The following is a 60,948-nucleotide window of genomic DNA, read 5'->3' as shown; positions in this document are numbered from 1 at the left end:
CCAACTTTCGCATTGCCTACATCTTTTTCTTCAGCTTGTTTTCTTGACTGTCGCTCCAAGACGGGAAGGGTGTAGGTATACAGTGCTCAGGAAGAGACTCTCTCTCTCTCTCTCTCTCTCTCTCTCTCTCTCTCGCTCGACCGTGTTCGTAGAGGAGCAAAAGGAGAGGAAGCAGGGATGACTTTCGCTTGCTGCTTCTTGGGCGCCGGCTCTTTTTCTTGTTGTTAACGTCTTTTTCCTAAGGTCTGGGAGAGCGCGTTAGAGCGAAGGGTCGGCGCAGTCTCGGGAGCCGGGTGCCGAAGCGCTAGGTTCGTGTGGTGGTGTGCTCGCCTGCGTGGCTGCTGCTCTCAGCTCGACGCCACTCGACCAACGGGACACCTCGACCACCGTTCCTCTTCCAGCCAGGTGAGCGGCTCCAGCCGGATTCCCCGCACCTCACCAACTCTTCTCGCAGGAAGGCAGCGTGCGGGATTTCTCCGCTTTTTCTCGGCCCGTGGTTCGCTTTCTCCGATTTTCTGTGCGCTCAGCATTTGTGAAGATGTTCGTGACTTAAGTTTAAGGGACAACGTATTAGCCTTGATTGATACGTGCAGATGCAAGTGTGCCTTGCGATTGCTAGCTTGCTCGGGCCGCCATTGTTGTGCTGACGTCGAGTTTAATTCGAGCACGTCACTAACTTGCAGCTCTGGTGGTAAAAGCACACCAAGACACAGTGGAAGTAGTCCAACGCCTCAGTACTAGTCACACCCACCCCCCAAAAGTGCCTGTTAATGGGAATGAAGCTTTCGCTAGCAACGGTGAATATTACGGTGTCTGCGGTATGTTTTCGCGTGCGATGTGAGAATGCAGGTGTTTACTTGAATAGACTATGGCAAGTTGTCGTGAACTTGTCAGTGTCATTTTAAGGTCTAAACTTCAAAGCAAAATAGCATGTTTGTTTAACAAGTGGAACTTACAGTCTTTAGTTAACGTGAAGACAAGTTCTACGTGCAACCGAAGTTCCGAGATAAAAGAAATAATGCGATCTGGAGCTTCCTGTGTAGCTCGCAGAAAAGTTTACCCATACGCGAGGTCCTGTTACGAACTCGTTCATCAACTTATTCAAAAACAAAATTTCCAAGAGAGAGCAGACCAATATGAAACCGCACAACTTCCATTTTCTGACCATTCACTACTCCTCAACCAAAAACAGTAGCCGCCCCAATCAGCCTATTTCTGTGTACGGTGAAATATAGAATTCAGAAATGAATAGGCTCTGAAAGGCTGATAAGATCATGCTTAGTTATACACTCTATCATAGTCGCATCTTAGTTATGTGCGCTAATTTGACATGCATAAGCAGATAAGGTCACCCTACTGGGCCAAGCAGGCACTAAAATCTCATCTTATTTTCGGGAATGTTATGTTCGAAAACTGTTTCTTAGCTGTGTAACTGCTAAGTACAAAAGAATGTCTGGAATCTCATAGTGCCCTTCAGAACAGATCCGCCCCAGCTCCACGCGCATAAATATATAACTGATACAGAAATGCTGTAAACATTTTGTAGCGCATTCAACTTCGTGCATTATTTTCATTCATTCTGTCTCACATTTGACACAGACTATTAATACGTCAGACTATTCACTACATGTTCAAACTTATTGACGGATCATTGACAATCACACCGAAGATTTCTCAACTTTGTAACCTGATGCTTAGTTTTAAAGGATCAGTGGCGCGTTCCAAATGCTAGCAACTTGAGAATTGAAATAGCAAGTGTTATGATGCATAAAATTAGTTTTCTAAGTAATCTGACATGTTTGGTACGTTGGTACTAAAATAAATCTTGAGCTGCAATATTCATAGATTTAGCTGGTTATTATAGTACGGTGGTTATAAAATATTTTCAAATGATTTCTACCATGTACAAATAACTGTTTCCTCTGTCACTTGAGACTGCTCCTCTTCTATTCCGCTTCACATACAGCGGGCACACTGATATAACACGTCATGTGAGCCATCGATAGCGCAGGCTAAATATTGCGCGCTTTCACAGCATTCACACTCAAGGACGCAAAAAAGCGCTTATGTATAATTTCGCCAGGATGTACTGGTCAATCATAATTATAACATAAAAACTATAAACTGTATATTTTAATTTTTTTATGAGCACAAAGTGTTGATACCTGACTGAACAAAAATTTTTGAATACGGGTTTAAAAAGAAAGCTTGAGCAGAGTTTCAGAAGCCAGCTTTCAGGCACAGCCTTCGTCGCGTCAAAAGATATGCACATGTAAACAGGTTTGTTATGGCTTTGTGCATATGACTGCACAAGGCAGGAAAACATCGCGTCTCATAAATATAGGCACTTGACTTTTCCTGCATTTCAGAGTCGTAATGTTTGGGTAAACATGAAAGCAGAAGAAAGTATTCATACCCGTCTGTACCAAGAGATATCAGTTGTGAGTGATGTGCGTTGTTCGATGGTGGTACGATGATTAGTGATTCCTTTATGGAATGCTTTCAAATATTGCCCTAGAGTTCATCAACACCGAGTTTATTTCTTTTCGCGATCAAAAAGTTTTCCAGTCAGAAGATCATTACTATTCCACTGCCATCTTGTGAGCAGCTGCACTAGTGTTTGCAGCTTTTGCACACTGTTGCATGGAAAGACGGCGTCTACTAACATTTCACACCCCTTGTCATACCTCATGATGCTGGAGAAATGTACTGTCGGCTTTAGTAAATACCCTGGAAAAACAATTAAAAAATAAGCTTCCAAAAAGTGTGCTAAAGAATTGACAGCATTGAAATAATTAGAAGTGACGCGGTCTTAAGTGTCAGTTTGGGACGAGCAGTCTTTTATGCTTCAGTGAAACATTTTCGCTCACAGTATTGTGCAGCGAAAAATGCTGAAAGAACATGACGTTCACCAAACGCGGTTTTTTAAACATGTAGATTTCTTGAAAAACCTGTTTCAAGTTTCGTGAAATTATGACATCCATTGAGAACTTTACTACCCGCTTGCCACCAATATAAATTTTCATACTCTCACAATGACACATTATCTCGCACAGAATTCTGTACTAGTTATGCCTCAATCAAGCGACTTCAGTTTCACCGCAGATGAAGCTTTTAAGCCACAGAAGCAAAGTTTACAATTATTTTTTTGTGCAGGTTTTAGAAACACTTCCCTAACAATTACACTACGACATAGTTAAGATATTCACTACACATTTAGTTCTAGAAGTGTCTATAAGTCTTTAAAATTGCTTAGAATATTTTTTTTTGCAAAAACGAGCAGAATGAGGTTCTATTACAAGATGGCACGTTTATGGGCGAGTCGGTTAATGACCTTTTTTTATGCAAACACTGCATGAGTTAACATGGCCGAGAGAGAATGAGACAAGCCTTAGCCCAGTGCTTGACTGAAAAAAGAATAACGGAGGCAGTACATATCGATCAAGAAAACTCTCAGGTAACCTTCAAGAGATACATAGCAAAGAGATGTAGAGGTGCTGGCATTCATTCCCTGGTGGAAACAAAATGAAACAGAAATCGCTTTATATGCTTGCATAAGCCATTTCTATTGGAAAAACAGTGCAATTTATTTATGTTTGCATTCTAATATTCGGGCAACTCTTGTACTATGTCTTTAGCAGAATGGCCCCCAGCAAAAACAACAAGATAACAGAAGCAGAGCAAAACGTCCAAAAGAAGTGCAAGAGAATAAGAATTGCGGTATCAGCCTCGGAGCATGCACAACACGCTGTGGCTAGTTTATGCCGTCCTGTACCGATGCCAAATGGATGCGTCCCCAAAAGCAGCTACCGGAGAAAGTCAATAGAGAAAACGTAAGCGGAGCGATAAAAACGAAAAAAAAAAGTGATGACACTCGTCGACCGCGTCGCCCATAAACCCTCTGACACGGGATCAGGCCAAAGGGATTCGCGCCGCGCAACCACCGTTGGCTTGGTGTCCGTCTCCATCGACCCACGCGCCGCACCCGAAAGCGCGCCAGTCCGACGGCGGTGCTGAGGCGGGTGGCGCCGGTGCCCGCCCGAGAGGGCACGAGGCCCCGAAATAGCCCGGCCACGGCCGCTACTGGGACGTCCCGGGTGGGGAACACCCTTTATGGACGCGGTGTCTCGTTGCTTCTCCTGCAGCTCGCACTGTTCTCTGGTGGGACGATGACGTTCGCGCTACTGCGCATGCGTCATATGGCGTTGTACTCGACACGCTTGCTTTCTATTGTATCGAAGTCGGCTTGTTTACGACAGATATAGAGGCCGTCGAACTGCTTTTAATGCTATCCCAACTATGTGTACTGACCACCACAGAGACATTTGTGGGTAGTCAGTTTGTCTCAAAGAAACGCCAATCCTCACAATAATACGAGAGGGTCAGAACGCACTGCACGAAATGGTGACAAAATGCTGTTGTCTCGCAGTAGGGATCTATTGGCACGTGTCTTCAAGCTGTGTGAAGGTAGAAACATGGAGCTTAGGAATTGGCTCCTGGATTTAATGTCGCTGCAAAGCACGTTATGCACTAGACCATTGTTTTTTTCTTTAGAATTCCTTTCCTCTTCAACTACAAATCATGCGAGTTGTTGAAAAAAGGAATGAAGAAGTTTGGACAGCTGAGTTTTTTTCCATGAAACCGCCAATCCAATTTTCTATGTTTAGGCTTTTGTTTAGGTTCCTGATGCGAATCAGTTAGCGTTCAGAATGAAGAAGAAACAAGGCTTAGCCCTAGAACCTTTACCAGCCAAACTCGTGCCGTTATGATTAAGTGAAATATCTCCGCCTTAGTAAGGGAGGAGGCTATCAGAATGAAATTATTACAGGACAAATTACTGTCATTGTTTTATAAAAACACCACAGTGCTAGAAAAACGCGTTTGAAACTTCAGTACTTCTTCTTTTCTTAATTAGAAAAAAAAGCTTTCTAATAAGTCGCAGCTTTTTTTTAAAAGGCGGCTGATACACCCAGAGATAGGGTAATCGCTTTATTTCCAGTTGGTGTTTTGTGACAGAACTTTTTGCGTCTTCTTAACTAAAACAATACGACGTCGTAGTTAAATGCCCACACTTGCAACGCAGATAACTGGTGCTGCTCCGCGCAAGTCTATCAGTGACGCGAGCCTTTCCTTCTCTAGCTGCCATCCTGGAGCGCGTCACATTTTAAACGTGGGCAGTCATTGCTGACAATGCTTATGCAAAGAGCCTGTTGTCAGTGTACTGTAGTAACAATTTGGAAAGATTTAATTAGTTTAGTGGGAATGTTCTCAAGCTTTGTTTGTTTGAACAAATTCTTTGGCTTCTTTTGTTTAATATTTATTACCACTCATGGGTGCTCATGGAAGATGTGGCAAAAATAAATCACGAGCGAGCATGCATGTTATCTCTTAATGATCTGTCAGGGCGAATGTTGAGGGTAATGGGAGCACAGAAAAATATTTATAAAATCATCAATGTACGAGAACAAAAAATATACTGCACGAGCGAGTACATATTGCACTGACATAAGAAGGATGAAGCTAGTCAGACGATCCATGCAATTAATAAAAGCAAGATTATAAAAAGCGTAAAGTGAGGTGCTTTTTTGCTAATTATATTGCAGTCATTGGTTACAACAGTTCATTTTCTACAAGAGAAACTCAAGCGAGACAAGTAGCAGTTTTCAATGGTTAGACTACGTTAAGACAGGTAAAATCTTGAATATCGATGTACGTACAAGAAAAAAAGTGTCTTTTAAGAATGTTGATTACCTGCTTCAGGAGAAAAGGTTTACTTATGTTTTAATTTCTTTATGACGTTGTTAGTTTCACGCAATTTATTCAGGAATCTTACAACGGTATCCGTTCTGTTCATGTATATAGTGCAGACTCCATACAGAGAGACACGAGAAAATATTTAAAGAGAATATTTAACCTGCATAAGGGGAATGAAGGGTACACTCCAATTATTTTACAGACTATAACAAAACCTGAAATAGAGCTTAGAGGAATGTGGCGGTATGAGCCAACGACAAACGACGTTAACAAAAAAAGACTAAAACGAGAAAACACAACATGAACACAGGAGTGTAGATAATCTCTTTTTGTGGAATTTTAAGGCCTCTCCAGACAACTCAGTCACACAAAATGAGTTCTTGCCATTCTGCGCAATGACTGTACCGTAGGTAGACGGAGGGGAAATTCGCGCGGGTTCAAAGCGAACCACTCCGTTGGCGCTGAGTAAAGCGCAAGAAGAATCCACACTGCGCTTCAATTCAAAATAAGAAATTTTAGAAGAGTTCATTTTGGTCTCACTCTGCTGGTATCCTGTATCTCTATTTCGAAACCTCGCTAGGATAGAATTTGAGATGCGTGCAATCTCTTCAAGATCTGCACAAACCTTAAAATTTCGTACAGTTTTACACTAGCGAAAGCACGAGATTTTTCATTAAAGCTTGCGGTACACTAGGTTCTTTTTGTGCGGCGATGCCTCTTCGGTAGGGCACATTTGATGAGTGGGCAGGAAGTATACACATAAAAAATTCGCGCGTTTGTATTTTGCGGGCAAATTTTATACTCAAAATGAATCCGATCGCTCTTTGTGTCGGCCAGAATTAATTCGTGTTTTTTGTTTTTTTTTTCATTCCCAGGGCTACCAACTAAAACAGCAAGATGACGGAAGCAGAGATGCTGATGGAGGTAAGTCTCACGTTTCAATCTGCAGATATTATAAAGGAAAGTCAACGTTGGTAGAACCTTAGCCACAGAGCACTGTAGGGGTTGTGTCGCAGCACCTTTTATTTTAAATGTAATGGTCTATTTTGGTACAGGCCGTCTTTTACGCATGACACCAGATCTTGTGACTGACGTTGAAAGTAATATGATCAAATATATCAGAGTACGTCATCGCAGTAAAATAATTAAACGTGATAACGAAGTAAAATTATTTTATTCCGCTGACTAATTTGCGAGTCGCAGTATGCAGACCAACAACGCTGAAATGGACACGGGAGAGTTTTCGAATTCTTGTACATTAAGAAACGCCCCTGAGCAAACCATGCTTCCTTCAGGCATGGACAGTTTTTTATATTGACTATTTCCGTCTCTTCTTATCGTTAAGTGATGGAATTGTTGCTCACAGCATAGGCCCCCTACTTTAATAGCAATTTAAGTCCATAAACATGATCTTACTTACCCTGAATGAAAAATGAACGTCAGGATGACTCGTTAAACCATAATTTAGGACCGATTCTTTGGTTCCTGCGACGGAAGCTTCGCAAGATCATACGCGTTGCACGACTGAAGGGCTTGCTCTATAGCGGAACCGCCTCAAACACTGCCCATTGCTCATGCGCAGGAGAAGCTCCGCAAGAAAAAAGAGGAGGAGGAGGAGATGTGGGCTGAGTACCTGGAGCAGCGCAAGAAACAACGCGCCAAGGAAGAAGAGGAACTACGCAAACTAAAAGAACGACAGGTACCAAATCTCAGCCTGATTCTTCCTTTTCGCCACAACTGCCATTCTACGGGCTTTCTGTTGCAATCAAATTAATTTTTTGGAAAGGATATTTAATAGTTGGAGTCATTTTTGCGTGGAACACTAAAATGTCAAGCACCCTTGAACGCTTGCCAACAAAGAACCTAAAACAAAATGTCCGCACTCTTTATGCATGATATGGTCGAACATGTCAAGTTAAGGGCGGTTCTTTATCGCATAAAGTTGGTGGGATAATTTGTGTGACGTAGGACTGGTGGGCAAGTTTCAAAGAGCATTGACAAGACAGCCACAAAGCGACATAGAAAGGAAGACGCTAAGCTGCGTCTGCTGTTTTCTATGCGTGGTATCGTCTGCTTGTCGTCATCTTCATGCTAACCACTTGCCAAATAACTTAACCGGGACAGAACGTCGCTGTGTGGCGAAAACGCAATTCACTTCTCTGTGCACAGTCAAGTGAAAATAAGAATAAAAATGACGTAACGTAATACTTCCACAAAACCTAAAGGAGCAGATTTGTTTTTTATGTCTGAATGTTAAGCAGTGCGCGGCAATCTTTACTGCTTAAAGTAGGTACACAAGTAATATCACAGGTGAACAATTTGGAGTGTTGCTGGAAAAGAAATTGGGGCGCCTATAAATGGTTACATCGAAAGAAGAAAAACAAATGGGTGTGAATGACAGCACAGTTAAGTTACGAAGATTTTCTTCGATGTGGTTTCTTTCTTTGTTGAAGGGATGCGGGCTCATGGCTAGTCTTGAGGGTTAGCGAGCTTCCCGTTTATCCATTAGGCAGGTTATCAACAGTGCCTTTGTTTTACTGTGGACGGAGAGAGCGTCGCATTACTATCCTATTGGTTGTCGACTACCTAATTATTTTTGTGTGTGTGATGCAACGAGAAAAAGAATTATGAAAGTGCAGGTCACAAAAAGATGTCTAAGAGACGCCTTACATTAGGGCAAAGAAGGCTTTGTTATTGGTTTACGTCTTGATTACGGCAGCAGGAAGTGTTTGGTATTTTTTTGTTCCTAGCTCAAACTCGTGAAAGTCAAGAAATTTACGGCAGTAATTAGATTAATGCAGTCAGTAGACAATGAATGCTATAAAATGGGAAGTCTTTAGCAATAAATTTAGGTAAGTTGACTCTCACACTAGTGCGATTCAAGAAACAGCAATTCCACATTCTTAGCACTGCAGGGTTGAAAGAAGTACCTCTTTATCTGGGTTACTGCACAAGACGGCAACATCATCGCAGTTTCGGGCTTTTTATTTGTTCCCATTAGGGCAACGAACTGTTTCCTTAAATTAAATTTATTCACTATCATCGTGATGTTCTATAAAGATTAACGGGGCCATCAAACGTGCAACATGGCTCTGAATAAATAAAGAAAACAAAATTGTGTAATGTGAGCGGTAAGAATGCTCAAGGAAATGAAAAAAACTGGGGCTCAATAGGAATTAAATGGTTGGTTAAACGTCAGCTTGTGCGTATGTACAGTACTCACGGATTGAAATAGGACATTCGGAGCGCTAACCGTGCAGTGCCACGCGGCATGTGGTAAACCACAGGCCGGCTCATTGGCTACTGGAAGGAACAATTCTGCTTTGTAGATGTTCTCCCTCTCGCGCCATACCACAATGCACCACCTTGGTTTCATGAGCGTCTACGGGCGGCACTCCATGAAGCGACGGCCACGTGCTCCGAATGTCCTATTTCAATCCGTGAGTACTGTACATGAAGGCATAGGTAGAAAAGGACCGCTGATAGCGAACAATATATTTTACAAATTCTTTTTTTGTCTGTAGAACACGCTGCTCATAACGAGACTGATTGAGATAGTGCGACGAATCTAGGCCGTCAACTTGTGTTCAGTTTCGACTTACCTAATGGCTCAGTTCCCCAGGAAAGGATGTCAAGCAAATAATAATAATAACGGGAAGAGAAACAACAGCAAATGCTCAACTTCCACGTTTTTAGTCATTTGATCGCTATTAAAGAAGACGTCATCGTCTTATCGCTCCGGAATCGGCCATTTTGCAAAATCGTGTTGACTACCGCAAGCATCGAGCCCACGCAAGGGCCCTACGCTTGAACGGAATGAGCGAGAGGGGCGTTTAGGGCTCAGCGGGAGAGGAATCTATTACCGCACGAGTCGATGCCAATCACTCTTATCGACTCTTCTGCTGCTTTTTTCTAATCGCAGGCGAGAAGGAAAGCCCAGCGAGCCGAGCAAGAGGCCAAGTTGATGGAGTACAAGAAGAAGCAAGAAGAGCAGAGAATCAAGGAAATGGTACGTTCCGCGGGACGAAGATCTTCCCTTTTTTCCCTATTTCCCTAGCGCACTCGCATACATTCCGGATGGCGTGAAATCGAGGACGCCGAGACATTGATTTGCAACGCCGTTAAATGCGTCCCGAATACCTCCTCTGCGATCTGCTTGGTGCTTATATCGATTTTCATAGCGGGTCGCAGAGGCGAAAAGCGAAGTGAGAACGCAGGAGCAGTTGCAATCACGCAAGACGCCCAGGAACGCTGGTTGTATAGATTATGACATATAGGAGAAGGGATATTTATTTCATATGAAAAATTAATTTCATAACATGAGTCACTTGACAGCTGCTGCGCAACTGCCAGGGAACACGACAAGCCTTGAATATAATATGTGGAAGAAATATAATCAGTAAAAGTGCCCTTTAGTTATCAAATAGATACCGATACGATAGTTTGTATTAAAATTTCCGCTAGATAATAAGGCTTGGATTTCAAGAATTTTAGTGGGAGAACTGACGATCACAAACAGAACCAAAAAATATTGTACTGGCTGGATTTTTTTAAAACTGTTTCGTAGAAAAGCACACATCGGTTTGCGCTCTGCACTGCAGTCTGGCAGATCAGCGTGCCTCACCATGCGCTGATTTTTCAAGAAGGGCAAGCGTTCACACTCAGTGTATTCAGCTGTAGATATTTGAACCTCGTACGAGTCAGCCCTTTTTTCTGTCACTCAAGAAGAAAAAAAACAACAAAGCTCACATTAATTACAGCCGCCGGCTCTACCCAGGAGATATCTTTTTCTTCGCGGGGTGCTATTTACCATTTCCATCTTTTTATCTTACGTCCTTCTATTTACTTCCGGCAGCAGCCATGCTCTTCCAAGAATAGGGAACCCAGGTGTCGTGAAGCCGGATATGCCCTCGACGCGTAATCCTTCAAAGTAATCAATGGAGTTGTAAGAGGAAAAGGACTCGCGGTACGTCTGCGAGGTAAAAAAAAACCAGCGAAACAGAGCAAAAAAGAGCGAGATAGAAAAGAGGCATAGCAATATAGAGTAAGGGCGGATCAGCTTCTCAGTCTCGGCATCTTAGGCTGCGCTGAACTAATTCCCTTTCTCGCGCACGTAATGTTACTTTTTTTTCTCTCTGACGACATTTTCCCTTCCTGTTCCCGCAAGCATCGGCGGGTGCGAATGGTGGCGCATAATGACACAACGAGTTCTCTCTCTCTCTCGAAGCCCAGCAAGCACGTGGCTGCTGCACTGACGATTTGCATCCTCCTTGATCATTTTCTCTTCCTACATGTTTGTGTGTGTCGTCCTTCCAGGAGGAGAAGAAAGCTCGCGAGGCCGAGGCGAAGCGCAAGCGACTGGAGGAAGCCGAGCGGAAGCGCCAGGCCATGCAGGCTGCCAAGGAGAAGCGCGAACAGGAGCCCGTCAAGCCAAACTTCGTGATCACCAAGCGCGAAGGGGAAGAGATGCCTGGCTCGGCGCTCGGCGGCTCCGGCTTTGACAAGGTCAGCCACGCGTGCATGGCACTGTTGCCGCCGCCAGGGGCCGCCTCTCTCTTCTTGCACGCGCGTGCTGCCGAGCTCGTGCAGTGACACCGTCACCCGCGACCAGTGAACTGTAGAGAGAGATTGCCTGAGGTAGAAAGAGGTACGGAGGAAGAATAGAAGAGAAAAGAAAAAGTCTATGCTCTCGTTTTACTGGTGCGGCGGGCGTCAGCCTTGAAAGTGGCAGTGCTTCGAGGTGCCGTGGGCAAAACTTGAGTGCAAGCGTGGCACTAGCAAAGTAAACAATTTCAGGACGCTAGACGAAGCGAACGAACTGCGCACGACAAAGGTAAAGGTTAAGGTGGAGAAGGGGGAAAGAATCGGAAGAATAAATAAACAGAAGTTTATTGTACGCTTTAAGGTATTTTAAGACAAGCGTTGCCCTTATCCCCTGTTCAAAAGAGCTGAATATATGGCAAATATTGCAAAAGACGAAAGATTCTGCTTTAATCAAAGTCAAGGTATACCGCCGTTATTCATGGTTCTGCTGCAGCTGCTGATGATGATTACAGATTTTTATGGCGTAAGGGCATCTATGGGCAAAAAGCGCAATAGCACAAGGTATTTTCGAATTCTCAAGGTAGGGTCGAAGACCCAGTTCCAAAGCATTTCATCCTAATTAAGCCGAACACCAGACCAGGGAAAAGCTTGTACCCATTGTATCACCGGTGGGTACCCGGCGGCACTGGGAACCGAACCCCGCACCTCCCGCATGCTAGGCGGATGCCCAACCATTTAGTCCCTGGTGCGCTATTTTATAGTACTGCGTACCGGAGCTTGTATTCTTGTGAAAACCAGTAAATGTTGCCGTATTATTGCATGGTGACAACGACAGAATTTCTGTACTTCGTAATAATGCTCAATTTAGCTCCAAGGAGCGTTTATTGCTCATTTCGGGCTCTTAACGGCTCTGTTTTATCACCTGGCCTTCAACGTGGCTGCGTAGCTATCTCGCTAACGCTTCTATGTTCCACTCCAAAGTAACAGTAAACCAATTAAGGTGAACCTATTACGCACCAGGGGCACTCATAAAACTCCTAAGTTTTGGTTCAAAGCGACACAGCTTTGCAATTCCTGGTCATGGGAGCTGTGCTACTGCCTTTTTTTTTTGAAATCAGATCGAATGTCTAAAAATACATCGAAACTTGTTACATAGGTGAAAATACAGAAAGAGGTCCCATAGCTCATGGCTACACCGGGACCTCCTGTTAGTGTGAACTTGAAAAAAATGCATTGAAAAAGCACAACACCAGCAGTTAAAATGCATGGGAAGCTAATTAGTGCTGCGAATGATGTTCACAAAAACTTGCAGGTATAGATGTAAAGATTAATTGATGTTTGAAAAACAGTACACGATATTTTATGTTGATAATGCAGATATACAAGCAAACGCATAAAAACAAATATAAAGCATTCGGTCGAGTAGTACATAAACAGACGTAGTAGCAATCACTACATCTTGTGCAAAACAGAGAAATATATAAACACAGTAAGTGTTTATATTTGAAACAGTAATATTGAAGACAATAGACAGCTTCCAAGCGTCAATTAATGTACTTGTTCGCATTTTCCCGAATATGTGCAAAGATGAAGATTGTTTAATGATAGCTGGTGAGCTGTTCCACAACGACAGAGTAGAAAAAGTGGAGTTGTGCTTACCGTAAATTGTGCGAACAACTGGTAAAAGAAAATTACGTGTGGCGAACCTTGTTAATTTCGAATTAATAATGCCATTCGGATTAAGAAGAGCATCTCTCTTAAATACGGCTGGTGGGATTAACTAAACCGTGTCTCACTGGTGCGCGCAGTTTGCCAACATCATGTACGCTCGTGGCGAGATGGGCAAGACCAAGGAGCAGATGGAAGAGGACAAGAAGGCCATCCTGTCCTTCCGCATCAAGCCCCTCGAGATCGAGGGCCTGACGGTGGAGCAGCTGCGCGAGAAGGCCAAGCAGCTGTGGGAGAAAATCGTCACCCTGGAGTCTGAGAAGTACGATCTTGAGGAGCGTCAGAAGAGGCAGGACTACGATGTGAGCACCTTGAACGTCTCTATACCGTAGAAATACACCCGCTTCATTTGTCAGAAGCGACAAAATAGGGCGAGTCTGGGACCTTAATTTTCTGCGCCCGTTCTTTCAAGCTTTCAAAGCGTCTCTATCTATAATCGCACGGCAAGGAAGGGACTGTACGGAGTTTTCAATGTCTGGAATATACAACGAATCACGGAAAGGCCCACGTGACTTTACCCGCGCGATTATAGATGTGCAGATCGAACATCATCGTTGAATTAAGTCTTAGTTTCCACGCAATAATTTCTTTTATGATGCATGACACTTAACATACTGTTGACGGTACCTAAAATAAAATCTCTTTTAAAAATATTCATGATTATGCGTGTCTAGAGTTCCATTTTTCCGAATTTATGCCTAATTGGTTTGCAAAACATAATCCTTGCATGCCACTAGCTCGCACTACTGGCATGCAATTAGGCCGTATCGCTAGAGACAGCTTTGTTTAGAAACTTCTATTTTTTAATCTTAAGCTAAGGGATTGATCAACGCCCCTCGTACAGGTGAGGTGGAGAGCAAATAAATCGTGACCTAACAGTTTTACTGCAACAGACTGTAGTGCAGCTGAAGTACGGAAGTCATATTTGGTTCCTGGCAGCGCGGTGCACTCGTATGCCTTAATTTCATGGCGGCTCACGGTGTCATCGCTATTAATCGACAGTCACCTCGGCGGTACGAGTGCATATATAGCACAGAATGCAGAGATGCGAGAAAACGTTCGTTTATAAAACAAGCTTCGCGCAGTTAATGTATAGAGAATGGGCCACTTTGTCGCCCTTGTGAGCGCTTCTGAGCCGTCGGATAAAGGGCCTATACCAGTGAAGGGGACTCAGCCTTCAGCGAAGAAGTTTCACTTCAATACTAATATTCACACGAGTGCCCTGCTTTTCCAGCTGAAGGAACTGGCTGAGCGTCAGCGGCAAATCAACAGGAGCAAGGCTCTGAAGAAGGGACTCGACCCTGAGTAAGTGTACCTTCCTTCCAAATGTTGTGCTCACAGATAACGCTTGTCAGAACTGCTCGAGCCAGCTAGCGCTTTAACGAAGCAGTTTTCGGCCAGCTAGGCAGCAGCGTCTCCGTACACTTTGATATCAAAGCCTCCAGACAGTGAATAGGAGAGTCGTACTCGCTTTCAAACAATCTTGATCGGCAGAAGAGTCATGTAAAAGCTATCGAGCCCGACTAAGCAGTCTGTACTGAGGCGGTTGCATCGAAATGCTGCTTTTGACACGGCGTTAGTAATCCAATCGCAAACCCGTGTTTGAAGCTGTTCACAAGCGAAAACGAAGTTACAAGTAGAGACTGAGCTGCGATTTAGGTCCAGTGCTTCTTGAACCTTTTTAAATCGAAACAAACTTTTCTCACGGCCACGATGCATGCAAAATAAAACTACAAATAAACTTTTAAATGAATGCACACGCATAAAAAATTAAATAACTTTTTAACAATTGCAGAGCCGCACTACAATTGCTAGCTTTTGCAAAGCCGTAGTTTGGGCGAGTTCGTGAATATTCATGGAGAGAAAACAGGCCAAACTAGACGGGTCACACAAGAGAAGCAAGACTGCACACGCGCTGATGTGGTGTCTTCTTTCTCTTGAGTGAGCCGTCTAGTTTGCGCTGTTCTTCACCATGCCAGTTGTAATGTACGCGCAAAAGGTTCTGTGATTTAAGTGACGAGATTAACAAGATTGTGGCAATAATTTAGCTTTTATGCTGTCGTGAAACCATATGCATTTTTTAAAGGGTTCTGTAGCTCGACAATCAACGCGTGGAGCCTCTCTTGCCACTTTTCTTCAGCACAAAGGAGTGATACTTAAGCACAAATTTCTTTTGCATTGCAGGGCTCTGCAGGGCAAACACCCGGTGAGTTGAAATTTTTACACCACAGTAAAGTTTTTGATTAATATTGGGGGTACTAAAATAATTAGTGCAAGAGAGGAACACAAAACTTCATATTCTCTCCGCCAGGGAGTAAGTGTTGCAAAGGGCAGAAGTGATGTAAGGACGGTTATTGATTCACTAAATGATTTAGAGATTGATTTATTAATTGATTGATTAACGCATATAATTACCCTTCAGCCACCAATCAGCAATCCTTCACCTGCGCATTTTTGTTTTGCTCTTATTGAAAGCTTGTAGCTACAGAACAAACGGTTTTGAAGGTTTTAATTTAGCTAGCTAACCGCAACATAGGATTACACATCGATTGAATTGCGTCAGCTTAAAAGCACGAACAGTCAAGCATATGAATAAGAAAAGCAGTTGACATATATATATGTGTTTTTTGTTGTGACAAAAGTCATAAGGCATGCGCCAGGAAGCTAAGGTTGATGATTGGGTGACATACTCATCGGCGTACTGCGTGAAAGGATTTTGTGTGCATTATATCATTTTGTTGTTTTTGGTTTTGACATAACAGGGATAACAAATATCAGCAAAATAAACAAAGTAAGGAAGGGTTCTTTGGTTATGTAGACGTAATTTCCCAGCAGTTCATGCCATCATTGTGCACATCTAACTTTATTTGTGCACCTGGGCACAAAGTGGACCACTAACACGGAGATAATGCGGGACAAATGAATTGAGCTTGAGGAGGCAACTTGTCCTGCTGTGCTAGTGAGTGCACAAATGCAGTTCAATACAGCCTGCTCCAAATTCTTCAGCGAAAGGTTCGGCTTACACTGGATTCAAAGGGCGAGCTCATGGGATCAACCAGCATATCGGAAAAAAAAGAAAGAGTACTCCGAACTGACCCTCAATCCAGTGGAGCAGTGCTCACTTTCTGTCGCTGACAGTAACATAGAATAAGAAAAGAAGAGAATAAGTATTTACGTAACAGATGCTGAGTGGGGGAATAAACGTTTCCTTTATCAGCGGCAAAAAACACCGCGTGATTGTCAGGTCGCGGCCTTTGAGGAGGCATGCGCCAAGCATTAATGCTCGCACTGCGCGTGACACGGGGTGCGGACAAAGGCTTTTGCGTAACCCCGTCAAATTAGCGCGGAACATAGGAGAGCACGCGAGTGGGAGAGAGCAATTACTGAGCAACCTCGCTGCTGGTTAGCCCAAGATCCAGGTGTCGAGCAAGTACGAGCGGCGGCTGGACAGGCGGTCCTTCGAGGACAAGCGGGAGCTGTACGACGGCGTGAGTAGCGCTGCGCCAACGTCGCTCACTGTGTTTGTGTTTTTCTCTCTCTCTCTTCCTCTCTGTCCTTCTCTCTCTCTGTCCTTCTCTTCCCCCTTGGTGGTGACGTCATCGTTCTTGCGTGCACTCGTGCGGGTGCGTGCCATTGCTGTGCCCGTCTCCGTGCGATCCCCGCCGCGCAGCCCAAGATTCAGGTGGCCAGCAAGTACGAACGCAGGACGGACCGCCGAACCTTCACCGACAAGCGTGACCTCTTCTCCGGCGTACGTTGGGCGAATGGGGCGAGCGTAGCGCTCTTTTGAAGACAGGGACTATAGCTGCCTCGGCCTTCCCCCGATCATAACGGCTCTAGGAAAGGAACACCTAAAAACATCCTCACGCTGCAGTGGCATTTGGCGTGGCCGCAGAGATGACCTGGATGATTTAAGAAGAAAAAATATTCCCTCGCCTGCCTCTGTTTAAAGGGAAGAAAAACACGAAACTTGTGAAAAATCATCGAAATCTTAAATCAAAAGTTGCCATCAGGTTGATCAAATAAAGTTTTCGTTCCATTATAAAAGGCAGGTCACCCGCTGGAGGTACTAAAGTTTATGCAATTTTTTGCCAATGATTTTAATAAAAGTAGTATTATTCAGAGCACGACCTTATGAGATGTGTACAAGACTTTTCTTTTGCCGTTTCGTTACACGCGAAACTTCCAGATGCCCTGGAGAAATGCCTCTGCAGCTCCCTACTATTATTAATCGCAATTCAAGGAAGAACTCCTAAACCTCCGCAGATGAACGTGTGGATCTAACTGTCTTGAAAGCTTGCGAGTCATTTACCAGCTTGCCATCATTAACTTGACGGGTGATTTTTACCTTGAAGTTTTCCAATGTCCACATAAAGTTTAACAAGTCAATCAGTTTAACACGCGTTTGTTGCAATAAACTTCCATCTAGGTCGGCGAGTCAGGTTCTAACATAGTGTCCACAGTAAATGCCGCGGAATTCTTAAAAATGGAGAAACGAACCACGTGAAGACTTTTGCTTCCTAACCAAGAATAAGCCAGAACTTCTGTCACGCAATTACGATGCGCTCGTCACAGTTTCATTGTACGATCAAACGGTGCCTGCACTTCCCGCGACATGCGATACCTCGATCGGAGTTAGGAAACTGCGTACAACGTTCAGCTCATAAAAGAAGCCAAACTTCTTCGCCACGACAGTCCGGTGTTTTTTTTTTTTTTGGTACGCGTAGGCAAGGCTGCACAGTAAGCTTGGAAATGGGTTCGGTTCATTAAAATCTGTGTGTATTCAACGCATGGGTTTTGTGCAAAGTCTCCTGAGTGTTACTGCTCCATTGCATGTACTTGTCCACCGTTATTTAAGTCTTAACACCCGTCCCTTTACTTGCACGACAAATCAATTACATCCTACTTGATTTTAACACCTCGCAACATCTGTTGCACAGTATATGCTTTTCCTGCTTTACATGTGTGTTCAATTGCATGGCCGTAGACCGTATTTCTTGTGGCGCACTGTATTTCATCGATGAAAATCGGCCTACTATCTGGTTTAGGAGAGCATGCTGCCGGACTATTTGTTATTTTATGTTGGGAAGAAGTCAGCGCGTAAACTTCCTTCCTTCCTTCCTTCCTTCCTTCCTTCCTTCCTTCCTTCCTTCCTTCCTTCCTTCCTTCCTTCCTTCCTTCCTTCCTTCCTTCCTTCCTTCCTTCCTTCCCTCCTTCCTTCCTTCCTTCCTTTTTTCTTTCGTTTTTTCTTTCTTTCTTTCCTTCTTTCCTTCTTTCCTTCTTCCTTTCTTTTTTTCCTTCCTTCCTTCCTCTTCCTTCCTTCCTTTTTTCTTTCGTTTTTCCTTTCTTTTTTCTTTTTTTCTTTCTTTCCTTCTTTCCTTTCCTTCTTTCCCTCTTCCTTTCTTTCTTTCCTTCCTTCCTTCCTCTTCCTTCCCTCCTTCCTTCCTCTTCCTTCCTTCCTTCCTTCCTTCCTTCCTTCCTTCCTTTTTTCTTTCGTTTTTTCTTTCTTTTTTCTTTTTCTTTCTTTCCTTCTTTCCTTCTTTCCTTCTTTCCTTCTTTCTTTCTTTCCTTCCTTCCTTCCTTCCTTCCTTTCTTTCTTTCGTTTTTCCTTCCTTCCTTCCTTTTTTCTTTCGTTGTTTCTTTCTTTTTTCTTTTTTTCTTTCTTTCTTTCCTTCTTTCTTTCTTCCTTTCTTTCTTTCTTTCTTTCTTTCTTTCTTTCCTTCCTTCCTTCCTTCCTTCCGTCCTCTTCCTTCCTTCCTTTCTACCTTCCTTCCTTCCTTCCTCTTCCTTCCTTCCTTCCTTCCTTTTTCTTTCATTTTTTCTTTCCTTTTCTTTTTTCTTTCTTTCCTTCTTTCCTTCTTCCTTTCTTTCTTTCTTTCCTTCCTTCCTTCCTTCCTTCCTTCCTTCCTTCCTTCTTTCTTTATTTCTTTCTTCCTTCCTTTTTTCTTTCTTTCTTGCTTCCTTTGTTTTACATTTGACACTGACTTCTCCCCAGCGCACTTTGTGGTCCAAGAAGAATCCTTGAATTGACTGAATTTTCACGAAAATCAACTCTCAAGTACTGCTTGCACCATAATCGAGTTGCTGCCAATTATTTCCGGTACTTCATCCGCTTAATGAGCCCACGCGGCGGAACAATAAATCGTTAGCAGGTTAAATGAATAACTATCATGATTTGGCCTCAAGTTAGCGGTGTCTCATATGCACCGCCCTATCCACGTGGCATCTCGAGAACAGTAGTCCATTGATCACTTTTGTTGAAATCACAGTCGAAGGAGCCCGTTGACACTAAAGTGCTTAGCTTGATTCTAAAAAGAGAGCGAATTTATTTTTGTTTTCTATATGAGGCGAAATGTGTGCAGTGGAATGTATTGAGTTCGATGGATCGGATGATCTACATGGACTGTGCCCATGCCTAAACTTGCAGCTCCGGACTAAATGCAAGTGATTTGTTCCTGTTTGCCACTGATATGATGTGACGAAAAAATGATGCCGGTAATAATTTGCAGCACCTCCGATTAATGTAATCTGTAAACCACTAAGCAGCATTGCCAAAGAGGCAAAAGTAATTTCTTTGTTCTGCGCTCAAGCTTTTTGACGATCCGTGTACCAGCACAAGGTTTATAAAAAGTAAAAGTATAAACTCATCTTCCAAGCTGAATTAAACACTGCTTTATGCACTCTAACGGAGGATGAGAGTGTGAAAAATGTATCATATAACCACCAGTACCAAATGGCAGATCAAAGCAAAACAAGACAAACAAGATAGAAGAAAGCGTGGTATTTCCGTAAGAAAAGCAAAAACTAAAAAAATAAAAAGTATGTAGTTCCCGCTCGAGCATTTCAAGGACCTGCTTGGAAACTGTTTCGGGAAACTGTTTCGGGAAAACTGTTTCGGCAAACCCACCTAGTGGAGTACGAAGTGCGCAAGTTTCTAAAGGGTCATTGCCGATAACAAACTGCAGGCCGAGTACAGAACGCCAAGTTCCTTAAACGTGACTGTGCCCGTTCCTCCAACACAGGGCTTGGAAGCCATGACGGACGCTGAGCTCGAAAAGCAGTGGGAAGAGCGGATGCTCAGCTTCAAGGAGAGCTCTCGACAGGGGCTGCCCAAGTGGGATCCCGAGAACCCGAAAAACAAGCAGGTACGGCGCAGGTTTTCTTCGCTCCATCACAACGTAGTGCTTCCTGGTTGAAAAGTTCAAAGAGCAACACGCTTTTACCTCGACTTGAGTTCATTCGTGTGAAGTCATACAAAGGAAAGGGAAACGTGGTAGCATAGAAATGATAACACGCACACCTGACTGAGTCAACAGTTGTTCCAAAAAGTAAACAAACGCAAGTCGCAGTCGCACCCAGAAAAGCATTTGGAATTTCGTTTTAGTGATAGCAAATGTTCTAAAGACTGCGTATTAAAAAGAGAAAAGAATAGGCGAGTTATTTTCCTGCGCACAGTAAAAATTTACCAATGAATGGCACACTCACAAATGTCCTCCAACTTTTGAAATCAAGTGAGAAGGCAGTCAATAAACGAACGACCTTTTATTGAATTGCTTGAGTGAATGACGTAAGCATCTTAAGACGGTCTACGATAGACACAGCGAACGGCTAAAATCTCGCGTGACGTGAGCCACAGACGAGCGAGTGGAAGGCGATGGAAAAACATGATAGACACAAATGGAATTGATGCGGCAGATATGCTTTAGCATTACTGTTCACCCTGAACGGAGCAGCCGCTGATGGGTTCAGATCGTTCGAACGGGTGGCGTGCTCCACTCCGTCAATGATCATGCGATGTGCCGTACTCGGGATCCACTCTCCCCAACCCCTCTCTCCGTCTTCCCTCTCTCCACTCCCACAACTGACGACCGAGGCTTCAGACGGACGGACGGACAGATTTTTCCGACATGGGGGTTCTAATGCTAACGCAATAAAAAAATTTGGCGGCAAAAGATGTCTGTCGCCTGCGACACTACTCCAATGGAGGGACAAGGGGTAATGATAGAAAAAGTGAGGGACAGTGAAGATGGGGGATATTGATGGCGTTACACCATATGATGATGATGATATTTGACGTGAGCTCTGCTTTCCCTCCGCGCAGGTGAGCCGCGCCCGCCACGTCGACGAAGAGGAGGAGGAGGAGATTGAGGCGCCCGTGTTCGAGCCGCCCAAGCCTGAGCCGCCCAAGCCGGCACCACCCAAGCCCGCCCCCGTGCAGCAGCAGCAGGAGGAGGAGGAAGAGGAAGAGGAGGAGGAAGAGGAGGAAGAAGACGAGGAGGAAGAGGAAGAGGAGGAGGAAGAAGAGGAGGAGGAGGAGGAAGAGGAGGAGGAATAAAGGCTCCCCTCAGAACGAAAGGTGAGCCAAAACCTTACCCACGCGCCTTTTATGTGGGGCGTCTGGAAGCGCCTTCCCAATCTCCCCCATGCAGACCACGGTGGCGTCAGGTCCCAGAAGCTACTCAAGCTCAGGACAGCGTTTTCTGTTTTGGTCCTGTGTGTTTCGTTCTGGAGGAATAAAAGACCGATTGATAGAGGAAGGAAAAACAAATGAAAACAACAAGTCGCATAGCGTCCTTCAAAAGTACAAAAGTGTGCATTAATCCTTTTCGGCCGCCGCAAAAAGGTATCGTAAGATAGAGATATGTGAGCTTGGGCAAGTAACAAACAAGGAGAAGTTTTTAATTTTTAAGTAAGTCTTAAAAGCAAAAGGTGAACAGATGGAATCTGTGTTAACGCTGGCAGGTGGGAAAAACGCTTTGAAGACGTGAGAATACCATTAAAATAATAAAAACAAATTAAACTCCGTCAATTTTAATAGCTTATTCAAATATTTTTACCTGAAAAAAAGGCAGTTTTTTGAGAAGATGAAGTAAGAAAAGAACTTTCTCTGAACATTTAAAAGAAACAGTGTCTTCAACGAAGGTACGTGTTCTGAAAATTGATAACCCAGTCCACGAGGTGCTTTGAATTTTTTAAATATACTGATGAAGCTGGGACTGGCAGCCTACTTAATGCTTAAGCTGACAAGCTAAGTGCCGGAGCATTAAGAGGAGCTGAAAGTTTGCTCGCTGTGCACCGCACAAGAGCCAAGAAAAGAGCGAGAGAGAGAAAATTGTTCAACTCTCCTAGACTTTTAAAGATAGCAAACAGCCCTTACCGACGTCCATCAGGCCGTACGCTGCTAGGAGAATAAATGCAAACGCGTCTCGCATTTCTGTACTCGTCTCTTATCTTTATTTATTGGATGGCCAGTTCATTACCAGTGAAAACGCAAACTTATTCCCTGACAAGCAAGAAAAAAGAAATCACTCCTCGGGCTCTGCAAGAGGATTTAATTATGCCGGTCGTACCAGGGCTACTTGACGCTCGCCCACCGGCTTAGGGATATTGTTGGCACACGTGGCCCGCAATAAGGCCTAATGAACGCTAAACAGGTCCTGTCAAAACTTTAAACGCATCGCCCACTTGAACATGGCTCGCAGGAGGGAAATAGTGGGCAGTTCCAGCTAATTGAACAACCTTCTCGTCTGATGCGAGAAGACGCTCGCGGCAGGGAAGGAAAATTTTAAAACGTAAAGAAAAAAAATTAAATAGAACGGCCGCAAAAAGTGCTTCGCACAGTCAATCTGTGAACAGCTTTCGTTATTGGCGTGAACAATTTTCTGCATTTTTTCTTTTCCTTTTTTATGTGTAGCGGTTCCGTCGTCTTCGCGAACACTTTCCTTCCTCAAAAACTATGTCATACTTGCTAATTAAGCGCTTGAGGGAGTTACATCGTGGCCTTTTAGAACGTCCAGTCATGTCGACATCGATGACCAGTCTGTGACGTTCTCTGAGATGAATGGCTCGGTAGAATTTTTCCTATCACCACATGAGTAATGAACTCGAAAATGTGGAGTGTCAAGGTTCGGTTACTATTATTCTTGGTAAGAAGCATAGTTAATAACAACGTAGCCTAATATCTTCTGGCAGTCTTGCATACAGTAAACGTTTGCAGCAAAAACAGCAGTCTTAATTTCTTACACATTACCTTGCATCACTGATAACACACAGTCGAACATAGAAGGAGCAAGAGCAGCTACGTTATAGAGTGCCGCCATCTATTCTGTGTAGAAGGACAAAATACTGTGTACAAGAAACAAAAGCTTCTATGATAGACTTATGAAAATAATCGTAGCCGCAAAGGAACGTTCCTCATAATCAAATCCATGGAAGCAGCAAGAAGTATGAGCTTTACTAACAGTTATTTTATGAGACGATTCCCTAAACTAACCGCAAATCATTATTTAGGTAATAGAATCGCAGTTTTTGAATATTTTTACTCCTAGCCAAAAGGAATAAGATAAGGCCAAAAGGAACAAAATAAGTGGAACTTGTCTATCTCTACGAATGTCGCATTTCGCAGTTAATTCTGCTATTCAGGTTATTCTTTCTGTCATACATTTGAATTCGGGCATACGCACAAAAATATCTCTACCGCCATGAAGAAAAATCCTTCTAGAATTGAAGCTGCCTTCTCAATAAAATTTTACCTCAATTAGTTTTTCTTTTTGTGATTTAGACCGGTTTTTAGAAAACTGTTTTTCTTATTGGCCATTTACTCTTCTCGGGGTCCACCTTCCTTAATTAAACCTTGGTCTTTCTAAAAAAAATTAATCCTTTAGTTAAACGCGACAACCTCAGAATTTTTATTATTATTTCATCATTATCCCATCCTTAGACAGTACTCTCTAGTGGGCATGAGTCATTGCCCTGCGGAGGCCAACAAAAAGCTCAAAAACTTTGCGAACAATTCACAATACTATATCTTCGATTATTATAAGCTCTTCAAAGCGAAAAGCATTACAAGTCACCTATTTGGTTTATGGTTTATGGGGGTATAACGTCCCAAAGCGACTCGGGCTATGAGGGACGCGAGCCAATATTTACATTTCGAGGAATATCTCACCGCGACATATGTTATTCTTTTCAGCTCTCACCTTTCCCAGGACATCGCTCCAATGCCATCGACGAAACCTCTCCAACAAGTGCGGCAAGAATGGAAGAAACGAACACAAAGAAGTGACTGCAGGGCACCCGAAGACAGTTTGGCGGCCACCCGAGCGCTTTGCCGCCGAACAATAAACATACCGCACATTTGATATTCTAAAGCATATCCCCCTGTCAAGAGACCCTTATCGGGCATAATATGCAGGCGAAGGGGACCGCTACATTACAGCCGGTCACCTTTTCCGCATGTTCTTAGAAGGAAAAACGAGAATCTTTAACCGTGGAGTTTCTTATTTTTTGTTTTTATTCTTTCCCGCTTTATGAATGTTCGAGCTGCCCATCTTTCTCCGGTTAAAGATTGGAGGCACGCTTGGTTGTTTCTGTTTAAGCCTATATATGTTGTTTACTTTTGTTCAACCAGCAATTACAATAAAAAAAAGAAGAAACCCGACTGGAATAAACTGAATTGCAGTATTTCTTTGCGATTGTTACAGAATTACGCCCCTCATTTCAGGCTCAAACACAGTGCCTATCAGTTATTCACTTCCCAGCAAACACCTTTTCAGGAGTTCAGATTTGACAGCGCTGAAATTGCTTAGTGGGCGTGTAAATAGACCCTAAAAAATCTTGTTTGCAACATTGTAACCCTCGCTATCTTCCTAATTTGTTGCATGCGCAAAAGGCAGTAGGAACGGAGACTGCCTACCAGAAAGTGAAACTCGTTTTAACACAATGAAAAGCAAATTCGTGCTGAGATTCGAAAAAAGTACAAATTTTGACTCTCTAAACTAATCTCCGAATCGCTTGCTGGTACTTAGTTATAGAATAGAGGCTGAAGGCAGACTGGTGATAAAAAACAAAACTGTTCCTTTGGCAGCCTCAGCAACTTGTGGCACAAAAAGCTGCTCTCTCCTAAAAACAAGGCGTTGAGAAACAGAAAATTATCAAGGCAGGAAGGTTCACTGCGGGTGGTGCAGTGCCAAACAGACGACAGACAAAAGTAGACGGCGTCTACTTTTGTCTTTCGTCTGTTTGGCGCTGTACCGTCCACAATGAACTCCTATTACCAATTCGGCCCACTGTGCACCCTTCTTCAGGACACAACGGACTGCTAAGTTATCTGCAAGACAGGCTGAAAACAAGCTAGTACGGGAAAACTTGTTTTAGTTAGTTTTAATAACCTCACAGTCTTCATGCCAGCAGTCTCGCTTTATGCCGACATGAAGAAATGCGGCTTTACTTGAAGAAAAAAAACTAAGAAAACATGGTTATGAGTTGTGATGATTGCGAGAAAAAGATTCACCAAGAGTTTCTTAACTATGCTGGTATCAAATTTTAGTGAACTCAAAAGGATAATTAATTTATTAAAATGAGTGCTATAAATGAATTTGTATGAGCTCTCTGAACCTATTTTTATGAGAATTGTAGCGCACAGTGGCACAAAAGTTAGAGTAATATTTTATTTATGCGACACATCCCGAATACTATTACTGTATAAATTAATTTGAAAGCCGCGATCACCAAAACATTGCATTTCTCGCTTAGAATTCTCTCAAAAATTTGCGTCAGTAACCCTAAACGGGAAGATGCGCACAGTATGGCAGGCGTACGTAGAGAAAATGTTTTTTTTTTCGCGTCGTTCGTATTTTAAAGCCACGTCGGCGAGGCTATAACCCGCGCCGGTACAAGTCGCTATCGCCTGCAACGAAGACGTTTTTTCAGAAATTTCGCTCAGATCGCCCGCACCTTAGTATAATCCTTTTGGGCTTCCATGATCACCGCTCTTTTTCAAGCACTACTCGATAACTTCATACGCATTTTTGTTTTGTATGCGCTTGAAATTATAATCTATATGCTGGGAAGGGTTCAATATGGAGAACATTGTGAAAGTTTCGAACAAAACAGCAAAATTGGAGCATATTTTTCTGGTAAATGTACGCATTTGTGGTCGGTAAAAAGAATAAATGTTAAGGTATGCTCACGTACCTATGTACTGGCATCGCCTAATGTGCACGAGGATAAGCCAGTGAGCCACCCTTGCTGGGCTGATATCTGTTGGCCACAAACAACTGCCGGACATGCAGAAATTGGCCGACAAAGTACTTAGCCATAAGGAACACCCAAACACCCACTGCGATGAATCACAGTGTTTTAGTCCACTAAAGAAAGAAACAATACAGTTTTCTGGAAAGGGTCGAAGTGGGTAATGGAGACTGGTTACAGTGTTGTGTATGTGACGGGTGCCCACTTTGTATAGTCACTCGAAAAATAGCCCCTGCCATCTCTTCTCGTCTTCCAGCCCCATTTGTAACATTCCGGTTTAGAAACGTACTATGAAAGGTGGCAAAAGTTCTTCTTACTGCTTGCTTGAAAGCTGCAGAGAAAGATTCGCAGTACATCGCGCGCTGTATGCTTATACAGTCGAGGCCACTTATAACGAACCTGACGGTGGCACGGATTGAGTTCGTTGTATCCGAGATTCGCAGTAAGTGGATTTCGGACGCTGCAGCCAGAAATACAAAGTTGGGTAGTGCAAGTCATCTATGCGCGTCTGCTTATTCAAAGTAGACACTAACAATTAAGGCGCTTTCCAAGCTCTCCATAGGAGTCACATAATCCTTGCCGATACTCTTGTTACCAAAAAGCTGGTTGAGGGACGTGATATAACTAGTCGCGGTGGAAGCGCCCACATTAGCATGAGATTCTTCTTCTTCTTCACTCCAGGTATATGGCACATACCCACGTGGGGGAACATGAGATAGGTCGGCCTCTTCGTCGCTGTCTTCATCAGATTCCCGGTATCAGATTCCCGAAGTTCCCGAAACTTTGCATACTATTCTTTCTTCAGTGTACGGCTTTCCGATCTCGGCTCCACATTCGCACCAACGAAGTCATCACAGGCAACATCAGGTCTGGCCAGCTGCGCATCGACAACGCGTTTCCACAAATTCACAGCGCACTCTATCGTTCCTGGGCCCCAAACGCTTACTTACGGAAGCAATTCTTGATTCACTCAGCCGACAGTTCTGTCTACGGGGTTTTGTCATTCTATGGCGGGGAGCAGAGATATTCGAACTGGGACGTCGCAGGCCGATTTTTCGCCATGTCATGGTCAAACTCAACAAGCCCCTTCCACTCAGTGAACAAATCGCCTGTCGTCCCCATGCCCCCTCTAAGCAAGTGCCTAGGGACACACTTGCTGAATAAAAAATGATGCCGCGCATCATTGACGCCTTGTGTCGTGCATGCAGCGGACAAGATCGTAGCTTCCAAAGCACTGCGCATTGCGAGCATTCGCGATGACAAAGGGTGACCGCCGGTCGCGGCTGTTCATGCTCATGCACAAAAAGCTGCTAACGTGAAGCTCACTGCACTTTCCGCTGGTATTAGGCGTCGATTTTCAAGGCATGCGCATTTGACACCCACATCCGGTAAAAAGTTTTTCTGCATTCCATACATGCAGTATTTCTTACTATGTGTTTTATTGTCATTTCTTCTAGGGTCACCACGTTATTTCAGTAGCAGGTGGAGAAGGGGTGGCATAGAGGCTAGCAGACGCTCTTGACTCTCCATTTCTGCTAGAAGCGGCGATTTTTAACTGCAGGGTCGAGTTTACAGCGCCTTCTTTTTTGCTTTAACCGACTTGCCCAGCCAGCGGTGCTTGTTTTATCTGACAGCATTACCATTGCCATAATACATATTTTTACAGTAGCATTGCCCTCGCTCATAATAAGTGAACGTTCGTTAAAACTGCGCCTCTTATAAGTGGGTTGGAATGTATTAACAAAAAAGTCGCGAAATTATCGCCACTGGGCAGGTAGTATTACACATAACAACAGAAAAATGAAGACTAGTATAGAAGGACGGTATGTTAACGATAATTCGGGGCATGCGTTTGCGTGTTGGATGTCCTGCCAGAAGCTAGCTGTTATAATGTCGCTTAATTTCTATGTCATAAGAAATGAATTGACATCATAAGTGAGAAGGCATCCTTATTACTGCGTAAAATACAGCTCATATCCACGCTGCATTTATTAACGACGTGTACGTTTAGTATAAGGCCCAGAAACATGAACTACAGAAGTTTGCGCCGCGACGTTACTAAAATGCAGCTAGTATGAACGCTGCATCTAATGAATGTCCCTGGTAAAGTATTATAGTATAGCGTTTTATTTTTCTCTCATAATGACCTCTTCAGGTATTTGTATGCGTGCTACTCGTTCCTTTTCGTGTTTTCTTTGGCAAAGGTGATCAAATTTTGAGCAAGCTGCATAAAGTTTCAATTTCCCGAGAAGTAAAAACCATTATACAGCAGTGTTAACTGTCCTCATTTCCTATCGCAGTGCATGAGTAAACATAATCGTCAATTGTGAGTAAGCCAAACGTTGTTTACATTTCCAGGAGCCGTCGCTGAGTGCCGAGAGGGAATTCGGGGTGGCAGTTAAAGAGGAATAAAATAACTTGCGTGCCCCGCTGAGTTGTTTGAGAGTTTGGCTGGGACCAGTAGTGTGCTTTCGACGAAAGCATAAGTCATGATGGCTACAACTTCATGGAATAGAAGAAATGTAAAGTGTAAGAAATCTTTATCAATTTTTCTGCTGCAAACATGTCGTGCTGCCTTTTGAGTGAGTAGTCCAAAAGAGGCGTTATGACAGCCCACTATGCCGGCGTGCCCGTGAGGTGTCCAAAGTAAAATAATTCTTTTTTTTTTGGGTGGGGGGGGTGGGGGGGGGGACAGGCGACATGCTTTGCTTTGCGTGTGAAGAAGAGGTATTCAGATGTGTACAGACGATGTAGCAGAACGCTGAAGCAAACAGTTCTAAGCAAGCAGCTGCGAACAAGAGGAGGCCGAAGAGATTGCGACTGCGATTTGCGAGCCGTCCCCGTACACAGCGTTAACAATACAAGCACGCCGTTGCGGGCGAGCTAGGAACGCTACGAACGCGAAGTTGGAGCCCTGGCGCTGACGCCAGCGAGCTAGAGGCTTGCGCGGCGCGACTCGAGGGATTTCATTGGCGCCTTCAAAACTGCCTCGCCGCAAAGACCTTCCGCGAAAAGCGCTCGGGACGACAGTGGCATTTTGTAAGCAATGTTTTCAAGCACGGCTGGACCCGCCTTAATACACACAGTTGCGCCTATAGCTCGTGCTCGGCAGGCATGAGCGAAGTTTGGGAGCTCGAAGAATATTCGCTGCTTTATCGAGGTATTTCGATAAACACCGTTAAAAGTAAAGCAGAAAACAAAACTTCTTATTGTTTACACTTTGCTGAGCGACGCGCTAAACTCAGCGAAAGATTTCGCAAGTAACATGCTAGCGTAGACACGGATTTTTTTACCCGTATTCTAGAGGCTACATGCTACATCGCCGTTCACTCAAAACGGAACCAATCGGTTCCTTTGGGTAAGGACGTCACTGGTTTGAATCGACTGCAGAGGAGGTATTTAAATTCAACTTTCGCGCCGATAACCGCGTATTTTTGCTGACGCGCAAACGTCAACACACCCAGAAAAAGGAAGAGAATCAGTTTTTCCTGAGAAGAGTATTTAGATAAGGAGAGTTGCCTGCTGTGCCTTCGAGCATTTCGCCTATGTGCCTATGCTTGTGTGCATTTCGAGCAACCACTCACGTCATATGCACGTAGCACCTGATGCTGGTTAGATAATAGGTATTCTCGCACATACACACACACATACATACATACATACATACATACATACATACATACATACATACATACATACATACATACATACATACATACATACATACATACATACGTACGTACATGCATACATACATACATACGTACATGCATACATACATACATACATACATACATACATACATACATACATACATACATACATACATACATACATACATACATACATACATACATACATACATACATACATACATACATACGTACATGCATACATACATACATACATACATACATACATACATACATACATACATACATACATACATACATACATACATACATACATACATACATACATACATACATACATGCATACATACATACATACATGCATACATGCATTCATGCATTCATGCATACATGCATACATACATACATACATACAATTGTACATACATACGTACATACATACATTCATACATACATACATACATACATACATACATACGTACATACATACATACATACATACATACATACATACATACATACATACATACATACATACATACATACATACATACATACATACATACATACATACATACATACATACATACATACATACATAGCGGCACATAACGGCACAAAACCGCGCTGAAGTCGCACCTCCACTACCTATGTGCTTTGGACGAGCGAATCGTCGGCGCGCTATTTGTGATTACGCCGCATGCTTTGACGTTTGAAAGTGAATGCACCGCTGCCTCTGCTCCTCATCCCAGCGTCTGTTTCTGGCTTTTGTCTCACAAGTGCGATGCACTTAACTATTGCACGCTTGAACAAAATTCAACTTCATCAGTTCATTGAGCTCATGTAGCCTGCATTAGTCTTTGACCAATTTATGCTAAAACTTCTGAACAACGAATGAGGGACACACCGCCAAAGGATCAAAGATGCGTTGAGTCAACACCTTTCAATCATGGCTTAGCAGACATTCTCAATCATTCTGAAAAAAAAAAACGAAAAAGACGCTTAAACCAACGTTAGAGTGGAATGTGATAGCATTAGCTTTCACAATGTCGCCGCTCCTGTGGCAAGTTCTGTCTGTGTTTGCGTAAGTTTGTTTGCAATTGTCGATCCATCAGCAGCCATATTTAGACGGCTAGCTGCAGTTGCAAGTATACGCTATGCTGTGATAGCGTCGACATTTGCATAAATCTCGTTTTTCCGATTACTCTTTTCAATTACCTGTCTAGGTTTCTGTCTCAAACTTCAATAGGCGGTGGGCCGGTTGTGATGAAGCCGCGTGATCACTTGACCTTTGTGGACGAATCAGCGAATTTCGTGACGCCGGACATTGGCGGTGTTTCGATGTGACAACTCTAACGGTGCCGCATTAAAAGAAGTTACCTTGAATTATTGCGCATTCCTGTTTTTACGTGGGCTGCCATATTTGCGTAAGATGGGAAAAAAAAGTTCCAAAAGGCTATTACTCGTCACATGAGACGGAGTCAAAGTTAACGAACTCCTTAGTGTGCATTTCGACTTCATCTCTTGTACAGACCACGTACACTCAAAGAAAACATGACTGCACAGGGCTTGTTATGGGCATAAACCACTACTTGTCGTACCTGGGCAATACACTCTTCGGCTAGCACAGAGGCAGTGTAGCATTCAATGAAGACTCAGTTAGCGGGTGCGCGCCGGAGTTTACGGTCCTGATACACCGACACCGACACCAACGACATACACTATCATTGTTAAATGACTTAATGATACCCATGAGTAGAAACTTCTACAGTCTCATCACCTATTTCACCTCTGCCGCTTCGAATGTCGCACGGCTGAGAGTTCCTCGCCATACAATATAACAGCTAGTTCTCCTCGCCAAACTGGAACTCCTGGTAGAACCTGACGCAAACGTGACGCATTTAGATAAAGGAATTGGGGGCATTTCAAAGAGCTCTCTTCGAGAACGGCGCAACTTATACGGCTCCAGTTCTGTGCGGAACTCTCCCGGGCGATCTTCATCGCAGAACTTGTAATCTCTTCGGAAAGAAAGCGCTTTGTTCCCCCTCGATTGGGATGTGCGCCACGCCTAAGAGCGTTCTACTGCGCCAAATTTGAATATCGTCCCTAATCCCGAACTTGAATATCTGCATACGAATTGGTTCGGCCTTTCTTGGCAACTCTGAGCCGACCGCTTTCGGGAATCTTTCGGGGCCAGCCAACGCGCCGATCTTGTATAGCTCTGGAGAAAGACCTGATATCAGTGGAGTGGAATCTCCGCGCGTGATTTGCGGGGCACGCGAGTTGTGGGTTTGTTTATCGCTCGTCGAGCTTGTTTGTCTAGGACGAGCGAGAAGCGTGAGTGGCTTTCTTCTGTGCTATACTGAAGCGGAGATTCAGCCACAGTAGCGGGGACCTTTGAATAGCGGGTGCTTTGGCACAGAGGACAATAAGATGTTTGTGGAGGCCGACGCCATGAAAACCTTGGGACAGTTTATATAGCAAGTAATTACGCGCTTTTAGGTGGAGGAGTCGCCAGATACGGTGGAGAAATAGTCAGCAAAGTTGCACAAAACTTCACTGGTTAGTTGACTACTACTGGGGGACGTTTTGCTTGACAGTGCTAACTCCGCGCGGACAAGGTAAGTTTTGTTTGCGACAGTGTATAGTAAGTAACTACGCGCTTTTAGATGGAAGAGTCGCCAGATACAGGGGACAAATTGTCAGTGAAGTCGCATAGAATTTTACTGGTTAGTAAACTACTACTGGAGAATATTTTTCTTGACAGCGCTAAATCCGCGCGGGCAAAGTAAGTTTTTGCCGGTAACATGCGCGCACATATTCTGTGCTCAGATCCTGTTCACAACATCAACAGAAAGCGAGAGAGGACAAGTGTCAGTCTTCAAGATTAAAAAACTGTCCGGAGAATGAAGTGCCCTCAAGAGTGGTCAGGTGGTTTCCGCCGGCAATGCCCACACTTTACAATTGCGGAGTATTATGTGAATGGGGCGATATGTAAGACATACACTTGCACAAAGGCCTAAGACCAAGGTGTCTTTGCGCTGTTTGACAGGTAAGCCACGCGGTTCACGAAGCACCTCGTGTGAAACCGGCAGTGATGGCGACGTTCTAAGGAAGTTCAAGTTTATTGATCGCAGCGTTTTCAATCTGTGAAACGAACTGAAGTCGGCGTTGTGAAGGATGAGAAGGTGATTCGAAAAGCAAATACGAGGTGACTCCTTCAATCTCAGTGGACAACAGGACCGCTTCCCTGTGTTTCTTTTTAACTCTTGCCTTTTCGCGCTGTGTTTGAGCGAACTTCACTGAACCGTGCAGTGAATGAGGGGACCAGAAGAGTGAAAAAAATGAGAGAAGGAAGCGGAGAAAGAAAAAAGTGAAGGAATATGATGTGCTTGAAACGGAAAAGGACGTCTAGAGCACGTACGAGAGTAACTCGCTTTGAGCGCTCGTCTATAGTCCGTGTCCGGCGTCTTTTTGTGCTTTGGGCGCATCATGCAACACTACCTAAAGCCCGCCAAAACACTCGTGCAGTTTTATATCTTGCATGGCGTTGGGAGCCATTAATTGGGTCAGAGAAACTATGATACTATCTTGGAACTTAACACGCAATTTCTTATTACAGACACCCGTGCATCAAACCTGCTTCCACGCTAATAACCGTCCATATAACCAGGAATATAAAATTATGTGTAATTTAATTACTGTGAATAGAAGTTCTCGGGTGTTAAACATCGCATCCTAGCGCAAATATGTCTCCAACCAACACCGCACTGACCAAAGTATCAGAACTGCCTAAGGAAGCTGTCCTAAACAAATGGCTGAAGTTTCTGCGTTTAAACTCACGGTAAGACATCTGAAAAAAAATGTATATCGAGGTCGCTTTTGAGGTATTCTGATAGCCAGACAGTATACCTTCCTGTGAGTACGCCTTCCAAGTCCTCACGGGCAATGTTTCCGTATGTAGTCTGTAGAAGGAGGTCTTAGTGCACAGGGAAAGCAGCATTTTTCTCACCCGCATAAGTACTTCATGTCCAGCAATCCAAAGTACATTTAGCAGCAAAGAGGAAAATTGAAAAACATCGAATCATGTATTTGTACAACCTTTTTCTTGATACTCAAAATAAGAGCTTTGTTGAAATTCATTGATGTTTTGCTGCGCGCTTTCTGCCATTGTCACAACACAACACCTCACGTGCTTAACTGCGAGTCTCTCGCGCTGGGTTTGGGTATCGCCGTCTTCATCAATTTATATTCGGGCGACGCGAAAAAAGCAACTTCGCAGGCCACTGCATTAGAGCAGTACGAAATAGCTGGAGCCGAACACCTCGCGTGCATGCTTTCGTATTCACAGCACCTAAGCACTATTAAGTTCTCTCGGCAATTTTTTTCTTTATTCTTTATTCGTACAATATCCGCAGCGCCACTAGGGCATTACAGCGGGGGGCACAAAACATCATAAAACAAATCCATACTTTTGCAGCAAACAGATCACCTGGTAATACGTTCCAATCATTTATGGTAGGCGGAAAAAATGAACGTTAGAACGAATCAGTGCGACATTGGTAAGGACGAATCTTCAATTTATGGTCATTTCGAGAAGAAACATAATGCGGTTGCTGTAAATAATTTGAAGCACTTTATCCCATTTGTTTCGACATTGCCGACATTATAAGTACCTTAGGTTGTTTAATATTACCGCGAATATTTCGGCGGGCATTCTGTTCGACGACCGCCGAGCACGCTTGTCGCTTCGCCGCCGCCGTGTGATTCAGTCCATTTTGGGTGCAAGTCAACGCAATAAACAGTTTTCTTTTAGAAGACCCTTTTGTCCGTCTTCATCGCTGCTTCGACTGCCGTCACCACTACGTGAAAATATTATCCTCTTGTTCTGGTCGCGATATCAGCAGCAAAATTCTGTAAAATACTAATGTATATGCCATGATACTATAGAAAATATTTCAACAGTCTCGTCAAAAGTGCGACCTTACCGACTACTGGATATTGGATAAGTTACTTCCGCCCCAAGAGTCAGGCGACAAGCCTCTATCACTGAACTATCGGTCGATATCACTAACTAGTTTTTCTTGCTAGATAATGGAAGATGTTATCTTGTTTAACTTAGCCACCTTACTCGAGTCATCTTTTTTTTTCGCCTGTGGCAACATAGTTTCATAGATTGCATTTGCACCGTTAATCAACTGTACAAATGATACTAAATTTATACTAGATCGCGGCAATACAGTTGACTGTATTTATTTAAACTTTTGCAAGGCATTTGCTAAAGTCTCTCGCAGCTTGCTTATTTACAAAACAACTAAAAGTTGACCGAAAATACTGCAACGGAATGAATGCATTTTGTTTAACCTGCCTCAGTATGTGTAGGCTAATGGCTTTTACTCATCGTCGGTGCTTGTGATCCCACAAGGTTCTGTCATCAATCCTTTGGTGGTTCTTGTTTTTATTAACGACTTGCCCACTGACGTAAATTTTTCAGTAGGCTTCTTTTGCGGATTACACCGCAATATTAACGCTATCGTGTTTATATAGTGTCTTAACGCGATAACGTTAAAAAATCCGCGTCCCAAAAAAATCCGGCCTCGGCGTCGATGGTGGCGAGCGAAAACTCCACGAAACAGTCCCCAGAGAAGCAACCTAGCCCGGGTTCGAACCCGACCGCGGCGGCTGCGTTTTTATGGAGGAAAAACGCTAAGGCGCCCGTGTGCTGTGCGATGTCAGTGCACGTTAAAGATCACCAGGTGGTCGAAATTATTCCGGAGCCCTCCACTACGGCACCTCTTCTTCCTTTCTTCTTTCACTCCCTCCTTTATCCCTTCCCTTACGGCGCGGTTCAGGTGTCCGCCAATATATGAGACAGATACGGCGCCATTTCCTTTCCCCAAAATCCAATTATTATTATTATTATTATTATTATTATTATTATTATTATTATTATTATTATTATTATTATTATTATTATTATTATTATTATTATTATTATTATTATTATTATTATTAATATTAAGCAACCTAGGTGTCAGGTGGACCTGCTATGTAACGTAAACTTGTCAGCGTCATCACAACCTTCCCAACAAGTTGTGAGTAAACAGCCGACCGTGGCAGGTGGCAGCTAAATTAACGATTGATAGCGAGAGATGGCTTAAGAACAGCAACCTGGGTACTTGGGTTGCACAAGCCTTACCAGTGGCAGCACCTGCCATCGCAGGGCAGTGGCGCATCGCTTAACCACTGTAACACGGCGCCGGGAGTAGTATGAGGGCCCCCAGGGATCTATGAATGCAGAGCATACAATCACCAGATCCGCATATATAGGCATTAAACCGTTAATTAACGCTATCGCGTCATACACTTAAGGCGGAACTTGCGTGTCTCTTCCAAATTTTCTGGCTGCCTCTCTCTTCGGAAAACCTTCGTCACTTCTATCATCGTGTACGCTAACCGCAAGCTTGGATTGGATTTCCGCCAATCTTCTTCTGTACAAGTCAATCATCCGCTCCAAATTCAAATATGGTAACTCAGTATGAGACCGTTTCACTATCTCCATTACTGGTGCCCTTGAAGTAGTACAGAATTACGTCCCATGTTCCATCGTCCGTAACAATGATCGTCTGTCCAGTGCCTCAGAAATCAAAAATACCTTGTCGTTAAATCCTGTTTTCATGTGTCCCGCATGTGTTTTTTTTTAAATCCACAGCATGAACTTCATTATTAAAGTTGCATTGATCCCGCCGCCGTCATATGTTTGATCCCGTATAGATACTTAACGGAAAGCTGGCGTCCCCGCTGCCGTAGAACATGCTGTATGAATATTTCATCCCAGTGACAGCGTCGGAGTCGAACCACATTCTACAAGATATTGTCCTTCGGAAATGACAGCGATGAATTTAAAAAGAGGTTATCAGTATATTATTTCTTACCTTATAGCCTCGGTTCAGATCATTTAGATTCTGAGTATTTAATTTTCTTCCAACCATGAAGTCGCTTATATTTACAGCCTGCTGCCTGGTACCCAATTGAAGTGTTAAATATTTGTACTAATGTTGATTTTGTTGTTTCCATATTTTCGGTGTTTATTTTCAATTCGCTCCGACTTTTATTTGTGTGAATTGTCATCTTGGAAACAATTTGTATTTTTTTGCACTTATTCTTCTTGTGTCGGATTTTTGATTCAGGAATTTTTTCCTGTATTTTCTTTAGTATTTTCTTAAGTTTTCAGAATCGTGTGCAGCATTTTTTTTTTGCTGTATGCGGTATCTCTTTCTGCAACCGCCGTATTTTTTGCATTTAATGTATCATTCTCCTCAATAATAATCTGTGTGCCATGATGGTGTCGGAAATAAAAAAAAAATAAAGAAAGCGACAAATAAATTACTGGCGAATACACCTGCGGTAATGCGATGATCAACGTCAGCTCGTTCTGCTTGCGCTTTTGGATTTGTTGTATTTTTTTACATATGAGTTTGACAATTGCGTTTCAGTTTCAGCAGAGAGGCACGGGTATGTGCACGAGGTGCTCACGTGACCACGTCCCCATAGGGTGGTAACCTGTGGGGGGTGCCAACCCGCCCCACTTCAGGCTAGGATGCACAGACTCTCAATGGCCTTGACAACTACCAAGTTTGGGCCTGGTACCTCAGCCTTAACAGCTATAGGTGTGAAATATTTTTAATTTCAATACATTCCTGCTCGTGCTGTATTCGTTTTTTGTGATATTCAAGCATAAAATAATTGAAAAATCTTTCGATTTGTTAGGGCGTCGTCGCATCAGTTTGATTGGCCTTTTAAAGAGGCACCGTAGACTTCAAAGTGACTTTGTGTGACTTGCATTATTCGGCACTTGCCATTGCCCTAGAGGAGTTCGTCTTCAGGAAAGATAGCAAGCAGTCAGCGCCTGCATACTTCGCATATCTCTTGACATAGGCCTCACTTTACTGAAACGTCACGCTTCTAAGGGAACTGATTGTTTTCCATTGATATTACTCTGCCTTCGAGAGCATTGCCTCTTCGAAATTGCAAATTCGTAATGAACATGCAAAGGTTCATGGAAGCTGTATTACACCTTGCATATAAACCAAACATCACAAGACCCCACTAATGCATATCATTATCTTGTCTGGTGGGACGTAGACAGCATATATTACTTCGGAGTGCTGAACAAATGGCTGCGAGATGTCAAACATCCTTTGAAGTTTGCCTCACCACTGCGTTGACGTGCACTGCGCTAACCACTTTTCAGAACTGGAAGATCTAACAAGCTCAATCGAATTCCGGGGCACTGAAACGGTTGGCATATTAAAGCACTCCTCTGTGGGCCGTCCTTGGCCTCATGCAAAAGTGATCTCTAATCTCTGAATCTAAGTATTTGAAGTGTACAATGATGCTTGCTGCCTCACTGAGCACTGTTCCTTGTCGCTGACGAAAATTATTTTTTCACGGAGCTATAGTCGCCACATTTTATTGTGCACTGCAGCGCACACTGTTCTGCAATGCTCGCATAAAGCGCGGCTTGGTATGTTGAAGAATATTTTGCGCCATAAAAGATCGAGTTGGGAAGAAAAGCAAGTACTTCAATTCCTTCGAACAGATCCTACAGATATTTTACTGCGTTTGTTCTCTTCTGTTCTTTTTTTATTTCAACGCGAGCCTCCCGCTTGCACTTTCTTAGTTAATTTTACCGCACGTGCTCAGAAAGGAGCATAGTTAATTTTTCTGAAGCTGCGCGCATTTTGCAACACCAGACAGTCTGTTGAATTTCAGACGGGAGGATGGCGAGAAGAGGCTGGCGGAGTAAACTGAGATACGGCTGCAAGAAATTTTGCTTTGAAAAATTCTGCCTGTTTAGCTGCATTTGATGCGTGAATGATTTCTTTTTTCTCTCAAGGTCGCCAACTCAGTTTGAGTGCAAGCGGGTGGGGATCTGCGGATAAATCGACACGGTCTTTGGCAGCACCCTTCTCGTTTCGTGTAATGTCCAGAAAAGCAGGGATCAACGAAGGGCAGACGGGACAGCTCTATTTGAAATGACTTCAGTGATGAAATTATTTTTTCCCAGTGATGAAGCCTTTTTTTTTGTTGAAATGCCTCCAGTGATGTATTTCTCGAGTGACAGTGCTTTACAAATATTTTCCGCCGACAAGACTTAGATTTATACCTAGAAACATTTTCAAGCTGTTACAGAGAGACACAAGTGGAGAACACTGGACAACTCTGATATCCGATGTCCAGAGGCTGAAATACGGGAGTAGACCGGCCTAGTTATTGTTAAGAAGTTATTGTGAGTTGTCAGAGCTTGTATGCGGTGACCTAGGGAAAAACAACATTCAGGAAAGGGGGGGGGGGGCAGTTCACTTAATAATTGACTACGTGCTTAAGTGCGATAGCTCGGCACCTCGTTGTCACCCTTACACACTGCCACATAGTGCACATTGCACTAAGACTCTGCACACATTTCATTTCATTGCATTTCATAGACATGCATGTATGTGTTGGTCGACGGTTCGACTCTCGATTGATGGCTGGCTCAAGTTGCAACTACATTTCTGTGCAAGATCTCGCACAGATTCGGACGCAACCAGTATCACAGTTGTGCGGTAAATTTGGGGCTTACAATCTTTGCGTCAAGAACGCCTTAACGGGCAAGATGGTGCGTTCTTTCCAGCGGCATTTGTATAAGGCAATGCAAGTACTTCATTACATCAGTTGAGAAACCCCGCTTCAAACTAGCTTTATTTATGAATTCGATTCTATGCGAATCCCATTCTTTTATACCCCACCGGTCGCCAGGCTTTTTTTTTGCAACGAAGCTTTCATGTTACTACGTAACGCAGCCCGGACATCGGCTCCAAACTAAAGACATAACAGTGCTTAGTGCGAGTAACTCCAAGGGACAAAATAGAAAAACCCATGCCGAATCACTATTACCTGTTCTCAATAAGAGGCTGGGCATGCAAGCTAGGGTAGGGAAATGAGGGGCTCGTTACATTGTACATGTGAAAGAAGCCAAGTAGAACAGCCTACGCATCACGCGCAGGCCGTGGGTCCGGATAGCACAAAAGTAATACGGTTGATTTGCTTCCGCTTTATACTTACCAATAATCTAAAAATGATGGCGCTGCTTGTATCCCTGTTTGATCAACAAAATCTCTAAACGAAACGTTCCTCTCTGCCCTCCTAACTTTCAGAGACTGTTGGCCAATTTCGTGTGACTCTTGTTGAGAGATATCGCAAGCACGTCAGACCGCAGTGGCGACTGCAGCCTGTGCACTTCAGAAATCAAATTTTCCTTACTCCGTGCAATCTGTCAAGTTACTATGACGACCTCTCGTTCACCATTGACCACGACCTTAAATAATGTAAGCTTTATATGCCTCGGGTGGGCGGATCTCACAGCAAAGCTTAAATGAAAACCCAGCCAGCCTAACATATCGTATGATTGGCAAAAATAAAGAGAATCGTCAGCAGCTCCTGAAACTGTGATTCAGGAAGCTAAACACAGATACTTCGATGCAACGCTGCCGAACTTGATAAGAACTGACTCAGAAAAGTTTTTGCATATCGTCAACCTTGAAAATCATTCCTTGATTCCATCCTTAAAAGACGAGAGCGTTCTTCCGCCTGAAGTTTTGAACTGAATTGAATTTAATTGAAACGGTGCGCGGAGACATTTGACAGGTACTTTAGCAAAGCTTTCGCAGAAGAGTTTACATTCACTTTGCATTGTCCGCGCGTTCATTCCTTATCACTAGTCAGTCTGAACCAATTAATGTATCGGTAAACGGCGTAACCCTTGCCACCGACCACCACTCCCGTACCTGGTGGCATCAGCACCAAGCTTTTAAATGTTACGTTTCGCGTTTCAGTTTACTTGATGTTTTTGCTGCTACAAAAGTCATTGAATCGCGTTGTGTTCCCGGCGATTCGTAACGTACGCACGTAATTCCGGTGCGAAATTGTAGAGAAAACAATAGCTGAAACATTCATCGACTGATCTGTCTCTTCTCAGACGGCTGCGATTTACTGGAACGTATAATTTACTTTGATGTTAAGGCATATACATCAACAATAATAACGCTTCTGGAAAATAAACATGGTTTCAGATGTTAAAACCCATGCGTAAACCATGGCCAGACAAAAACAAGTTCTCTTTTCGTAATTTTGTCTAAGCGCCCTTAGGATACCCCCCTCCTTCAATTGTTCACTTTGTGTTGTCAAGAATTATCGGTGGAAAGGCGGAAAACGTAGGATTAAGCTGATGCATTCCATTTATTATAATTTGACAAAAATCGAGAGAAAAATATACATTCAACGCCCCCAATTCATGTAGACCAGAAGGGACCACGAAAACAAGATTCTCGAAATTCAGTGCAAAGCTAATTACACGAAATTCTCTTTTTTCCGAAAACAATCTCTGAATGGAATGCGCTTCCAGTGGATGGGGCTGGCGCCAGCAGCAACACTTGTTTTTTTTTACTGAGCGAGGTGGAATTCTATTCTTGTTTTGGTTTTGTTTTTCTCTTTAGACCTGTTTGCACTTTTATTGTTTTTATTCTTTAGAATTGTATAACCCGATATTACCTATTGCATTTTGAAGCCCCCTGCCCTGCTGTAATGCCTTGGCGCTGCAGGGTGCAGTTTAAAAAAAAACAAAATAAAGCAAAGTGTGCGAGTGGTGTTGTGTATGAACTTCCTCTTTCATGAAGTGAGGTGTACATAGGACAAATGAGCAGCTGTGTCAATGTCAGGGCACGGCAGCCTAAACTGTCAGTACTGACCAATGCAAACTTACATCTGCAAGAACATTGAAACAAAAATCGTAAGTACGAACCAAAGTCGGCCCATATAGAGGCCTTACACAAAAGTTATGACAATGTGGCATACAAATTACTACAAGCGTTTTTTTTATCACAAAAAAAACGATAGTCAGTGAATCAGCTACACGTCAGGGCGCTTGAAATGAAAAGAACATTTCTTGGCGACGCATATGTATGATTGTGAGCATTTTGGTTTCACGAATGATTTCACGAGTGTATATACGTACGCACGTTTTTTTCTGAATACACAGTTGTGAGTTGGCGCCTGTCCTGCCATCTTTATGTGTTGTGCTAAGTATTCCTGTTTGAAAATATACCAAAATAAACCGGGACACTAATAAAGATTCGTGTCTCTGGCGTGAGCAGACGCAACAGTTTAAACCAAGTCATGCTGGAATACACTCGAATAAGGGCTGCCGATATAATACCAAGCTGCTGCAAGATGCGCTGAAGGTTTTTCAGGGACAAGGTCCTAGTCAGGCGATCACTGTTATCACCTTTTGCCTCTGCCTGATGACAGTACTTCGGTAATGTCGAAAGCATAATGAACAAATTCCGAACAGTGGGAGGTGCATTTGTCCAGCTCGGACTTGGATGTTCAGCGAAATTTGATTAAAGGCATTCTGGCCGAAGGACCCCTCTCGGAAAAGTACGGCACCAAGCTCTTTAACCATAGTAATGAAGTTTTCTTTCCCTCACTCTCTCTCTCCCTTGTTCTTAACGTCGCCCCTATAATTTCAATTCACAGCCCGCTGCATTGCCATTGTTTTAATGCCAATCTATTTCTTCGCATTTTTATGTTTACATAAAACAGTGCCACAAATTTTTGCCCTAATCATTTGCGTCGTACTTTTAAAACGCATCACACACTCCTACCCAGTTGCCTTCTCTAAATTTTATTTTCTCTTTCTTTTTTTTGTTTCATTTCTGCGTTGGTGAATGACGTGCTTCCACTTAGAGCGTATAACATATTGAGCATCGCTGCCCCTTCCGGAAGGCCACAGAGTGGGAGTCTGTGGCGAACTACAAAACTCTCTATATTCTACTTATTTTTTTCATATCGAAGCCGGCCCTAGAAGAATAATTTTGTGGCAGTGACCTTTCGCGCTGCCCAATAATGCTGCGGCAGCGCCGGGTGAGTTTAGCACCGAAGGTCGTTTCATGCGGCCCCTCGGCGGCGACGCGCCGACCGGAGCCCATATACGTGGTCCGCGACGACCCACACTTCAGACGCGTTTTGTCGCCCTAAGCTTGCGATGGAAGCGAGAAAAGTGGCCCGGGGCCCTCTAAGTAAAGTGCATGCCTGGTTTACTGTGTTAAGTTTGTGAATAAAGGGACTTTTTTGTTTCCTCACCATTCTACACACGTATGTTTCTAAGCTTTAGCAAATGAAAAAAATTGACAGTGACTCAATTTAGCTAACCCTGGAATTCAGCGAAAAGCAAGCACGCCTGCTAAGCTTCTGAGACTCGTCCATGGCAGCTCCGCTACACGCTCGCCACAGCCGTTCTATACATACCCACACGGCCACGTGGCTATGACGTGGTATAACATGGTCTTACGACACCTCCATCGGATGTCATCATGGGGCTTTGCATCACCTCATCGGATGTTGTCAAGGTCAAAGGTCAACCCAAAGGTCACCCAATGTCAAAGTGCAAAGGTCAGTGGTCAGCTCGAGGTTCTCGGTCAAGGTCAGGGGTCAAAGGTTCGACACCATAACTGTATCACATACCACGGCTAACGTGGTTGGGCTGAAGGTCGTTCAAGGTCATACTCCGGCCTACTCGACGATTGCCTTACCTAGCGTAGATAGGTCCTTGTATCGGATTTTTGGCAACCTTTTCTGAGATGACTGTCTCATTCCTACCATTTCGCGACCACAATGTCATGCTTTCTATTTTAGATATGAGTACAAGCGTTACCGTAGACTGCGCTCAGCATCTCTAGGGTTAAATGCATGAAAAAAAAATTGGGTCTTTGACTCGTGCTTCTGCAGGCGAAAAACACATTACTTCCAGCGCACTTTGTCCAAGCCGTTCTTGCGTCATTCAAATCATCTCTCATAGAAATTTTGAACATGAATTTCGGTGGCGAATGAAAGGTGTGAGATCACTCACTGCAGCCAGCGTCCATGTCTGTCCATCATTAATACTACACAATACTTCATTAATCGAAAAGCATGAGATGCTGAAGGTAAGGCATGAGCTTCATATAAACAATAACGCGACATTCTTGACGGCGGAAATTTAGCCGTTGGAGCAATGGTGACTTTCTCTAGTTTGCTGTGGGCAGTGGATTTCGATATAGAGCTGATTTGTTTCTTTTTTATTTGTGCTCCAGCTTTCTTTTTTTCTTTCAACCTCCTATTTGGAAAGATGCCTTAAAAAAGCCAGTTACAAGCTTCCCTGAAATCGCTCCTCGAGATTAATCAGGCAGGCAACTACATGCCTCCGTTGGCAGCTCCTTGAACCCGACAGTTGTGTCAGTGGAGGGGTGGAGTTAGAAGCAGGGGTTCACTGACACACATTATGAGTTAAATGAGACATATGCTACAGTTACTACCGATAAGCCTCGTGGCCTAAGCCACTGCAATGGGAGAAATAGCGCTTTTTCTGGTATAACTAGTCGTAGAGATAACCGTGGACTGAGGTTTTCGACAGGATTAAGATTCTAGGCGCTATCGCGCAAAAGGCAGCGGCTTCTCGATGCCTCGCCTAACGCTTGCGCCAAAACCACTAATACTTTTAGTGACGGCGTCAGCGCACAGGTAAATTTAAAGCGATTTCTGGCGACAAAAACAATTTTTGAAGAATCTAGAGCTTCAATCTCACTTTTTTCAGCAGCTTCAAATGGAACAGGGCCACTGCTTTCCGTTAAACAGGACGTGCTTGTTGAAGCAAATAGGAAAATTGTCCAAAATATATTTTCACAGCATACATTATCTCAGGCTTCAGGGCTAAGAGCTAATGCCTCAAAACGGACGTATACGTTTGCGTCGTAGTCGAGTAATGCAACAATGCACTACGCTGATATGAAAGCTCTCGGATAGAACCTCAGATTTTGTTACATAAGATCAATACAGTCGTTCATTTCTTGGCAAGGACCGCATTTTGGACAAAAAAAGAGAGAGAGAAATTGACCGCGGTCCAGAATTCCCCCTAAGTGACGAAATGCGTACGTGGTACGGAAATTTAGGATTCTAACCTTTCTGAGTGAAGTTTCAACATGAAGCACTGCATCGCCAAAAACACGAAAATAGCCGGAGCTAGGAATGGTTATAGTCTTCTGGGGTCGCCACCCGCAACAGACTTCAAAAGGGATGCTCGTTCAGCTCTTTAATACTTTTTGATGATGTCAGGACGGCGCGGAAACAACAAGGACAAAGGCACACGAACACAACACGACAGGCGCCTGTCCTGTTGTGTTCGTGTGCCTCTTTTGCCGTTGTTGTTTTCGCACCGTCCTGACATCAAAAAGCTATGTACCAACTAGCCCAAACCAAAGTACTCCTTAATACTCTTTAGCCCGACGGAAGAAACATTCATAGAAGGGACAGATTTGTTGCCGTTGCAAGCATCCTCACATGTTAAGGAAACAGAGGTGGCTGCGCTTTGAGAGGCTTACCATCAAATATGAGAACCTTCCGAGAAGTCAGCCTGGAAAGAACCATTGATATCATAACCGCGCGCGAGATTCCAATGCTTGTGCTGAACTTGAATGAGCCGACTTTTCAAAGCTTTGCAATAAATGCTTTTCATCGAGGTGTTAAAGCTTAACTTAATTTTTTGAACATGAATTCAACACTGTCCCTCTAGCAAAAATTTTTTGAGAGAGCTCACTTTTCTACTTTGCTTTAAAATTTTTTACCTCAGATAGTTTCTAGGATTTAAAGTACATGGCCTAACATAATCACACTTGGCGCTTTCGGCCTCTAAAGTACGTCTTAAATATTTCCCGGCCCACACGCGATTTCGCTCCAAATACGCCTTAAATAATTACGGCGTGAGAGCCTTTCAGTTGAAATCGTCGCTCAAACTATGCGGGCTTGCGAACCGTGAAATATTTTTTAGAGACGGTTAGCCTCCCGCGATCACCAGCATAATGGCTGTCCTGGCTCGCCAAGCACATTTTCTTAAAAAATGCATGCGGATTTCATCTTTCACGCGCGTGACCTTTTACGGCCACAGTAAAAGCCGTCGTGTTGGCGCCGTCGTAACGTCGCCACGCGTCACCAAGATTTCAGTATATATGTGTGAGGGCTGATCCTGTGGGACTACACAGCGCGTGGAAAATACACTTGTCTTTTCAAATGCGCGTATCCAAGCTTCTTAGTAATGAGTTCACGTGCGCTAGTTTGTTCGTTATTCCGAACAGCCCTACTGCACAAAAAACAGCATGAGAGAAAAGACATGGACGCAGTATGGCAACGTCGCTGAGTTTCTGAGACATGCCTAAATCTACTCTTTTTCCTTATCCTCCTCTGCACTGAATGTTGAGTTATTTAGAGGTCGGCGGGAAACTCTGGAACTGATACGTTGCAACTGGCCGTAAATGGGTTGTATATTTCTGGTTGCATGTCACAGCCGATTCGGTTTAGCGTTTTGCGCCGGATACCGACTAGAAAGATATATTTATGTTTTCACTAACGAAATGTAGCTGTCACCTTCAATTTGTGCGTAGTTGTGCCGATATATTCGGTGCCTAACAACCCATGCCGTATTCATATTGCCGGACTCTGGGATCTTTCACGAAATGTAGAGGGCAGAACCATATTTATTACTCTTGCAACGCGTATGCCTTTTGTTCAGGATCACTCATGTATACTGTGCGGCGTCACTTCATCTATGCTGCGTGAAATGCTTCGCCAAATTTCACGGCTCCGTTACATGCGGTGCTCACGTGACTGACATTGTAAGCCTCGCTTTTTAGCCACAGTTTTGTCCTAATGTCGGAACAGTTGGAGTCCTCGTCGCAGCTATCACTGGAGAATTTTTCGGCCCATGACCCTGCCTTTCTTTTTTTTTTATGACAACAAGACAACCCAGAGAGCACTTCCTACTACTCGTTCAAGCTCATTTTGAATGATTTTCAGAGCGCTGGCTTATTTCATGCTTCCGCGTATTCGTCTTGGCTCTCCATGTGTTCCAAGCAGTGCACAACAATCGCGGGAACTACAAGTCCAGCTTTGACGTTCTCCTCGCTTCGAGGAATGTGGATCAACCCACCCGATGGCTCTGCAGCCAAAAAAAAAAATTGCTGTGTAGTGTGGTCGAGGGACTGAGGTGAATAGCCTCTATAGTGACTGCGACATTTTTTGACCACTGTACACCACAATGAACATTACGAAGGCATATGGCAGAGACCTCAGGCTGTCTGGCAGGCTCCGAGGCGCGGAAGGGACATGTGCGGTTAAGTGATGAACAAGTGAGATTGATTTCGTGTTGGTTGAAACAGAGAAGAAGAAAGTGGATGCATCGCCCTTAGAACCTTCAGTCTGTGTTGTACTGCATTAAATTGTTTTGTATTCTCAAACAGGTGGTCGGATATTTTCAATCAATTCTTGCCTATAAGGGAACACCCGTCTTTACTAGAAATGTAGCGTATAAGTAGTGCCTTTGTTTAATGGTTCCCAATTGTTGTGAGTGCGGTTTGAAGGAGACTACGGGCCTGCAGTGGCTAACCATAGTTTTGGGACGTCGAGCAGGGCACTTGAAGGGGTGAACACAAGCTGACATCTACAATCTGTACTCGCGGTCATCAAGAGATTCTGCCCAAAAGCGTGCCGACCTTCAATTAACACCTGCTGTATCGGCAGCAAAGTATCATCATCACCTCCAGCCTAACTGCGTTCATGGCAAGGCAAAATCATCTCCCAATGACCTCCAATTAACCCTAAATTCGATTAGGTTTTCAAAAAGTGCTATTCGCGCATCTTTGCTTTTTTGGAATGCATTCTGTAAGGATGACGCGGTATTGGTTATATTCGCTTTGCATTACACACACTGCCCATGTTCATTTCTTGTTCATAACTTCAACTAGGTTATAATTCACGTTTATTTCATGATCCGATCTGCCCTCTTCCTGTCTCTTGACGTTGCACTTATTTTCCTGTCTGCAGCTCGTTGCGATGTCCTGAAATTAATTTCACTCCCTCTAATTAGCCTTCAAGTTTCCGACGCATCGATGACAGCTCGAAATATAAAACTGCAATACGTATATACTCTCTTCCTGAGGGATATTAGTATGCTGTTCTTCATGACTTGAGAGTGTCTTACAATAGAACTCCACCAATTCTAGTTCTCTCTAAGTAGTTCAATGTCGTGGCCCAGACCTGCTGTCAATACTTGCTTCAGGTAGACGTATTGGAATACCTTGATGCCTATAGTAAACCGTTCTCTTCGCAGACTGTCGAACTTTTATTAGTTTTCATCGTACTTGTTTTCAGACCCAGCATTCTGTTTTGCCTGTTCAGGTTTTGAGTCACGCTCTGTAATTAATTTTCTTGGTTGCTTAGTAGGACAGTGTCATTAGCAAATCATGGTTCAGGAAAATAGCCTAAATATGGTTCGGAGAAGGCTGCGCTAAATATGACGTTGCGACAAGCCTGTAGATGAATGACGGAACATTTCTTCACATGCACAGGCAAATATACCGTTCTCGTATGCAGTGTATTAAGATAGATGCGATCAGAGACATCATTAGCGGTTATGATCGCTGCTCGACATCCCTGTCACATGCTGATGCCTGATAATTCGCAGCTTTAAACTCAGGCACGCAAGTGACCACGTAATCATACAGCGGGAGATTGTTTATTCGCCATCCAGCATTCATGCGCCATTGTGACACCCAGTACAAGCGAAATAGACGGACCGTCATTGAATAAAAGTTGCACTCTCAGGTTATAAGTACATTGCACAAAATTTTCTCTTCTTTCAATGACAGCTGAACAATCTAACTACTTTTCTATTCACTGGGGTCGTTATCAATATAAACGTCTGTTAAGCGAACAACTAAACAGGTTGATCTGCTCAATTATTTCGTAGGTATGTATTTGTTGGCATTTTTGACACATTTTGTACCCATTGCTGCTGTGTGTTTCCTACGCGAGGCAGCCACATTTATAAACGGAGTAAAGCAATGAAAATGTTGATGACTGCGCACATTCTTAAAGCAATATAAACACGTTATACCTGGTGGTTTTGGACGCAAGTAAATTAAAGAGTCGGCTGTAAAGCACAGACCGGGATTGACGCGGGTAAAAAAAATTCATAGATATCGGTCAGACGGTGCAGAATCACTTCAGCCACTCGTGTGCTCGTTACGACAGCTGTTCGGAACTCCCCGATCTTTCCTGCTCGGCGACTGCCTATACGCCGGCCTTGCGACACAACGGGGTTCACACAACACCACGCCCACAATCTTCGCTCGAATGCGCGGGCGTTATTGCAACTGAGGCGCATAAACGCACCCTGTCTGCCCTTCTTCCCTTCCCCCAATCCCTCTCCTCCTCCTCCTCCTGTTCTCCAACGACACCCGCCGGGTTGATCTGTTACTTTGCTGGTTTCTCCGCGTCGGTACAGAGCGCTCCCATTTATAGATGGCGGATATGCAACCCGTCGTGAACAATTGTTCATTTCGAGGAGTCGCACTTTCCGCACGCGCTAGCCGTTGTGAGCGATAGGCCATAGATGCGGCTGCGCTCTGTTTTCTGTTTTTTTTTTTATTCCTGGAGAAGAATGGTCAATTCGCAAATAGGCTTCGCTCTCGGTTTCTGGACCACTGCGTGTGGCCGTTTAATCTTTCGCTGGCCGCGGGTCTCCCAGGCCCGCGCGCTGGCGCATATGGCCGAAGTGGCCTGCACCTGACACCTCGCACGGCCTTGGGAAAACGGGCATCTCGCCTGCGGTGTCGTAGAACCAGTTGCTTCTGCCCAACCCCAACATAATAAAAGAAAAGGAAATAAACGGTTAACAAGTGCTAACACCTAGTCAGAGTTTTTGTGTCACACGTGTGCGTACGCTTGAGGCAACTGGGTCCACAGGAATGCAGAGCTGAAGTTTAGAAAAAGAAGCAAAAAAGAAAACGGTGTACACGGACCAGGATAAAAGTGCTTGCCTGGGAGAAAGAGAAAAGAAGAGAATTGAAACGGTCAGGAATTTTTGCACGAGGAATTTCAGAGGTGGAATAAAGAAGCTTGCCTAACGCTTGCGTCCCTACTTCTCTCGCAAACTACAGCGTCCCCCCCCCCCCCCCCCCCCCCCAAATTCTTTCCCCGTCAGAGCGTAGGAAAGAGGAAGTTGTAAGAAATTTAAAGCGCTGGCGCAGGCCTTCGGTCTTTTGTTTTTGCAGTTATACTGCTTTTATATATTTTGTTGGGAACATCCCTGCGTGTGCACCCTTGGCGTAAGTTTCCGAAAATCTAACATAAACCCATACTACCATACTAGACGCAAGTCATCCTATTTATGACCAGCTAAGGGCTTGCTTCTGGGTAAATGAATTAATGAAATAAAGTAAAGGATGTATTCTACATAAATGCTTTATCTTTTGCTATGCTTGTGCTTTATAAGATGTTGAACGTGAAGGAATTGAGCGCAACATCACAGACTCCAGCCACGGAAGCATACTTTATAACGGATGAAGCGAGAAAATCTTCAGCCGTGGCAGCCTGAAATTGTAATTTGCGAAAGACGAAAGACGATGTTTATTTTATATTTCGCCCTGGTGGAAAAAATATAATAGGAATCTCTATTAAGAAACCAATACAACCGTATTTAAAGAACGATTTATACAGGAAAATTAGCGTTGTAAAATCTTAATCTTCTTTCTAGTAGCGCTTCCATACCAAACAAAATTTTAAAATTTATTCCAGCGGATACGCTCGAGGGGCTTCTCGTACGCTAATGTCTTTGCCGTATTTCTCTATCTTGAAACTCAAAGTCTTGCCAAGAATAACATGCTCCATTTTTTTATTCAGTCGCCGGTTCGGTTTAAAGTCCTTTTTTGAAGCATTTCACCCTAGAAAAACCAAGTACCAGGCCGGGGGAAATATTGTAGCTATTAGAAGACCGTTGGGTATCTGGTGGCGCAGGGATAGAACCCAGCACCTCCCGAATGAGAGGCGACAACTGAAGAACATTTGCTTACCTCGCCGTCTGTAGTCGCTGCGGTTGAAGTGGGAGCGGAGAGGTCACAGCTGCGGCAGAAGGAAAGGAAACGTATTTCAGAAGACTAGGAGTCATGGAGCCGAAGTCAGTGAGAAAAGTTTGAAATGAGACTTTTCGATTTAAAAAGTCCTGAACCTGGAAAGCCACCCCTCAATTTCTTATCGTCATCTTCCCATGAATCCAAGCCACTGCACATCATTCTTGCATGCATGCCTGCTAGCTTAACGTTAATCAGTATTTGTTAAGAATATCATGGGCAGGAAGGCACGATGACAACAACCGGTTGGCTATGTCGCCATTGAAAATTGAAAAAAAAACGAATCTTTTGCCTCGAAGACACAAGAAAAACACGTGTGTAGTAGGCGATAGCCAGTCATGAGCTAGACGGCAGTGTAAACTATACATGACAGGAGTGTGCTGTTGCCACTTCATCAAAGAGCAGTCTGCACTAATTAACGCGAGTCTGCGTGGCATGACATAACTGAGTTAAAATGTAGATTATTAGAAGAAAAGTTTGTCAGAGCAGCATTGCAGTAGGTGAAAAATGAAGTTCTGGAAAACATATTTTTGAATTTTGTTTAGACTGTAGTGATTACCGCAACTTATGCGATTTAGAAGACATGCAAGATTTGTGAATCCACTCTCGCAGATAGAAAGTGAGAGATGGGAAAGGAAAGAGGGCAGAGAGTTGATGACCACGCTGTCATCGCTGCCTTCCCGCCATATCTGTAGATAACAAAGCGCATAAATAAAAAAAATCCGCATCTAATTAACCGATGTGTTTAACATCAAAACCTGTTTATGCCTTCAGTGGAACAGACGTCACTCTCATTGCGGCGACGCCACTTCCCTGCAGCCAATGGGAGTAATTCTCTCTGGTAATGTAAATTCCTTGAAGACAATGTGCAAATTTTGTGACCGAAGTAATTTTTTTCCTCAATAAGTCATTTAACGCTGCCGCATTAAAATGACTACGCCTTTAGAACGCGGACTGCGCGGGCGTAACGATGTGCGCTGTAGAATTTGAAGAGAGTTTCATCAGAATTTCAGGCGCCCAAAAGTAATGTACAGCTTCGAATTAGCCAGGTGACACGAACAAAAGCCAGAGTATACAACAAAGGCGGGCCGGACCGCATGCATTTTGTTTCGTTAGGTGGTGGGACGCCTCAATTTACGTCTGGGCGCCGCATCAGCTCTATGTGTACGCGCTGATTCAGACTGACAGAGCATTATGCATGCCTGTAGAAACCTTGAACAAACGGCAGCTGAAAGCTCCTCCTTAGTGTATATTTTAAGATTGAATAATTTTTTTTCACAGAAAAATCTTCAACAATCAGTTTGCCCCATCAACCACGTAGGCGGCCAATGTTTTTATTAAGCACTACAACGCCTCCTAAGAAACAAGAAAATAATGGAGGCAGAAAATAGCGGAGGCAGGTTTCTAGTCAAGGGTTCGACAGAATCCTGTCTTGCGAGGGGGAAACATAGTGGATGAATAAACGTACACTCGCCTAAAATGGGTTTTAAAATATGACATTTCGGGACCACTACGGGTCCCTTGTCGGTGACTGGATTCAGTTCGTTTGGCGTATCTGGCTTGGCATAGAAACCTGCCTAGTGAATGAATAAAACGTACACTCGCCAAAAATGGGTTTTAAAATATGACGTTTCGGGACCACTAAGGGTCCCTTGTTCACCAACAAGGGAGCCGTAGTGGTCACGATACGTCATATTTTAAAACCCATTTTTGGCGAGTGTACGTTTTATTCATCCACTAGGCAGGTTTCTATGCTAAGCCAGATACGCCAAGCGAACTGAATCCAGACAACTCATTGTTGCGAGCAACAGACGCTTGCGCAGTCGGCCCACTGCTTTTCCGCATTGGTCTGCTTTGGCCAGTTTATCGAAATAACGTGCTAAAACGTCCCCGTTGTCCAGACTCGCCCGTTGCCTTAGGAGCGTTTTTTACGAAAGATAAGCACCGTGCACCGAGATATTACAGTTTTTGAGTTCGAAAGCCTGGGATTATACGGAGGCGCCTGTGCAGACTCACTTCCCGAGACTTTAGTCACTTTGAACACACAACATGCTCAATATGGAGAGATAAGGGTGGAAACTGTGCGCCCATAATTGAAGTCAAACAAAGGATAGCTCATGCGACCGCTGTTGAGCAAGCACACTTGGAGCAACGGGTCGGTGGGACAACAATTATACAAGTACAACGGTGCTCGCTGAGGGTCTGAAAACTGAGCGCTTGCTGTAAGCGGCAATTTGGAGTCCAGAAATAAGAATGAATAATAAAGAGTTGAGTTACGTAGACATGAATATCATAGCAACTTGAATAAGTTGTAGTCACCAAGAATAAGACAGAAGTCACTTTATCATTTTATGCTGTTTTAGTTTTTCTGCTCAACAATCACACATTTTTTTCTAAAATTTCTATTCGTCTTTCTTTTCATGAATACGCTTGTAGATTAACTTGTTTCGGCGACTTTACATAAATTTAGTTTTGGCTTTGTGTATTGTAAAGTATTATAAGTTTACGTTTTACCTGTCATGTTATATAGCTTCAAACGAAGAGCCCTTAAGGGCATCCCGAATAAAATAAAAATAATAGAATGTCACAAAGCGGCAGGTACGCTTGAAAAAAAAATTATCTCCATAGCAATGCTGTCAAAGTAGTGCTCGATAGTGAAGCTAGTGGATGTAATTACAGACAGGCCGAAGGTGGCAGGCGGAAGTTTCGTCCAAAGCCATCGGTGCTGCTATTGACGATGTGTTGCTGGCAGTGGCATGGTGCATCGACAAAAAGCTCTTGACCCGCAGCACGCTAACAAAAAAAAGAGCGCTACCACAATAAAAATATATTGCATATATGCCAGGTTCTGAGGAAAACTAAGTAATTTACAAAAATAGGCTTTTTGAGATAATTTTATGGCTTTTCCGGCATAGTATTACCAGTGCTACCGGACGCGACATAAACCAGTAAATCGTCTTAACTGTTCAGCTGGTTAACTAATTTCTAATAAATAAGTTTTCAGCTATTAGAGAGGTTCTTAGTTGCAATTCAAGATTTGTAGCCGGACGTTAGTAACAGCCTTATCAGTCTTTAGAATTTCGAAAACGCGATTACCTTCGGCGCTGTGGCTGGACAAAATTCGGCTATTTCGACTCGTTTCGTGTACTAGAGGGGTGGCTCAGCTCTCGCCGTGGCACCGGGCGTTTCGCTCTGGTTGTACCTGCCAGCTCGCCACCTGTGACATGCCATAACATGCCACCTGTGACATGCCGTAACATGCCAACTGATAGGTGAGAGGTGTCGTGTTACGCCGACGACGACGCTTAACGGAGGAACGGGCGAAATTTGAGAGCTGCCCTTCGCAAGTTGTTACCTGTCACCGCTGGCAGGTGGCGTGTTCCAGATGTAAAAAGTGCAAACGGCGCCCTGTGCTGTGCGATGTCAGTGCGCGTTAAAGATCCCAGGTGGTCGAAATTACTCCGGAGCCCTCCACTACGGCACCGTTGGGCGGGTTGGTGCACGATGGAAGAGAACGAAGACGCAACTACGACAGCATAACAACAACATCCAGAGGCCATCGTCATCATCAACAACAACCACCAAACCCTGGCCAATCCCCCACCGTGGGTATGCGCCATTGCTTTTGAGCCAACAACAACTACGACAGCAGAAGAAAAGAGAATGACACATTTGCGCATGCGTCGTTCCATGTCTTGTGTTGTAGCTGCGCCGAAATTCTCTTACTTGCTCTCATTCTTATTTCGCTTCCATCTTCCTCCATTCCCGAAAGCACAGTTGACGTGTCCATAATGAAGTGAGATAGTTACTGTGCAATTTCCTTTCCTCAAGAGCCATTTTTCCAGTTTTTGTTTTCAAGCAATCTGCTGAAGTTATCTGATACCTGAATGCACCACGTCGCACTAAATACAGTACTCATGCAGAAGAAGCTAACCGACATAGCAACTAGCCTCGTCAAATTGGTTTCTGAAGCTTTCGCAGATTCAAATATCGCGAAATATAGGCAGGTTGTTCGGACCGTCAAGTGTTTAATTAAAATATCCGCCTTCGCTCTGAGAAAAAGAAACTAAATAAGAACTTATAAGGAGCGCAAAAAATTAGAGGTGACACTTGAATTCCTCTTTAAGTGTATGACGCGATAACGTATAGGTTAATTCCCACACACCAAGAAGGCTATTCTCTACTTTGCATTCTTAGATCCCTGGAAGTCCTCATACCTTTCCTGGCGCAGTGGTGCAGCGGTTAAGCGTTTTGCCACTGCCCCAGCAGATGGCAGGTGCTCCCAGCGGTGGGCCTTGTGCGGGCCAGGCTTCTCTTCTCGAGCGACCAATCATTCATTTAACTGTCTCCTGCTACTGTGGCCAGCTTGCTCACAATCCGCTGGGCAGGTTGTGATGACGCCGCAAGGTCACGTGACCTAGGTGGCCCACCTGCCTCCTATAGGTATCTCTATGGGCACCACCTGTCAGAATCAAGATCTTAATTTTGCTCTCAAAACGCCGAAAGCGCCGACGCAGGATTTTCTGCGTAACGGGGCCTTTAACGCTATTGCGTTAAATGTCGAAGCAGGACCGATAATAAGAGTGCACTGATAAGAGGAGACCTCAGTGTGTTCTTCCAGTTCTTTCGCGTTGTCCTGCGTACGTAGCATCAGTGCCCGACCGGGTTATTAAGGGGTTACTGAAAGGGTCAATAAAGAAGGCGACCAGTGTGCTTGCCACTGGGGACCGGTGGCGCAGGCATATGCATAAGAGAAGGGAAGACCGTCCGCGAGTATGCTGTTGTTTATCATGCGACGAGGATATTGGAATGTGAAGGCTCGTTATCAGCAGACTATGGTGGGCTAGGTAATTAATTGTCATGCCATTAGTAGTGCTGTGTCACTGTATTTAGCAGCACAGTAAACGGCCGATTGACTAACCACAAGCTGGTGGAGGATTTTCCAAGCATTTGTGGAACTATCGCGAAACTGCAGTTGCCTTGTTTTTCTGTCCAGCAAATCAGTCCTCGTATCTGGAAAACTTCCGGAGATACCATTGATTGTAGCTGATTGTAAAACATTTTATTCGTCGGAAAGAGCTTGCTGCTAAGAGTTCACGTTAAGTGCTTGAGAGTACATAACCCTCGAAGAATTTGACAGCCCACTCCATCACCAGAACTTGAGTTCTGGGGTCACAGCTAGGCAGCACGATCTCTTCTTACTGCTCGAGAGAAGAATCGGTAACTAGGTCACCCGGGGGCGGCTCTATGTTGCAATTCCACGGGATGTGATCGTAGTTGGCTAGTTAGCCACAGTGTTTACAGTTCGGGTTGTATTGATCAGAATAAACGTTCGCGAGGAGTGACGGGGTGTGTATTGATATTGTCCGCATGTGACGCCGCGTAAGCTCTTGGTCTTATAGTCAGGCTTTTGTGTGGAGGGGGCAAAGTTCTCCGCTCTAGTTCAGAATGATTGGTTAGATCGTGATACGTGATCATGGAGTCCTTCGTGAAATTCAGGGAGCCGTACTCATCCACTGCCCGGTCGACTAAACCTCAGGCTTTATTGTAGGCTGCCTCGCTTCCCAGATTCCCCGAATGGACTGCGACCCATATCAGTTCAGAATGATTTTGTGACTTTGGTGTCGTTAAGGATAAGGGAGATGTTTTTAATTCGGCCTTTCACGAAATTATTGACCGCCACTGAGTCGCTAAGAATGGTGAACTCTTGGGTATGAGCTAAGGGGAGGGCTATAGCTTCCTCTTCTGCCATTTCAGAGGATTTGGTTTTGATTTTTGCCGAGACGACATGGTCACCGTTCTCGTTCACAGCCACAATTGCAAAGGCAGTTGTATGCTTGTATTCTACCGCATCTACATAAATTCTTCCGGTCCATATTTATTATACAAGTCTTTGGCTCGTGCTTGTCTTCTACCCTCATGGTGTATGGAGTGCATGTGTTCGGGAGCTGGTTTGATTAGTAGGGCTGCCCTAAAGTCGTGGGGCAAGTCTACTTTAGCGCCATTATTCGTAGGTTGAATGTTAACTCCAAGCCCGATCAGAATACTCCTGCCAGTTCTGGATTTGGCTAATCTCGCCGTTTCAGCCACTAAATGGGCTTCTTTCAGTTCATTGCAGGTGTTGTGCATTATTAATCTCATGAGCCTTTCAGTTCAGTTATTTTGGTGGGAGTCCTAAGGCGGCTTTGTAGACCTGCTGTATTATGCTATCCAATTTGTCCTAGTCGGTATAGATCTTTCCTTCACCGATTGTCTTCGATTAGCTATGCGGCAGATTAATCGTGCCGTCGCTTCTTCCATGCATTTAATCATAGTGAGAGTGTCATTATCCCTTCCATTTGTTTGTAAATACACCCCCCCCCCCCCCTTCTTCCTAAAATACGATCTCAGTATTCTCCTGGTTTGTACCTCTTTGACAGATCGTCCAATGACAGACATTTTTTTGTTCTTGTTTATGTTTTTTGTCTTGTCGAAAAGAGTCAGATTTTTTCTCAAGAAGTGAGGCCGGCTTCCCACGTGCATGCCTCAGTGATGTTCACAGCTTCTAGAAGTGTATCCTCTATGAGCGTTCGCATCCTTTGGTTACCCAAAGCGTGATGTCATTTGCATAGAACGATGTGATGTCGGTCTAGTATGTGTGGAAATTTGGGGGAATCGTGATGGAGGAGAGGTTAAAAAATACGGAAAACAGGACGGAGCCCTAAAGTGTTCCTTTGGCTCCTAGTATGATTGGGGCAGACTCTATTGTTCCGACGGTTATCACTGCTGTTCTGTTAGTGAAGAAAGACCGGGTGTAGTTGCACGTCCTTTTTGCGGAGTTGATTTCTGACAAGTCTGTCAAAATGGATTTGTGGGAGACGTTGTCGAAACCTTTAATAAGGTCGAAACCCAATATTGCTTTATTTGGTTCCTGTTCCCTCAACAGCTTCGATTATGTCCTTGTTAAGCTGAAAAAGTATGCCCTCGGTAGATAGACGGGCCCTGAACCTAATGCGGCAATGGGAAACAGTTTTGAAGTGGCCGCTGCCGTAGCGATGATGATGATGTTGATTATACAGACTTAATCGCACATACCCACGGCGGGGGACTGGCCAGGGCGCATTGCAGTTAAAAACGCACTCATGCACCATTTTTCTGAAAAGGAGTGGAGTATTTGTACGGCGGGGTTCTTTCATCACAATTTCTTCTTCTTCGGGTTCATCCTGAAGAGGAAATGTCTCGTGTCGATGACCCCTACACCAAGCAATCACTTGTGGTTTCCCCGCCAGAACAAACAGTTAGGAGTCCTTTCACAAAAGTGAAAGAACATCCCATATATGGTAAGCAATGCCGATCCATTGCCGCTGCACATAGTAGAGGAGTTTGGAACATCTGTAGGGTGATGCAGCCATGTCAGTAATACGCAGACACTATTTTTCGTGAAGAGTTACATCTACAGTATGAAAGAAGAGTCGATTTAGAGAGTGCTTCAACTGACTTATTCCTTCTCGTGATGTCTCTGTGTGCTCCTGCAGACTGCATACTGTCATCAGGAATCGATGGTATTCGAAGGACCGCATGGGAAAATTGTAGGCAAAATATATGCGATATGCCACACAGGCAATTATGCCAGAGTTACTTAAAGTTCACTCACTGCACTTCTAACATGTGCCTTCTGCGTTTTGCCTCCATCGAAATGATCCCGCCGCGGCCGGGTCTGAGCCAGAGATCAGCAGCCGATCAGAATAATCACTGTGCTACCGAGGCAGGTCTTTTATCATATTTTTCTGAGAATTAAAACAGAGTTTACACTGCGTTATTCCAAACTTCCTCTTGTGTCTGTCGTAGTTCTGAAATGCTCTTTTCCCAGCGTAGCGCTCCTTCAACACGATCCACAACTGCTCCAAGACAAGAAGTAATAAGAATTACAACCAAATATGCGCATACGACAGGTTTCACCGATTAGCTCCGTCTTGTGCCCCAACTAAGCAACAGAAGCTGTCAGTGCACGTTAAAGCATCATAGGTGTTCTAAATTAACCCAAGCCCTCTACTACGGCGTTCCTCATACCCCGTATGCCGCTTCGGGACGCTAAACCCTACATCTAAAATTTGAAAAAAAAAGAAAGCTTGAAATAAACAAGCGTGTCTGACAGAACAAAGTAAATCAATTTTCGACCTCTCTGCTGTCCTCCCGACAGTTGTTCTCACCCACAAATTTACCACCGTTGCACATAGGTAAAACAAAAAATATAGAAAAAAAATAGAGGCGGATCTCTTCAGAAGTCCACAGCAGCCGCTCCAAGGTCCCTTCTCTACAGACAAGCCAGCATAAACAACGTACTCAGCCGGATGAGGCTGGTTCGAAAATAACACCGTTTTTTTTTCCCCGACGGTATTTTTGCTCCCTCGCTACCCATGCTACGTCTGACTCTTATCCCACGCGAGTGCAGAGACCCGGCTGTAGCAAAACAAGACCATCGTATACGGCCGCCAAGCTCGCCCGCCACTGAGTACGGCCGTCATCGCCTCGGGCCACGGTGCATCGGGTTCCCGCAGGAAGCGAGGCAAATACCAAAAAAAACATAAAAAATAAGATAAAGTGAACCACGTGTTAAAAAGCTGGGCGCGCACACCGCTTTCGAGAAATCGAGAAGTCGTAAATAGTAGAATCAGGGTTTATAGAAAGAAGCTTCAAGTCAGCTATACTTCCGCCCTGCGGCGCCCTCGCATTTTTAAAAATACTTTCTCCAGTGTGCTTGATCTCCATGCTTTGTTCGATTATCTATAATGCCATCGTGTGCATCGGAGCCCGCTTTCCTCAGCGAGAGGCAGTGTGGACAAATGGCGCAGGAACGTGACGAGAACGCTGGTGCGATGGCCCGCAATTCTTTTGTTTAGGGCCCTCACATCTCTAGCCGCTTCTGAACCACTGGTCGGCCTTTTTTTGTGTATGTTGGGAGACGGACAGCAGAGGAGATGCGGGGGTCTCCTTTCAGCACTTCGATGCGTGTGGCGAGGGAATAGAAATATGATGACGTTGTCAGTCTCTGCCTGGCAACGTTTCGTCCCCGCTTCGGAGGAAATGCCGGAGGAACCACTCGAGGATATTTTCTTTCAATAAGAATACGCACCACGACAGAAAGGCGTTGCGTATTTTATTAAAAGAAGGCGTGATCTGAAAGCAAGTGAGGGAACATGAGCGTATGTTTTTTCTCTTTCAGTCGTAATCGCAAGTGCTCGTGATCACGTTCGATGGACCATTACTAATCGGTTTGTGTAGCGTTACTGCAAAGTTAACGCGAGCTTAAGTTGTGCACATATCGGGTTAACAAAGGTAGTTCAGTGGCCGTCAGTTTAAATTGATGTCACTGTTGTCGAAGCTTGAAGCCTGCGGTGATAAAGGATCTGAATAAGGGTTACCGAGTAACTGCGTGTCATAAGGTGTGTGTTTGCACAAAGTATTGTGCCATGAAACATCTGTTCGAGCTAATAGGAGATTAGGGCAGGAATGGTTGTATTAAGAGAGACCGCATAAGTGATCGCCTCTGTGAGTTATGGCATATCTTTAAAGATGCGAAATCATCCTGTATCGCATCGTAAGGAGACCAAGGGTTGTTGCTCGTTTCAAAGCAGAATGCAACATTCAGTCAACTTGTAATTAATTCCACGGGACGCATAGTTAGCGGAATACATCGGAGTGGATGGAGGACAGAAATATAATATTGACTTTAGAAGGCGGTCAAGCTGATTTAAAATTTCAAGAAACGGAAAGAAGCATAAAGAGTAAGAGATATAGAGCCAGAAAGACATTGAGATGAAGAAAAATAAAAATGCAATGGAGAGGCTTTTCAGAAGCCGATGCTACATCATATTACCAAGTTTTCGATTAAGAAGCTAGTAGTTAGGCTAGGGGATGGCTTACCTACGTGGTGGCCTGCCTCATGCTCATGGATATAGAATGTCTATGATATGTCCTATTTAATCTTGTCTTCTCGAAAAACTATGACCCTAGCCTCATTTAACAAAGTATGACATGCGTGCTTGCGACGATAATACGGTGCATCGAGTCACTGTTAATTTTAGTATTGTATAAAAGGATCAGCCTGTTTCCCTGATGCAGCCTGTCTCGCGGAAATAGGTATATTATATATAAAACTCCTTGTCTGCACTGCACAAATCTATGCACGCGCATCAGGCTGCGAGGATCATCAGAGTTGCCCG

The 60,948-nt window shown here is 44.0% G+C and overlaps 1 protein-coding gene across 3 annotated transcripts; it reads left to right on the top strand.

The window, feature by feature from the left end:
• The first annotated feature begins 266 nt into the window (after nucleotides 1-266).
• up (Troponin T, skeletal muscle) lies at nucleotides 267-24,481 on the top strand. Of its 3 annotated transcripts, none has more exons than XM_077663100.1 (12): nucleotides 267-405; nucleotides 6,630-6,678; nucleotides 7,337-7,453; nucleotides 9,677-9,763; nucleotides 11,071-11,259; nucleotides 13,107-13,328; nucleotides 14,261-14,331; nucleotides 15,211-15,232; nucleotides 16,697-16,777; nucleotides 20,049-20,171; nucleotides 21,128-21,382; nucleotides 23,999-24,481. In XM_077663100.1, the coding sequence occupies exons 2-11, from the start codon at nucleotides 6,652-6,654 to the stop codon at nucleotides 21,359-21,361; spliced, it is 1,173 nt and encodes a 390-aa protein (XP_077519226.1). In that variant the 5' UTR covers nucleotides 267-405; nucleotides 6,630-6,651; the 3' UTR covers nucleotides 21,362-21,382; nucleotides 23,999-24,481. The 3 variants fall into 3 exon arrangements, with proteins under 3 accessions (XP_077519226.1, XP_077519228.1, XP_077519227.1); XM_077663102.1 differs by lacking the exon at nucleotides 16,697-16,777 and adding an exon at nucleotides 16,434-16,514; XM_077663101.1 differs by having other exon boundaries at nucleotides 315-463.
• Nucleotides 24,482-60,948: the final 36,467 nt, after the last annotated feature.

The sequence above is a fragment of the Amblyomma americanum genome, chromosome 4 (genome assembly GCF_052857255.1).
Source record: "Amblyomma americanum isolate KBUSLIRL-KWMA chromosome 4, ASM5285725v1, whole genome shotgun sequence".
NCBI lineage: Eukaryota > Metazoa > Arthropoda > Arachnida > Ixodida > Ixodidae > Amblyomma > Amblyomma americanum.
Note: the sequence above shows the minus strand (reverse complement) of the source record. Positions and strands in the feature narration are given on the sequence as shown.

Bases quoted from the DNA above. Each gene is read 5' to 3' on its own strand.
- up (XM_077663100.1), top strand. From the start codon at position 6,652: ATGACGGAAGCAGAGATGCTGATGGAG. The intron at 7,454-9,676 runs GTACCAAATCTC...TTCTAATCGCAG, and splicing joins GCAAACTAAAAGAACGACAG to GCGAGAAGGAAAGCCCAGCG. The intron at 14,332-15,210 runs GTAAGTGTACCT...TTTGCATTGCAG, and splicing joins AAGAAGGGACTCGACCCTGA to GGCTCTGCAGGGCAAACACC.